General features: G+C 36.2%; 2 protein-coding genes across 3 annotated transcripts; both read left to right on the top strand.

Moving 5' to 3' along the window:
* Positions 1 to 1,994: 1,994 nt before the first annotated feature.
* LOC132115391 (ectonucleoside triphosphate diphosphohydrolase 4-like) lies at positions 1,995 to 18,456 on the top strand. 2 transcript variants are annotated; one of them, XM_059523841.1, is made up of 13 exons: positions 1,995 to 2,174; positions 2,563 to 2,730; positions 4,036 to 4,233; positions 4,316 to 4,521; positions 7,811 to 7,961; positions 8,056 to 8,159; positions 8,770 to 8,829; positions 8,948 to 9,078; positions 12,655 to 12,821; positions 13,885 to 14,209; positions 14,508 to 14,593; positions 16,127 to 16,288; positions 17,562 to 18,456. In XM_059523841.1, exons 2-13 carry the CDS (start codon positions 2,723 to 2,725, stop codon positions 17,797 to 17,799), a joined length of 1,836 nt encoding a protein of 611 aa, XP_059379824.1. In that variant the 5' UTR covers positions 1,995 to 2,174; positions 2,563 to 2,722; the 3' UTR covers positions 17,800 to 18,456. The 2 variants fall into 2 exon arrangements, with proteins under 2 accessions (XP_059379824.1, XP_059379823.1); XM_059523840.1 differs by having other exon boundaries at positions 8,948 to 9,102.
* A 6,299-nt stretch (positions 18,457 to 24,755) lies between these two features.
* LOC132115090 (mitoferrin-1-like) lies at positions 24,756 to 47,420 on the top strand. Its single transcript, XM_059523488.1, has 4 exons — positions 24,756 to 25,091; positions 42,757 to 42,985; positions 43,863 to 43,919; positions 46,828 to 47,420. The coding sequence occupies exons 1-4, from the start codon at positions 24,900 to 24,902 to the stop codon at positions 47,373 to 47,375; spliced, it is 1,026 nt and encodes a 341-aa protein (XP_059379471.1). The 5' UTR covers positions 24,756 to 24,899; the 3' UTR covers positions 47,376 to 47,420.
* The last annotated feature ends 13,528 nt before the right edge of the window (positions 47,421 to 60,948 follow it).

Here is a 60,948-nt window from a genome sequence, read left to right as displayed (position 1 = left end):
CATCTTTGTAATGGCATGTCCATCTTAGTTTTTTAAAGAAAGTTTTAAGAGTGGCATTTTTGAGTTTGTAAAGTCTGTACAATGTATTATTCTAATAAAACTACAAATTATGATGCAAAATAAAGAATATTCTTTGCAATTTGTTTTGATAAGTTCAATTCAATTCAAGTTTATTTGTATAGCGCTTTTTACAATACAAATCGTTACAAAGCAACTTTACAGAAAATTATGTTTCTACAATATTTAGTAGTAGCTAGTAGTTTGTGCATGTTTGACAGGATTTTAGAAAAATAAAAATAATAATAATAATACAAGACGTAGTCAGCTAGATGATGAACTATCAATATTATTAATTAATAGTAATTATATGATGCAGTCACACATGTAGCAATAATTGTTAGTTCTGTTTGTTGATTCAAGGTTAGGATCATCTGGGGTCCTCTGAGGGTCAGCATCATCTCTTCTCAGGTGTTCTGGATCCAGACTGGAGCTTGTGTAAATCCTAGTTACCACGGGATGTAAATCCCATGGCAAAACATAAGTGAGATGCTCGCTCAGATGTCTTTGCGTTAGTAATATTATTTTATAAGATTATTATTTTTTTATTTTTTTGGAGAGTATGGTAAATTCAAATATGTAGTTTTAAGTACAATGCCATATTAATGAGTTATAAACACTGTCAGAAACTAAATAAGATAAAATAGTTTTTCAAAGTTTGAGGTCCGTAAAAAAGAAGTCACATCTTCTTAAAGCTGCATTTATTTGTAAAAGAATGGAGTAAAATAATAATATTGTGAAATTATTTTTTACAATTTAAAATTAAAATAATTTTTATTTTTAAATGTCATTTATTCCTGTTAAAAGCTGAATTGTCAGCATTGTTACTCCAGTCTTCAGTGTCACGTGATCCTTCAGAAATCAGTATAATATGAATGGCGAAAGTTCAAAAGAACTTCTTTTGTTTGAAACCGGCATCTTTCATAACATTATAAATGTCTTTACTGTCACATTTAAATGAACAATGTCACTGCTGAATAAATGTAAACAATTCTACAAACTTTTGAACGATTTAATTAATTATGAATTAACTTCCAAGGATTTTTTCAAGGATCCAAGGTTTTTATAACATCATTACTGATTACATTGAGAACACTATGTAAACAAATAAGGAAGCAGTTACAATTCAAACATTAAATAATAAAATTCACATCACACACAACAAATACAAAATAAAAATCACAAAGGAAAAGACTGAACAACTCACAAATTAATTAATTTTTTTTTTAAATCATGTTTAAAAATCACTTTTGTAGTCCCAAAAGTAATTGTATTTCATCAAGCAAAACATAAAAAAGTGGCTTCTCGCTTGAGAACTTACATTTAGGTATATAAAGCTTTGTTAAAAGATAAGAGGATTAAGTAAGTATATTTAGTTTTTCTGTAAATCCAATTTACAGAAATGTTTTCCAATTAACAAGTCCAAACAAAGTATTTCACCTAGGGTAAGGAAATTATTTTCCATTATTCGCAATAATAAATTAAGGAAAAGTCTTTCGTTATTTTTTATTTGTTTATTTTTTATCTTAATTATTATTATTTTTTATGCCATACATCAAAACAATACAAGGAGAACATTAAAATGTGAAGGAAAAAAGAACTTTATACAATAGCATACCTGTTTACAATATTATGAGTTCGAATAGCTTTTTTACTTGTGCAATTACATAGAATCTTAGCTTGAAATCATTTAGAAAATGAGAAAAGTTTGATTTGGAGCCTGACCACTTCATTTTATGAATATGAAACTTCCCCATTTAAACTAACAATTGTATTAAATATACTTCATCTTTGTCAACTCTATGATCACTGAAGTATGCACACAATGTTATGTTTGTTATAGTGACGAATGGGAAGCGCAAAATGACGTCAGAGCAGCAGTGTACACGCAGACGCGAGTTTCCGGATTTGGCGCGCACGCGCGCTGACCGTTTTTATTAGTACCGACCTGAACTGTTGGTCGGTAACTATCTTAGCGGCTTTTCTCCACCACATTTGAACTGAAAGGAACAGAAGTGCCATATTTTTGAGTTCACCGAGAGGACCACAGAATTCATAAATCTCAGAGGATGGCTTTATTATTGACGCATCCGTCCCTGATGTAACGGAGCCGAGCGGTGAGAACGCGGTCCTTACGATCAGACAGATATTTATATATATATTAAACACATCTGACAGCATGTAATCAGTCGACTCTGTCTGCCAAAATCCCACGGACATGCTTTTAATTATAAAACAGGCATCTGTTTATCATTTAAACTGTTCTCGGCCTGATCATACGTTAACTGTGGTGGTGTTTCAAAATCTAGTGATCTGCCTATCTAGACAGCTTGTAGGGTGTGTGCGATTCCTGAATTATGAGGCTCGTATGCGCCTTTGAAAGCCCCGGTGAATGATGTCTATGTAGGCAACTAACAGACATTAACTGTGATCTGTCGTTTTGTCTACAAGTGAACTTCTACTCTGAGCTGATAGTGCGGTTTTGTTTTCACTTCCTCGTGTCAGGACATGCCACGTCGTCTTAGCACACCTGAACACGTGTGAAAGCCCCTGATGACGAGGAGGATGCCCTGACACGTGACGTCATGGAGGAACACACCTGTACTCGAAGCAGCTGCCAGTGAAGGTTTGATTCGTCCACATCACCTGCTCATCCACTCCAGCAATGGGAAGGCAAGTACAACACTCAAGTCATTTGAGGAAAGTGGTTTTCTCCAAAGGAAAAAAGTTTATGTGAAATTTGATGTACTGTATGTAATGGTAGTGATGGGAGACACGAACCTTTTCGAAGCTTCGAATGAGTTGAAGTAATCGCTTCGCAAAATGATTCACTGATGCCTGCTGGTAAACTGTATAAATGCAACAAAAACTCAGGCCAAAACATGCATAAAAACAGCTTTTACAAACCCAATGAAAACGCTTTCTTGAAAGTATAATATATTGTTTTGTTCGTTTTATGGAGAGCTTGTCTAAACAGGCCAGCAATAGATTAACAACTACTACTCGTCCTTTTAATTACACGAATGTCTCATTATAAATGTCTACAAATTGATCAAACTGATCCGATATCGTATAGCCATAGACGCTGATGCAGTGGTTCACTCGCATGATACACTGGTTCACTGAGATTAACCCCTTAAGGCGAACTATTGATATTTCGAAACATTTAGAAACAGCTATTGACAAACCTTTAAAGTCAACTTAAAATAAGAAGAGATGCTATTTGCTTTTTGAACGCACAATCGTGGTCTTAGTAAATGGTTCACTGGGGCAGACTAAATCTCACAATTCAGACTTTTCTTATTCTAAGGACAAATGTCTGGAAAAAAATTTGATCTTTTTTTTGTTTTCGCCATAGAGTGTAAAATATAGAAACATTTCTAATAGAAAAAAAAATGAAACTGAGTTTATTTAGCAGTTCTGAGTTTAGCCTACATCTTGCAATTCTAGTTTTATATCTCGCGGTGCAAGAAAAAAGTCATAATTGAGTCACAATTACATTTTTTTTTTTTTTTTTATTCCGTGGCTTCCACAAAAAAAATCTAACTAGAAGCATACTTTCTGATTTCTATGTGTTTACTTATTGGCACTACTTGTCACTGCACTAACATTAGCATAGCTGATTGAATGAAGTAAAAACACCATATTCATCATATCCTAACCACAATGCTTTTCAGTACAATGGTAAACCACAAAAACATCCACAACAGAAACTCTTTCAAATGTTCAACATAACTGAACATTAAACACTACATGTGTGGTCACATTTATTTTATCAGCTCGAATCCAGTCATTTCAAATTGCAATCCACACAATTGGGAACTTTGTGTGAGGGTGAATGATTTCGCCAAGTATGTTCTGTGAATTTATTCACCACGTTTGCTGATTGGTTTGAAAGTGACTTCTGTGTGAGCAGCCAAGCTAAGAGGATCCAGTAACCATGATAGTTTTCTCATCATTATTTTTTTCTCTCTACAGGATTAGCATTTCCTGCCTGTTTCCAGCATCCTGGCACTTCAGCCTGTCTCCGGTGGTTCTGCCGCGGTTCCTGTTGCTTTCCTTCAGGCAGCTGCTGCTGCTGGGTCTGTTGGCTGGTGTGATGGGGCTGCTGTACCTGCTGCTGGTCACAGGGAAGGGCCAGTACAGCTGGCTAAGAGAGGAGCGACACCTCCACACGTAAAGGAGTTCTCATCAGTTCTGTTATTCCTGTTATGCATCTCAGCAAATCGAATCATCCTGATTGATGTGTCTCCACTAGACGTTTGGGTCGGGTGCCGGACATGGAGGCCACGGACACCAATAACCCCAACCTAAACTACGGGCTGGTGGTGGACTGTGGCAGCAGTGGCTCCCGTGTGTTTGTGTACACCTGGCCTCGGCACAACGGCAACCCACATGAGCTCCTGGACATCAAACAGATGCGAGATCAGAACAGGAAGCCTGTAGTGATGAAGATCAAGCCAGGTCAGTGTGGGAATGAATGAACAGAATGATGGCGTCTTGGAGTGGTGAATGGTCAAATAATTAGGGCTGGGTTGACAACATCGGTTTCCTGATTTTAATCAGTTCTCGTTTTGATGAACCGAGAATGAATCCCAAGAATCAGTCTTTTAGTCTGTGCTCTCTTGAGTGTGAGCGAACTGTTAGTAAACAATATACAAAACACTTTACAGTGTGATAGTATTAAAGTATTATTTTGTTATTGATTTAATTTTTAAATAATGAACGAATCAACAAATAAATATACGGATGCAAACGCTTGACAGCTGTTGCAAAATGTCCATTTTAGATCGACTAACTGTAGGGATGTAACGATTCACTCAACTCACAATTCGATTCAACTTATAAATTAAATGTGTCCTTTTATTATTGATTGGACAATGTTGCACGTTTCTTTGTGATAACATATTCATAATGTTAAAATTCATAATTTAAAATAAACAAATGAAATGAAAAATGCACATTTAGTTTCATTGCAGGTAAAAAATATGGATGACTAGTACATTTTTTCAAGTCACTGGCCATTACCAGAATGTGTCATGTCTCATGTCATCACTCAATAAGGCTGTCAACGAGTATTCTAAATTCAAATATGTATTCGAATAGTTTTAAAAAAACGAATTTCGAAGGTGAAAATTAATATTCGAATTAAAAAAAATGTGGAAAAAAAGGCCCGCGGTAGTAGAGGCGTGGTTGTCTGCTTTGCGAGTGGGAGCGCTAGCGCGCCTGAGGGTTCAGGGACAGGTCACAGCCTCACAGGAGTCGCACTGTCTGGCACAGAATCACTGCTGAAAGTTGACACGTCTTCATGGAAGATGCCAGCAAGTGCAGAGCCCAACTCGACCGCAGCAGAGAAAATGAGGTAAAATTGTTGACCCGCGAGATTGTTGTATGCAAGCTATTTAAGATACAGTTAGCATACCATTCGACCACTAGCAACATGAGGTCACATCTCAAAAATGTGCACCCAAATGAGCATGGCATAATGTGTGGAACTCCAGCTAAACAGTCACGTCTTGACACTTAACGTTACTTTGCATCGCCCGCCTCAAGCACTTTGTCTGCAACATGACAAGAGGCCATAACGGATAAAATAATTTCGTTCATTTTTAAGGACATGAGACCGATCAGTATCGCGGATGGGGCAGGCTTCGGGGAGTTCTGTCAAGCAATGGATCCGAGGTTTGATTATTTAAAGTTTCATGTCAAGGAAAAGTTCCATGTTTACCACAGCACAGCTCGCTCGCTCGGAGCATTCAATGTCAGTTCTATATGCTGTAAAACTTCAATTAATATTAATAATATTTGTTTCAATCACTGAATGAAGCCTGCTATATTTGGGACAACAGTCGCGACCTTAAATTGCTTGCACAAAAATTTGTTTAATTTAAACCATTATGCGCAGAGAACGTGAGGGTGAGAGAGCGTGAGGTCTGCAGTCCTGGCCATTAGTTGATTTCCTTGTTTTTGTGTAGGTAATACATTGTCATATATGTTTAAACTTAAATAGACTATCTATACAAGTAGTTATGTCTCTTTGTATTATTTTTGCCTGTTATTGACGTAATGCGCGTCATTGACAACATGCGCAAGCAGATGTTCGAATAGTTCGAATATTCGTGTATTTTTTAGAGGGAATATTCGAACGTCAATTTTGAGCAATTTTGACAGCACTATCACTCAATCAGTGTTTCATCTGCAAAAAGATCAAACTGCTAGAAAACCATGTCCATTTAAAGGTCACGTTGTTTGTGTTTTTATGGAGCTTTGATTGTGTTTACAGTCTGCAATATAACGTGTTCATGTTTCGCGTGTAAAAAAACTGTATTTTTCACACAATTCACCTATCTGTATACCGCTGTTTTCACTGTCAAAAAAACGGGCTGATGACTTCCTTGTTCTATGAAGTCCCTCCTTCAGAAATACGTGACGAGTTCTGATTGTGCCAGCGGTTCCTGTGTTTGTGATTCGACAGCAGTTGAGCGCGCGCTGCCCTCCTGGAAACGCGATTGGGCTAGTTTTGAGAAGCAAGTGGGCAGGATTTGTTTTGAAAACCTGGCAATCCTAATCTGAGCGCATGTGCTGGAGATGTACTTCTAATCACAGGAGCGTTTTTACTGACAAGATGCGCATGAAAATCGCGTTCGATTTTTTTGCACAGCCCTAACATCTAGTTAACAAAGTTAAACAGCGTTGCCCTTTGTGTAATAAGTTACAGAAACTGTTAAACGTACCAACTTAATAATAATAAAAATACATTTGCCGATTGTGGTCCATAAACAACGCCTTCTCCAGACAAAGAGGACTGCTCCATCTTTCAAGAATAATCTTTGTTCGAATCCGGCATTAAACTGATTGAGTCTGAGGAAGCTGTCCTCAGCAAAATGTGCTATACATGTGGATTATAATTTTCGGGAACAGAGTTAAACATAAATTGTAACCATTGATCTCCAAGTACAGCGTCCCTGGGAAGCCCAAACAAAGATGATTGGACTCCGAGATGAAAATTACAGCGTTTCGACGACAAGGCGACAAACACACTCTTCAAACGCAACTCTTCCTCTTGTCCGTGCGAGCGCAACAAAACCACGCCCCCCTTTTTTGTGTATTTATGTGGGCAGAGATTAGTCAAAAAACTGTTTTAGTGACGTCATTACTGCAGGAACTAGAGGGATGTAGTCCAAACGGGTCGTTCGTTGTAGGCGAATTCTGTTAAATAAAATATCTCGCTTGGCATTGAACTTTGAGCTTTAGAATTTTACAGGTATTATTTATACTCTAACAACAACATTACACACTAACTAAAGTTTAAAACATGGGATCACGAAGAACGGGACCTTTAATGCTGCATTTACTTTCAGTATCCATTAACTCATTAGTCAGTTAGAAAAATGTCTAGAGTTGAGGCACTACATGAAATATTCATTATATTTTAGTCAACTTATCATATGATTTTTTTTTACTTAAGTGATATCTTATTTAATGTATGTTTTTGTGTAAATCTGTGATGAATACAAGTTTGACAGCCACGTTTTAAATATTTAGATTTCAAACATGAATTGGAGTAGAAACCTATTTATATCATTTATAAGATTATATTATAAAAACTAATACAACTGATACAATTTAAATGTAAATTTATTCTGTACCTGATATATATCCAAATGAATTGGTATATCGAATAAAATTCAATCATGAAATGTTTGTCAATACCCAGTCCTACAAGTAACACTTGTCTCTTTTGTCTATTCAGGTATTTCAGAGTATGCTTCCACACCAGACAAGGCCAGCGACTACATCAGCCCTCTGCTGAGCTTTGCTGCTCAGCACATCCCTAAGAACAAGCACCAGGAAACGCCTCTCTACATCCTGTGCACCGCAGGAATGAGAGTCCTGCCTGAAAGGTGTCCAATCACTCACTCGCACAAATATAAACCTCAAGTTAGCTGCACGCTGTGGGTAAGCTGCTGCATCTGCTAAGATTGGGTTTGTTTGCAGCCAACAGGAAGCCTTGCTGGAGGATTTGCGCACTGACATTCCTGTAAATTTCAACTTCCTGTTCTCCGACTCCCATGTGGAAGTTATCTCAGGCAAACAGGAGGGTAAGACCCACCTCTGAACCTCTTCTAGACCACCTCTAGAGTTATTAGATCATAAATAAAGGGGTACATTTAAATGTTGCACAAATCTACACTACTAATACTGATTTTTTTTTCTTATGCTCATCAGGGCTGCATGCATTTGATCAAAAAAATACACATTAGACATTGCAATAATGTGAAATTATTACAATTTAAAATAAGTTTTTATTATTATTGCAATATATTTTAAAATGTAATCTATCCCTGTCATCAAAGCTGAATTTCAGCATCATTACTTCAGTCTTCAGTGTCACATGATCTTCAGAAATCATTCTAATATGCTGTATTGATGCTCAAGAAACATTTCTGATTAATATCAGTGTGGACAGTTGTGCTGTTTTTTTGTAGAAATCTTTTATTTATTTTATTTTTTTGTATAGTTTTTTTGTAGAAATCTTTATTTATTTATTTATTTTCAGGATTCTTGTTAAATAAGTTTAAAACCACATTTATTTTAAAAAACACTGACCCCAATTTTTTTTAACAGTAGTGTACATAGGTTTTTTTTTTTAGCTTTTGAGTGAAAATCTGAATTCTGTGGAATTGATTTTATTTGATTGATTGATTGCAGGAGTATATGCGTGGATAGGAATCAACTTTGTTCTGGGCCGATTCAATCATGTTGAGGATGGTAAGTGATATCATACCATTTTCTTTTTCATAACAATTAATAGCCCTACAAAAGATTGCTTTCCAGCTGCCCTCTCCTATCTCTCTCTTTGTCCTATTTTTTGTCCTCTGTTTCTCAGAACATGAGGCCGTGGTGGAGGTGCAGGTTCCTGGCAGTGACCAGCAGGAGACGCTGGTGCGCAAGCGTACGACTGGTGTATTGGACATGGGTGGTGTCTCCACTCAGATCGCATACGAAGTGCCCAAAACTGTAAGCTTTGCTTCTCCACAACAGGTTATTATCTTTGAAAATTTCCCATATTTTTGAAAGCTGAAAGTTCTCATTGTCTCGTTCTTGTTGTCCTGGTTCTCTGTGGTTCTTTGCCCAGTGCAGTACAAGGCCATGGTGAACTTGCTGAACTGATGCCTTGGACTGAGATAAGCCTGCTGCATGTTCATATAGCAGCACTGTGCTTAAGCTCTAAGAACAATACTAATCACTCTTCAACAGTAATTTGATTTCTCCACTTCTATATCACAGTAATATTCACCACTTTTATAATACATTAGATTTTCTTCTTCTTTTTCTCTTGAAGTCATTTACAATATTAGTAATGGTTTCTTACACCAAAAATATTTTGCAACGCACTCTCAGTGCAGTTTGTAACCGTTTTGATTTGGTGAATTGGTGGCGTATTCACGGTCTCATTCGGATTAATTTGTGTGATCACATTCAGACTGATCCATACAACTGCATTCAGGCTTATTCATACGATTTTATTCAGACTAATTCATAGTTCGTACAGTCTCCTTTGTCCAGTCTCATTCAGACTAATTAGTAAATTTTTATTCAGACTAATCCATACAATTAGTTTTTTATATATATATATATATATATATATATATATATATATATATATATATAATTTTTTTTTTTTTTTTTGACAGCCGATCTCTAGGAAAGCAGGGTGGCCGATATAATGCTATAATTTTAAATATATAATTTTATTGTATTTAATATTTAAGAAATTTAAAATTATTTGGAAATGGATAAAAAAAAGTGTAAAAGAAACGTTTATACTCTAAATTACAATGTATTTTTAACGAAGAAACAAATATTTAATAAAAATATAATTAAAAGGGATGTAAACACTGTAACCAACAAGGCACTCTGTATTCTGGGAAGTTCGTGTGCATTGGGAATCACTTTTTTTTATAAAGCCAAGGTAACACTCATTTTACATACAGCACACAGTGAAAATGACATTAATATGACATTGGGCAAAAGCATGAAGCCCAGAATAATTTGAAATCACGAGTTTAAAGTTTGCCTTTTGCACTTCTCAATAAAGCTGAACTCTCCTCCTGTCTGTATTGAATTTGCACGGACCGACCGTCACGCAGAGTGCACGCGATCGTGCAGGTCACATGCACACTTCATAAGATCTCACAGCTGGATTCGACTAAGTTTGCAAGGATTTTGAAATTAGATGTCCATTAGTCATTCAAGGATTTGTTTAAATTATATAAATGTGTATTTGCTAAATGCTGACTGCACACAAGAAACTATTCTTATGTTTGCCTTTCTATCACTAACAGTATTAAAGCAATCATCATAATACTTTTTTTTATACATTTTAATTCCTTTGTTTAATATTTCTATCTAATTATTAGACAGATTTCTGTCTGTGGACAGAACTTTTAACAACGACAGCAAACAAGGGAGAATGTGAACACTGTGTGTTCTCAGCGCCGTCAAAATAAAAGTCCCACCACGAACGCTTCGTCCAAACAGAAAAACGTATTGGTCGACCACTACATACAGTTGCATTCAGGCTTTTTCGTACGATTTTATCTGGACTAATTTGTACAGTCTGATTCGGACAGTGACTTAAGGCCACGATATACTCAAAACAAAGTTCTTTTTTATTCTTAGTTTAGGGGTAAAACGAAGATATACTGTTATTAAACATCCCGACGCCGCCCACACTGATGAAAACAATGTTTATATATGAATATGTAAATATGTGCTGCGTGCTTTCCTCTCAGTAACAAAATAAAAACAACAAAAATGGAGAGAACAGGAAAGTTCGCTTTGGCAAGCCTTTTCAAACTCCCGAAACGAACTTCGTTTTGGCCAGATTTCGTTAGTAATGATGTCACATCAGTTCGTTCTCCAATTTTGCTTGAAGTATATTAAATCATACAGCCTCATATGAATTCTCCCCAATTCACTTAAATGTAAGATAGTTAAGGTTTCTTATGAGATCGAGTGTTTGTTGTTTTTTTCCTCTTCATATGGCCATTTCTTACCTTTCTGACTCTCAGATTTAATGTTTTTTTTTCTGCTGTACCTTTAAGACTTCTATATGTAAATCAGATAATCCTGTTAATCTACTTTTAATTTTTATCTACTATTACTGATATGGCCCCTTTGAAGGTTTACTCCACCCCAAAATGGAAATTTTGTCATTAATCACTTACCCCCATGTCATTACAAACCCGTAAAAGCTTTGTTCGTCTTCAGAACACAATTTAAGATATTTTGGATGAAAACCGGGAGGCTTGTGACTGTCCCATAGACTGCCAAATAAAATACACTGTGAAGGTCTAGAAAAAGATGAAAAGCATCATTAGAATAGTCCATCTGCCATCAGTGGTGCAACCATAACGTTATGAAGCGACGAGAATACTTTTTGCAAATAAAAACAAAAATAATGACTTCGTTCAACAATTCTTTTCTCAACAGTCTCCTCTGTGTCTCTCCATGTCACCGTATGCTCTTCTGTGTCAGCCGTGCCACAAGGATGCGCTGTTTTGATTTGAAAGAAAACAGCGCATCCTTGTGGCACGGCTGACACAGAAGACCGTAGGCCATTTGAATGATACTTTCTAAACCTTGACACTGTTATTTACTTGGCAGTCTAAGGAACAGTCTCAAGCCTCCCGGTTTTCATCTAAAATATCTTAAATTGTGTTCTGAAGACGAGCAAAGCTTTTACGGGTTTGGAACGACATCGAGGTAAGTGATTAAAGACAATTTTCATTTTGTGTGGAGTATCCATTTAAACATTAGTTTCATAATTTAATTGAATCCCAGTAATTTGGTGAGAGTTTCATAATCTAATATTAGCAGTCCATGAATTTGGTGTGTGTGCATGCATGGTTTATTCGTATTTTTCTGAATATAATATTTGAGTTAATTCTGTATGTTTAATTGTTTTCGAGGAAAACTCCTCCACACAAATCCTGATGGCCTCTAATCTGACATAACAGGATGTCGCTGGAATCAAACACAATCAGAATGAAGCGTTCAGTGTTTTCATGTTCTGTAGTATTTTTCTACATCTGTATTAGAGCTTGAGAGCTGTTTAAGCTCAATGAACCGCACCTGTGCTGTCGATTACCACTGAACAGAATTCTCATCTCTCATTGTGTAAAAACAAAATATCCATTAATAACCAGAAGTTTTTCTGCCTGCTAAATGACAATTTAAATTTTTTTTTTTTTTTAAATGTAAAAAAAATTTGTAAGTGCATTGTTCTAAATGTTAACTTTTACTTGAGGAATGAGTCACTAATTTTCTGTGGTAATCAACACGATGCCACAGATGCTTTTGATAGAGCTTAACTTGTTTCTGAACCCTGAACATTCCTTTAAATGTCATTTTACAAAGATGATGCTGCTTTGCTGGCTCTGTGTTTAAAGAAACATGCAATCTGAGCGCTCTTCAGAGTAGATCTGTAGTTCTGTATTTTTGGAAGATGCTTCAATGGTTGCCCAAAAGGGACCTCTGTTAACATCTGTCTCCCACAGCTGTCTTATATTTCTGTCTGTGTGCTGCCAGGAGGAGATAGCCAAGAATTTGCTGGCAGAGTTTAACCTGGGCTGTGATGCTCACAGAACAGAACACGTGTACCGCGTTTACGTCTCAACATTTTTGGGTTTCGGTGGAAATGCAGCCCGCCAGAGATATGAGGAAAACCTCATCTACAACACACAAGTCCAAAACAAGTAAGATCCAATATGTGTTGAACATAAGCTAGATAAAAAGTTTGGGGTTTTTAATACATTTATATTTTCATTTATCAAAGACGATCAAAAGTGACAGTAAACATTTCTGATTGACATAAATGCTGTTCTCTTAATCAAGGAATAAAATGGATCACAGTTTCCGCAAAAATAACTGTTTTCAATATTGATAATCATCAGAAAGGTTTCTTGAGCATCAAATCATCATATCAGAATGATTTCTGAAGGATCATGTGACACTGAAGACTGGAGGAATGATGCTGAAAATTCAGCTTTAATCACAGGAATAAAATACTATATATAATTCATTTTATTTAATACTTTTATATATGTTGTATGAATTATATTACTTTATATAAATATAAGCTTTATATTGTTATTATAAAATGTCTGAACAATAGAAGTTATCTTAAATTGGAATATTTCAAAATATTACTGCATTTGCTGTATTTTTGATTTGATTTTTAAAAAAACATTTTTTTTACGAAATTGTTGGTAAGAGATTGATCGATTGAGGCTGTCGATGGTCGGTTAACTGATTTAATGTTGTGCTGCACTCTTCTGTCTATGTGCGAATGTGTAAGTAGTTTACATTATAAATAATAGTTTAACATTCAGATACATTGCGAATATGGAAACATTTGGATTTGTGCCGAATGAGACATGAGCAGTAATCTCCAAATAAATCTAGCCAAAACCTGCGCTCTCTTCATTTTATCTATTCATTTTATAATCCTGCTACTAGCATTTTATTAACAATCATGTGTGCCTGCGCCCATGAACATAAAGTGGTAACACAAACCTCAGATTGGAGTCAGTTCATTCAGACTGTTTGAACTGCTTCACACTAATAAATCAACTTTAATAATCAGTTGTTTTAACACTTTCATTTACAAAACAAGTCTAATTAGATGTAGAAAACTTGATGACCAAATTAAAAGCGCAGTAAGATCACAAAAGTATTCAAGATAATGGTATTTTGTAAATGTATTGTGAATATTTGATGTTTTTATCGATCGCCACGGTCTCATGTTCTTGGCTGTAGGCTGCTGGCTCAGCATCAAGGAGAGAGTGCGGACTCACCCATCCTCGACCCCTGTCTGCCAGCTGACCTCCAGGACGAGGTGGGTCCTCAGGAGCAGAGGGTGCACCTGAGAGGCACTGGAGACTTCAGTCGCTGCCGTCTGCTGCTCCAGCCGTTCCTCAACCGCACCAACGACACCAACACCTCGCTGAACGGAGTCTATCAGCCGCCCATCGACTTCACCAACAGCCAGTTCTACGGCTTCTCGGAGTTCTACTACTGTACTGAAGATGTGCTGCGCATGGGAGGAGACTACAACTCCACCAAATACTCCAACGCTGCTAAGGTGCACTCACATTTTACAATGTTCATGCTGCTCTTTTTCTATAGAATCACACTGTGGCTGTCGAGCTCCAAAAAAAAGGTTCTGTTGCAGCTTGGGCATTCTTGAAAACGTCTCTTATTGTGATGCATAAACGAAAATAGGAAGAAAGATACAAGGTTTTTTTTTACAGCATTTGTTTCAGTTATCCAGATGTATCCCAAAGGACCATGTGGTGTTTCCAATCAAAAATGACCTGCCTACCAAAATTGCTAATTAATTTCTTATGTTTGTTTTACTGACCTTGTCCGTTTGATTTCAGAGTTACTGTGCCACCCAGTGGACGACTTTGAAAGAGCGGTTTGATCGAGGACTTTACGCCTCACATGCTGATCAACATAGACTGAAGTAGGTTTAACCCTTAAAGACCTAGAACATTTTTGGGGCACCCGACACACCTGCACTTTTCTTTGTTTTTCAGACCTATTCTAGCAGTCAGCATCAAGTGCCATATATCATTAAAAACAGGAGGACTTACAGTTTGTTGAACTAATTCAAAGTCTCAATTTTACTTTTGTTTTCTCAAAGAATGAATGAAATTGCAGAATTTTAAGAAAAATGCAAGCAACAGTTGGGTGTTTTTTACTGTGTACTCAAACAGAAACTCCTAAAGTTTGGATATTTTTCTTTAGAAAGTTGTGTCTGGGTGTTTTACACTTCCAAATAAAATTTTGTTTAGATATACCATTCCCTAAGCAAATTATAGCCATTTATTACAATATTGTTATCTGCTCTTTTAAGTAAAAAAAAAAAGGCCTATTTCGTTAACTAACAATAGAGATGTGTCCAAAAACATTGTAATTAGTAAAGAAAATGGAAAGAGTGTTATTTGATAACAAAAACAAACAAAACCAGTTTTTTTCTTCTTCTGAGAAATATATTTTCAATCTGAGTATGAACTATAAACACAAACTATGCAGCATAGGTTAAAGTAAAAACAATTGCATAAATTGTCTTCAACAATACAGTGCAAATGATTCACAAACTACACAAACTGAGTTAGAAATATTCAGAGTGCAACAGAAAAAAACTATCTTTTTGAACTATAAATTTTGTATTATTATTTAATTATAATAGTCATAATAAAAATGAGAAAATCGTTGGCTGTAGTATGTGTCAGAATCTATTTTATCAGGACATCGCCTAGTGACCCCAGACATAAATTCCTGTGCTTTATCACTTTAAGATCACCACTGTTTCATCCTTGGTTTTGATTTGTTTTATGTCAAAGTTCTCTGTCGTGTTTTTTTTTTTTTTTTTTTTTTGCTTTTTTTCAGAGTTTTCTCATGCAAATGTGTTAGTTTGTGTTTGTATCCATGCACTCGCGACAGACTTCACTTTCACTTTATGTTCGTTCATATTTCAAAAGAAATATGTTTAGTAGTAGTTCAAATGACTACTTATTGGTTGAATATGGTACAGTTTGAACCAATCTGGGCTCGGGGGTGGGACTACGCGTCAACAATCATTTCTGTTTGGCTCAGAGGAACAAAAGCATTGGTTTCTTCTGACGAATCAATGTTGTTAAAATGTGATGACGTAATCACGTGCACTACGGCACCTCTGAATATCCAAATGAGTTAAGGATATCTCCGAAGCGTAGAGAATCTCTGCTTTACATCACTTTTTAAAGCATTCAGATTGGATTAGCGGTTCAAAAGTTATTAAACATTAAAAAACAACAGTTATTTTTAGCTGCGGGTGACTATATCGGTCTTTGAGGGTTAAAATACAAAACCTCCATTAAGGCAGTATTGACTCATTTACTCTTCAGTATAAAGGTGTATGGTAGAAAATAACACATCTGCCGTTTGGACATAGCACAGTGTCGATGATGATTTTGGAGAAAGGTATAAACCGTCTGCCCCTCTCTCCCTGCAGGTATCAGTGCTTCAAGTCTGCGTGGATGTATGAGGTGCTCCACTCAGGTTTTGTGTTTCCAGCGGCGTATGAGAATCTCAGGACGGCCCTGCTGGTGTATGACAAAGAAGTGCAGTGGACACTAGGAGCCATTTTGTACCGCACACGTTTTCTACCTCTGAGGTACATGTAAACACCAACTTATTTTTATAAAAAAAATTTTCCTTAAAAAAAAAAATTGGGGGAAAAAAATCAATTAAAGATGTATTCAAACAGATGGTGAACACTATTGACAGCAATTATTATATGATGCGGTCACACTTATAGCAAAATTTGGTAAATTTACTACAAACAAAATGAAGCGTTCTCGGTTATTTCAGCGTCTGACGTCTCAATAAATGAGGACTAAACACATGAAGAACATCTCCAGAACTGCTCTGAGAGTCACTTCATGAGCATTTGACCGTTTGATTTGAGTAAAACTAATTGAGTAAAATCTAATCACATACACAGAACTGTAAAGGTATTCACAGCAACCCGTCAAAATAAAAGTCTGGTTTGATTTGAAGACATTGTGCCTATTACCATTTTTCAGTAGAATGTGCATAGTCTGCTACTACTACTAAAATGAAACAAACATTATTACATTATTATGATTAGGAATAATCACACATTTCTTTCATGTTTTAATTTTTAATAGTAAATCGCCTTTGTTTGCCAAAAAAGAAAGTTTGCTTAATTTTCAATAATTAAAAGATAAATTAAGTTAATGTTGTGTGCCTTCATTTGATAACCAGAAAATGTAAATACACAACAGATCATTTCTGAGAAAATAAAAATCATAAGGCTACTTTAAGAAAAGAATTAATAAATTAAGTTGTTTTCTGCATAGACATGCTAAAACACAGAATTTGGTAACTAAAAATATGGGGAGGAAAAAAAAATTAATACCAGAGAAAAAAAAAAGTTATTTGAAAATGTAATACCAGAAAATCTATTTTTGTCTACATTTCTGACACGTTTAAAATAAACAACAAATATGGTGAGAAAAATATAAAACATTTCATGGGGCCCTAAACATGTAATTTCGGTTAAACGTTTAATAAATTGATGTGAAAACGTTTGTTTCATGATTTTAATTAATTAGACATGCTTAGTAATATTGCACACAGTTGTTTTTAGTTGGATTCTATAGCACTTTTTATTTTATTTATTTATTTCTATTATATAGAGCCATGAATATTATTTGAAGTTACAGTAAACACCTTAGAAAAGTGTCATATTACTCGTATTATACCATGCTAACTCTAAAACATCACATTAAAACTAAATGTTAACATTATTTTAATGTATGTATATTTAATTAAATAATGCCTAGTTATGTGAAAATGTAATGCCAGAAAATCTCTTTTTGTGTACATTTGTGACGTGTTTTCCTCATGTTTTGGTTTGTCAGGGACATCCCGCAGGAGAGTCTGAAGGGCTCTCACTCTCACTGGCAGCACAGCTTCTCCTTCATGAACAACCACTATCTGTTCCTGGCCTGTTTTCTGGTGGTGGTTCTGTCCATCCTCCTTTACCTGCTCCGTCTGAGACGCATACACAAGCGCTCCACACTCCTGCGCAGTGCCTCCGCTTCCGTCCAGTGGCTGGAGGAGGGCCTGGGTTCACCAGACCTCCCTGTTACCCTGTAGGACTGGGACCCGTCACTCAAACAGCTGGCCAATCACTGGAGGAGACGTAGCTCTCTAATGAAGGTCCTTTGGTTTGAAAACACTCCTCACTGGCACTGAATAATTGGCAAAGGATTCTACATGACATTTGCAGCCAAGGCCAGTCAAACTTTGGTGTAACGTGAAGATTGGAGCTCTGGAAAGGACCGTATGGCTGCCTCTGATCAGCTGTGGTGTTTAGTTGTTTATTTATTAAGAGGGACGCTGAGGCTGCCTTTTGATTTTCAATGTCACTATCAATGTGAACGGGGACGTGTGACTTGAGTGTGTTTTATACACGTGTCCCCAATTTGGATACTCTATAGTCTAGATAAGGTTTTGCTGGCTGTGACCTCAACTCAAGACTACGCATGATTATGAAATGATTTGGTTGTGCCAAAGAGAAACCGAGTGAGCATGTGTGTGTGTTTGTATGTGCATCTTGATTTTTTTTTTTTTTTATGCCACCGCCAATCATTTCTATGACTTCACATGCGGCTGAAACTGTATGATGTTATTTAAACATTTAGAGCTCTATGATGAGAATCAGTGCAATATATTACAGAGTTAAAATCACATCTTTGTGTTCCAACTTGCAATATATATTAATAGTTCACTCAAAAATAAATTGTCATGTTCTTTCAACCCCATATGACCACTTCTGTCGATGACTAAAAAATGTAATCTATTAGTCACTCTTTTGCACACAATTACAATGAATTAGGATCAAGATTGAAAAAGTACAAAAAAAGCATCATCAAACAAATGCTTTTTTTGTCATTGTAGATTCCTCATTCGCTATCAAATTAAATTTCCAAAATTCACCCTTTTGCATCCATGGGAAGAAAGTCTCACAGGTCTGGAACAAAATGGGGATAAGAACCAACCTTTAAAAGAAGGGTTTCAATTTAGTCAATTTACTTCCCTCAAGTTATTCTAAACCTGTATGAATTTCTTATTTTCTCCGTCGTATATTTGAAGAATGGTGTTAGCCAAATGTTTTCAGGTCCCCATTGACTTGCATAGGAAGGTTTTTTTTGGTGGAAGTCAGTGGGGACCAACAACTGTGGATTACCTATATTCTTCAATATTCGTGAACTGAAGAATATTGAAGAAAACTGAACAGAAGAAAAAAACTTACACAACTTGAGGGGAGTAAATAATTATTTTTTTTTTTTTTTTTTTGGGGGGGGGAAATTTAATTTTCTAAACTTTTCAAGGCAAATTTGCCGTACATAAGGAAGTACTGTATTATGACGGGATTTTAGAGACAAATTACAAAAACGTGCATCTAAACGCCGTTTAAGCGGTGTTCATTGTCCTGGTTGAATGTGTAAGTGTGTCTATTTCAGTGCAAATTCTCAATGACTTGTTTTTCTCAAAGAAAACCTCTGATGTTGGCGTTGATGTTAGAGTCAGTCACTGCTGTATATTGTTGATGTTTGTCATGCACACGTACCATATTCACACAAAAGTTTGCACACAGAAACATCAATTCCTTCAACATTGCTGTTGTCAAAAATAACGAGAAGTTAAGAATTAAAAGGTGTTTTGTGTGTTTTCTTCCTAATGGTGCTTGCTAAAGTGAAAACCCTCTAGACGTGTTCTGACAGAGAGACTCTTGACTGAGACGATCTCTAGACTCTAGAGGACTTTGTGTCAGCGGCAGTGTTGCCAAGACCGTGGTTTTTTCCCCGCGTTACTGGGCTATTTTAACGCTGTTGCCGCCGGTTGAAAAACGACCCTGGATTATGAGGCGTCGTGTAGGGTTTAAATCAAACTTCGCTTATCAATACATACATAAAACACGTGCATATACACCTATAAATTACGCACATATACATGCATACTACTGGATGTTCAAAAATACATATATAAAATACACGTGAACACTAATATGAAATCGATACCATATAATGTTAGCAATATATGCATACACACTTGTGAATAACTTGCGTATTCATATAAACTTGACGCGTGCATACACCTACAGACACTCGCATGTACATATAAACTTGATCCGTGCATATACACCTATTAAACACTCGCACATACATATAAACTCGATGCGCGCATGCACATCCATAAAACACTCGTGCATGCATAAAAAAATAACATTTACTATAAACATTTACATAAACTTCGCTTATGTATTGATAAGCGAAGTTTGATTTAAATCCTACACGGCGCCTCATACCGGCTCAATGACGTGATATGAATCCCTTGGAAACCGAATTTTACCAGAGAACCCCTCCATACTTAGTATTTTAGCCACGGGACGAGATTTTTAACCGGGGACCCCCTCGAAACGCGATTGTGCGGGATTTGTTGTGAAAACCTGGCAACCCTGGTCAGTGGTTTATTTACGATGTCCTCTGGATGAGAGGTTAAACCCTTCTCGTTTTCACTTCTCTCAGAGCTGTAAAGTGTGACTGATCCCTGTTTTCTCAATCTTATGTGACAAAACAAACATGAGAACGTCTTAAATGTCCAACCATGTGGTCTTACACTTATGAAAACATTAGGTTTGTTACTTTCCTGTGATAAAAACATGTTGGCCTTAAGTCAGTAAGGCAACAGACCACTCAGAGAATATTCAAATTGTATGCATATGTGAGTGATAGCAGCAAATATAAAAAGATTAAAAAAAAACCTACAAAAAAAAGACTAAATGGCTACAATATATATATATATATATATATTGCCTTGCCTGTCATTGGAATGCCAAACTATATTTTAAAGGGCACGTTTTCTGACTGCAGATAAATAAAGTGACTTTTATTTTTGCACTTGAAGTGCATAAGATATGTACATGTGAAGCACAGATTTTTGAGAAGTTGACCTTCTGGAAGTATTTATAAATGTCATTAATGTCCAGGGCTGCTAACAGCAGTAATACATTTTTTGATTCACAATCAGGCTATTGCACTAGCATTTAAAAGTTTGGGCTTGGTAAGAGGTTTTTTTTCTGCATTTATTTGATCAAAAATATTGTCAAGTCACCTTTATTTGTATAGCGCTTTATACAACACTGATTGCAAAAGCAGCTTTACATTGTCAAACAGGAAAATAAATAATTACAGAGTCATTTTTCCAGCTAAAGTCATTCTGAAATATTGTTACAATTTTTACATTTTAAAATGCTATTTATTCCTGTCATCAAAGCTGAATTTTCTGCATCATTACTCCAGTTTTAAGTGTCACGTGATCCTTCAGAAATCATTTATTATGCTGAGTTGCTGTAATAGTTCAAATGCATTATTTCTTTTAAACAATCAATACTTAAGTCAGTATTTTATAAAAAACAGCTGTATTTCTATACTTTCAAATCAAGTTACACTCGTCAACAAAGAAATAGCTTTAATAAATATTTAGCTGAAGTATTGGTCAGGAATCTTTATATTCTGTGTTATACAACCCATCTGTCCAGCCTGTCTGTGACTGAAGGTCATGAATAGGCCTGAGGTGACAGAATTAGTTGTCAAGCAACTCTTTTATCTGAACGGTCAAAGTATCAATTTGGCAGACAGATACACAGACTGTCAGCAGCGCTCTGAGAAACACAATACACTCAGTGTTGAGCTCCAGCTGCCCAGTCATTTTATTAAGAGAACAAAACACTCGTCTGACACATACCACAAACTATTTTCATAATGTTAAAAAAATCTGATGACCATAACATGTTAGGTGTCTTTTGTTTTTTGTTTTGTGGTCAGTAAGATATATATATATACAGAGAGAGAGAGAGAGAGAGAGAGGGAGTAAAGCAATTAATAATTTTAATCAGTAGAAATTGATCAAAAGTGACAGTAAAGACATTTTACATTGATAGAAAAAAAAAATCTTAATAAAAGCATAAAAAAATTCCACTGACATAATAGGAATAAATTACAGTTTAAAATATATTACAATTCTAAAAAAAAGTTGTTTGAAATTGTAATAATGTCTCAAAAACACTGTTTTAGGGTGTGAAAAAAAAACATCTTTCCCAAAAACGTAAATTTTTTTACCATACCCAAACCTTTCACTGGTGTGTATTATTAAATTATATGTCAGGATACATATCAGGCCTGAACACAAATGAGTGTGGGAATATCAGAAATATGCAGCTTGAACATTTAGTCACTTCTATCCATCTAGGAAAATTCCCCAAAGTTTAATTAAAAAAAAATCGAAGCTATTTGAAGAAATGTTAGAAATTCCCAAACCACGATGACCAAGCGCTGCCTGTGACATAATACATCAGAAGATCCTGGGAAATATCATTATTTAGGAGAGACTTGTGTCGTTTAGGCTTATTTAGAGGATTTAGTTTGAATAATAGTCAATAATTTACACCATTGGGTAACTTGCACACGTTTCACAGCATTTGATATATCCTAGATACACAAAACTGTATCATATTTTCCATGCATTTTTCATAATTTAACATAATTACAGCTTGATTTGAAGTGACAATAAATAATTTTGTTCACAAGTGATATTTACATTGTTGATACGTCTCAACTTTATTTTAATTATATTTAAATTACATTTGTTTTATTTATTAGGAGAATGGTGTGAGATGAAGACATGCTAATAAAAAATAATAATAATAAAAATCTGACTGTGACCAGAAAGTAAACAGCTGAAACCAGTTTAATAGAAATCAACCACTGACACAAAATTGCTCTTTATTATTGGTAAACGGTTAACAATACAATACTAACAATACAATTTCAATACTATCAGCAGGATTTCGTAGACCCTCTCTCTTTTTACTCTAGCACCATCTACAGCTTAAGAAAACTGATTCACCAAGACGCCTGCAATTCTCTTATTTCAGATATTTGAGAAATTAACCCTTATTTTAGAGGTATTTATCCAATGGTCTATAATCAAGAGTGAAACTCTTCTTTAACTAGGAATTTCCAACTGAAACAGTCAGCATCAAAAATCATTTTTCTCTCGACTTCAAAAGTTTTGATAACAGCACTTTACACTTCCTGAACTGTTAAGCGCTTTCCATGCACACTTGTGAAGAAATAGAGTGTGTCTGAGATTAAAGTTATTATTATAATCATGTGAAAACAGACAGAACTTTTTAAAGAAAGTTCTCTTTCATGGATGTTTGAGTGCACTTATTTTAACATAATTATTGAATTACATGTTAAAAAAATCACTCTTAAGTAGCCTAACTGCATAATAAAAATGTAAGCTATGTAATACATTTTCATCTAATTGTAAATAACATGCAGTTAAGTGTCTGGAAACATTACGTTCAGTTTGCGAATAAGTCTATTTTTTTTAAGTAATTATTTCCTAATCAAGAACTCTTTTTAAAAGTACGCTAAAGTGTAAGCTACTACTTTCTTTCATTCCTGAACTTTATTCCCAAGAGCATGCTGTTTTAAAATGTTTTGTGTGTGCATGAAAGGTGGAGTTAGAAGACAACTGGTCAAAAACTGTTTCTCTGTATCATGTAGTCACAAAGAGAGCAGATGCTGCATGATAAAGTGGACACAGTTGAACTTCAGATCTTTCTGAGAAAAGACACACCTAAACTATCGCACTCTCACAGATGGATCTGACCAAATCTACAGATATCTATATAGCTATAGCATGTGTGGAATGACAGTCACAAGATGCAGATGCAGAATAACATAATATAACATACACCGAATTACAGGCTTTTTCATTGAAGCTTTGTTTAAGAAAGAACGTTTTAAAATCGAGTCCTACTCGCGAGCGAATCGTTCTATTGAGTCGGTTCTTCGGACATGAAACCGGAACACATTCATTAAATAACATTTAATCGAAGAAGCAGGAGTATAATTAAAAGTAGTTGTATATAACTAACATGCGGTTATTCATAACAAATGCTGTGCGGGCACTTCTTGAACACTTCTGAGTATTGACTCAAATGAATCAATGAATCGTTTTCAACCCGTGTTCGAACAAACAAAATTGCTTAATTGAATAGTAAATTCCAAAAAGTACAAATCAGGCCGGAATTTAATAATAATGCGTTAATGAAAAGAAATTGAATAGAACTTAAATCAGGAATTAAAAACAGGAAGTTTAGTAGTGAAAATACTCCTTAAAAGAAGTATCACGCTAAAAAAACTCCACAGGCTTTCCCAGATTACTGTACTTTTTAATGGCCACATTAGATTTTAACCCCAGCTGCACTTTACCAGTGTATCGATGTTTCAGAATGAAACTTAGAGTTTAATTATTAATTGTGTCGTGGTTATGATTGCTGATTGAACCTGTCAATCTTTTGGGCCATGATAAAGTCATGATGATTATTCAGTGAAATTTCTAATCGTTTGCTCAGTTTGTGCAATCATTCAAACATGTTTTTGATCACAAAGCGAAAACTGAATGTTTTTACACACATGATGAATTTGATTTTTTTTTTTTTTTTTTTGCCAAAACGATACATTTAGTGGACAAACATGGTTAAAAAAGGAATATGTGCGTAAAATGTTCATAAATTGTTATTCCCATTCAATGTATCTATACATTGCATCTAATTTACAAATCAATAAGTGTAATAATGGGAGTAACCTAACTTTGCAACATTTCATTAGGATATTTCATATTTCATAGGAATTTTGTATCTTTTGTATTAAATTATAATTTCAAAGCATTATCATTTTTCCCTAAGATTGCTGAATTTGATGATTCTGTCAATAGCAGGCATATTTAAAGACTAAGGAGAAGGAGTGTTAATAACAGGTTAAATGCAATGCAAGTAGTCTATAGCATAATCTTTTGATTTGTAACAGATAGATTAATTGCAAACACATGAGCTGCCATCTGGTTGAAGGCTGCCACTTTCATATGACACTCTGGAAACATGAATACCTTGTTAAAAGGTTTTTGTGATCCGGTGAAAATGCACTAATATGTCCAGAGTCGCTTAAACACGAAACGGGACGCTCATGAATATTCATGTATGCTCTACGCCGCGTCACTGCGGTGACGTCACTGAGATGACGCTGTCAATGGTAGTGTAGTAATGTGTGCTCTCGTGTGTCCGCTTCACATCTCAGAGTATCACTCGTGCGTTTAGACCTTCCCCTCGCGCCTAACGCATGGAGTTACGCACCGAGACGGTCCTGGCGAGTCTGGAGATGACGGAGGGGGAAAGCGACGGCGGATCGTCGGAGGGCGACGCGGATTACGAGAGTTTGCCCGCTCACGCGTCCCTTTGCACGCACATGACCGCGGGCGCCGTGGCCGGGGTGCTGGAGCACACAGTCATGTACCCTGTGGACTCAGTCAAGGTAACTCAGTCAGTAGGCCATGCAAACTCTCACTAATGTGTCGGATGTGCTGTTAGCAGCCCTGGACAGCTTATGCAACGTAGCCGTCAATCTAACTTTTACCACAAAGTTCGGCTAGATTAGCATGGCTAGTGACTTGATGACTCAAACCTGCTCAAACTGGTCAAAAACAACAACTTAACCAGCACAGGCAGCCATGCCTTTTAGTGTTAAAACGCGCTGTTTGAGATTTTAAGATTTAGTGTACTTCCTCTCCAGACAGACAAAATAAGGGACCGTCTCAAAAGTGCGTAATGATAATAAAAGATAAGCTTTCCAAGATTCGAAAACATGCAAAGCATCATGCAAATAAAATGTAAAGCTGTGAATTAAGTGGAAAAACATTAATGTATAGTTTTAAGCTGTGAATGGGATATTCACTATGAAATGTTACATTGTTATTACACTGTACAGCTTTAACACTTTAACCTTGTTAAAGTTGCCAAATTCCGGGGGAATACCGTGGAGTTGGCAACACTGGCTGTTATGGCACCTGTAATATATTCAGTAACACTTCTAACATATCATACATGACTTGGGTTTTAGAAATGTCATTCTGTGAAGTTTTAATGAATTTTTTACATTTTCAAATACCTTTCTGTCACGTCACCTATAATATATTCTCTACCCCTTGTAACATGCCTTGTAACATCATACATAATTTGGCTTTTGGAATTATGATTTTATGTATTTTTCATGAATTTTTATAACTTCTTGGTTGCTTGACCTCATATTGCCACACTCACTGTATTACATTCATAAACATTTGTCAGGCACATAATATTGCAATGTAAACTTTTTTTGTATAAAACATTTGGTGAATCTGAACCGGACTCATGTAACAATATCAGGTCAAAATATGAATGTACAATGTGTGAAAACTGTTCATGAATATAATACAGTGGGTATGGCAACATGAGGCCACATGATCAGGAAGTAATGTAAATTTGAAAACCAAAAATACTCCAATATCCAGTTTGTGTATGATGTGTCAGGACAACAATAATAATAATCCAGTCTTTTTTAGTCTTAAATCCTTCAACAAAGCCTTTGTTCTTACTGCTTTTAAGTTTGTAGAGAACTCAGTAGATTCAAAATACATTTTCTTTTGAAGTCTATATCTTAAAAAAGAGGTTTGCATTTAGACAACTTACATTTAAGTTATAGTTAGCTAACAGGGAAATAAGTTTTATGAAGTAAGTATCCCTTTCCTTTTCACAATCATGAATAACTAAAAATTCTATATCTAAATAAAAAATTAGGATTCATGTAACATTTGACAAAATCAAGTATGTCTAAACAAAATGTCACTGTGTGAGAGAAGTTCCAAAATAAATGTAGTCTTAAGTCTTTTAAGAGAGCACTTATTTACATGAAATCTATTAAATGTAACATTATAAAATTTTTTAAAATGAGGGACCAAGCTAGGGCTGCACGATTATGACAAAATCGTAATTGTCGATTATTCAGTTTCAGTTTAGTTTCATATCTATAACATATATTAATCATATAAAAGCTAAAAAAAAACTTTATATATTTGCTAACATAAACTACACATGTAAAATGATCACGATTTAAGTGTTTTTATGGAATAATGCACATTTAACCGAGTTTGTGGATTTTGCTCTTTTGAGACAGTCCCTAACTTGAAGTGTCCAAGTGTGGATCCTTGTGAGGACTTTTTCACTTCAGATGCTTAAAAAAATGACATCATTGAATAATATTATTAATAATTTTGATATTATGCTTTTAAATGTGATCTGATTGAGATACATTATGATCCATGACTATTATGCAATGTAAATTAATGCTGTAGAAAATATCTAATGTCTAATGAATGTCCAACATAAAACCAACTTTACCACACCTACGTTCACTGCTAAAGCAGCTCTCCTCACTTCAAATTCCTCTCTAGACTCAGTCATTTCACGTCTGTTAGGTTCTTAACATATTTAGGGTTAAGTGAATAGATTACTTTGTACTTAGACAGTGTAGCTTGCTACAACACTGTTTTAACACTCATTATAATCACAAACTCAATAACACATTTGTACTGTAAATACAAACTCAAACTGTAAATACAAAAAAAGAGAATATTCTTATTCATTCATTCAAAAGTTATCTTAGTTGCACAAATAAATAAACAAAATTTTAACAATTTTGAATTTACATTTCACAATTCTGGATTTATTCTGAGAAAAAAAAAAGAATTGTGAGATTAAGAAGTCACAATTACTTTTTAGATTTTTTTTTTTCATGGCGTAATGGGCTTCCTACATTACATTCAATTTGCAATTAAGTATTTTCTTTTAAAATTTATTATCTCCCTAAGGACTCTTTTTAAAAGTATGCTTTAATGTACTTCCTTTTCACAAGGGCTTTCTTATAGTCTTGTTGCAGTATACTTATTACATGGTCAGTCTATCCTTGAGTAATCTTGGGTTTAGTGGGTCATAATGGGGCTAGTCTGATGTGAACTTATGACTTTGTAGTTAGTAGTCTATTAGTCTCAGCCTCAGACATCACGCCCACAGTTGAATTCTACAGGATTTCCGTGAGACTCGTTCTTTAACGTTCCTCATAGAAACAAAGATATCATGGCACCAAACCCCCTCTTCAAAAAGAAAGTCGTTCGTGTTTACAACTGAGATTAACATCGCTTATCAGGATCAACTAAATGTGGGATTTTCAAAAGTATGTGAAATATTTAAAGTTCGCGGCATAGAATCTTAAAATATGTCCAAGACTTTTACACACCGGTCTGTTATTGTGGCGACATTTCCACACCGCGAAACGTGAATGAAACGAACTGTGATTGGCTGTTGGACATGTCGGTCAAACGGCTTCATGGCCAATGGAAGTTGCTATGAATTCCAGACCTTCAGCCTGAAGGTCTGGCTACGCGAGACTAGTGGCCTATTGACTACACCACAGAGTCCTTAAATACAGGGTTGCCAAGTTTTCACAACAAAACTCTTACAATTGCTTAAATTTGGTTCCACGGGCTAAATATCACGTTATTGGGGTTGCTTAAGCCCACGGACATGAAAAACAACCCACAGTGTTAAAGTAGCCCAATTCCGTGGGAAAACTGCAGACCTGGCAACACTGCTTGAATAGGAAACAGATGAGTTAAGCCAGCGTGGCCATGTCTTGGTCGGATTCATTATTTCGTAGAGTTTTTTGAGGAACACAATGTGATCTCTGTTTCACCCCATCATACATATTTTATCTGAGGTGAAAGTGTTGTCTCATGATGTTGAATGGAAATGCCATGGTGTTTTTGTGTGTGAGTATAGCGCTAATCTCGGGGCTAGCCTCGCTCCGGCTTTAAAACAACAGTTCATTCAAACATAAGCCTTGCAGCTAGTTCACTGATCACAGCAGTCCTTTGCATCCAGTCCTTTGTTGTAGGACTTCTTGCTCTATCCCTTCTCCAATCATTTCTCAGAGTTTATGGTGGGACAAAAGTGTCCTAACTTTGTCTTTTTGGGTGCTTGTGAGTGAAAATGATCTGTCACTGTGCCAAATTGTGCTCTGCATGGGACTTGCGTAGGCTATTGTCATTGTTTCCTTAGTGGCTGCCAGATTTAACTCGTTTGCTGGTCGCCATAGTGCTGTGCGCTTGAGAGTCGCGTACTACGTGTCTGGAGAGCACATAGCCACAGAGACGCGTCTCATGCCTAACCAACCAGAGGCCCCTGGACTTTACCTGGAAGGAACTGGGCTGCAGTGCATTCATGGGTGTGTGTGTGTGTGTGTGTGTTAGCGATGACAGACACAGAAAATGAAACTTGGTAAGAGATCAAAGAGGGATACAGTAATAGGACAAAGTGTGAATCTTTCTCACGATGATGCATAAAGTCATTATTTGTCATGACATGCAGAAATATTCAGAATTTGTAATTTTAGATTATTGACAGTTTGTTTTAAAAATGGACCTGCTAATCTCTTCAAATTTGATGTACATGTTTGGTTAAAGGGGAGGTCTAATGCTATTTCAATCATTCTGAGTTATTTACACTGCTGAAGAGGTGGATTATCATGCTAAACATGACCAAAGTCTCCAAAAACGAGTTGGATTTACGTTAAGTATTACTTATATTTCTGTGCGAAAGACACTCCTTCAGGGTTCGTGTAAGCTTCAGAAAGTTTTTACATCCCTGTATGACATCATGAAGGGTTGAATTTCCTTGAATGGCCACTTCTCCCGGAAGAGCGTGCACACATCAACCAGAGTGAGAGCAGCCTATAAACCTGCTTCAGTCGTTAATTTGTCAGTCATGGTTAATTTAAGTAAATAATGTTTTTGTCCCTGTTAAATTGTTATCGATGTCACAGTTTGCAGATGATTTCTTTTCAAAGCTCATGGCACACCTCCGGGAACTCGGCTGTTTTCAGAGAGAAGCGTAAAGCTGTATCTGTCTTTAATAAATCTGATAAAACTAAAGACTCTTTACAGATATAAACGATGCAATATTAATCTATCAGTGCTCAAGAAGAGCAATGTCATGCTTCCCAAAAATATAAATGAATTAATAATTCATACATTAATGATCTGAATAAATAAACTTGCTTTCAAAACTATATTAAAAAAATATATATTTTACTTGATGGTTTTTGAGGGTAATTCAATTTAAGCTCTTCCTTAAAAGTATAATAATTTACAAGGAAAGTAAATACAAGTAGTGCATTTCTAAAAACGTGACACATTTTTAAAATAAATCTTTCCTTCCTGGTAAAAGATTCTTCTGAGCCAGTCGAATCCTGCTGTACATTATGTACTGTTACATGTGTTTTTGTTTTGCTAAGAAATTCAACACATATTTTAAATGTATTACAAAGAACTTTGAATTAAATTGATGTTGAACTAATGTCAAATTATAAAAGTAGGTTATATTATCTCTCTAAAGCCCTATTCGGACGGGACTAGTTTTCTAAACTATGTTTGAGTTTCCACCTGACGTCTGCGATTTTCATGTACCAATTCGTACGGGACTAACATCTCCATGTTTATTACAGAGGTGGGAGGATCTGAATTGTTTATCTGGACGTCACAGAGATCACGCGCTCTGTATGCGTGCATTGCATTCATTCAGAAAGATTGCCATTAGTATTATTACACAATAAATACTAAATGGCTAGTATAGCAAACCCATGTTAATGTGTGGTTCCTTTAGTTTAACTTGTTTTCCTTTTTTTTCCTTTTTTTTTTTGTAGAAGGCTAAACCTATGTTTAATTTTCATAAAGGTATATATGTAATTAAAACATTATGTAACTGAGTGCATAAATGAACGTGAGTAATGTTACCTGGTGATGATATTACAATAGCCGGTATTAACAGTTTACGTGATCTTGCTCTTGATTTTATTGAAATCATTAAATCATAATTATTTATTTAAAAACTAGTCCCGTCCGAATAGGGCTTAACACTCTTAAAAGAAGAAAAGGTGTCAGACTTTCAGTGATTTGCGTAGTGGGCAAGTAAATAATTTTGTCAAACATCCAAAAAGAGATGATCTTTAAAGGGGTCATATGATGTGATTTCAAGTTTTCCTTTCTCTTTGGAGTGTTACAAGCTCTTGGTGCATAAAGAAGATCTGTAAAGTTGTAAAGACTAAAGTAACTTTAATTCTCGCTGTAGTATTGTTGGCGCCGCCGTCATTTCGTTGGATACGTAGTGTGTTTTGTTGTGAAGGCGAAACTACTTTGTTTGGTCTTCCAAAAGAGGACACAACTAGAAATCAGTGGTTAAGTTGTATTTACAACACTGTTCCAGAACAGTTCAACCCAAATATTCAGATGTGTGCAGCGCATTTTACGGAGGAAAGTTTCCTGAACCTTCAATAGTAGCAGTTCTTATTCACAGTCTTTAAGTATGTTTTCAAATTTAAAGGATTTGCCACTGATGGTTTAAACATTGAGTTTTGAGCAGTTTAGAGTAGAAATTGTTGTTTGTCGTTTCTCTTTTCACAAAAGCAGACTAATTATGTTAATGCTGCACAATAATGCGTAAAAGACTATAAGTAATTGTAATCCATATTTATATCCCCACTGGATGCAACAAAAGCCTAATTTGAAATGGGTTTTATTGTTTTTGCCTCGTTGCGCTGGCTAGCTGGCCAATCAGAGCACACCCTCGCTTTTCAGAACAATTGGCTTCGTAAAAATCAACGCGATTCAGAAAGGTGGGGCATACAGGAGCAACAATAATGTACAGTATGTGGAATTTATTTGTATTTTTTTGATCTTAAACCACATAAACACATTTCATTACACCAAATACACAAAATAATGTTCTTTTTAGCAGCGTCATTTGGCCCTTATAAATTCTTCCTCTAAGCTTTTGTCTGGTTTATCTGGTGTCTTCAGGAACAAGGGAAACTGAGATTTGTTAGTGATGTTTATTAGAGACTGCCTAAATTTCATTGGCCATTTTAAAGCAGACAAGTGTGCTTTAAACTTTGCCATTGTAATATGCCACATGTGTTTGTAATGATTCAGGCCATCAGTGAAACAGGAATTTCCAGTGTGTGAGATAATAGTGGGGATTTACCAGCAGTACAAGGTTCGTCACTTCATAGAATACACTCCATACACATTACAACTATGCAAATTAGTTACTTATTTAACCATCTTAAGCACACACTTTGTGCTCTTTTTGTATTGCAAACTGAAGGCTGAAATGGTTAATGTTTACATTGAGGTATGCCAGGGCTCCAAAGTTCTAAAGATCTTATATTATGTAATGTATTATGAATGTATGTTATGAAAATTATTTTTTGTCAAATGTTTTAAGTCAAATAAAGAGTAAATTATTTCTACAATCAAATATCAGTGGAACCAAACATATTTTACATAGGAAACTAATAGCTCAGAACATAACTTAGACTTTAAATTCTAACTTAGACTTTAAATTCTCTTGATTCCAACTCTGTACTTTGAATGACTTTGTAATTCTGACTTTTCTTTCTCAGAACTGCGTGATATAAACTCGCAATTGCAAGTTATAAAGTTCGAATTGTGAGATTTTATATCACGCAGTTCTGATATACACTCACAATTGCAAGTTATTAAGTCCAATTTCATTAAAGTCCTACAGGCCATTATTTACAATCACACACACATCGTGTACAACACATACTCACATTGATGTCGTCACTGTCACTTCTTTGCTGTGACGGTTGCTTGATAGTAACCAGTTTTTCATTAAGTGTTTATATATAAAGTCCAGTTCTGAGGGGAGAGAAAAGACTAAATATTTTCTCAGAATTACAAGTTTATGTCTCACAATTCTGTTGTGAGTTTTTTACTTTTCTTCGAAAATAAATCTTGTAGCAGAGTTACAGCAATGGTTTTTTTGGTGGTGGTAATCCATTGCTGAAATGTCCTTCAGCTGATGGATGCTTAACAGCGACAGACGCCTCAGGAGCGCAATTGCCCGAGCGCTTTTTAGCGCGTGCGCGTGTTTTGTGTGTGTTGTGTTTTGTGTGTGTTGTGCGTGTGTGTGTGTGTGTGTGTGTGTGTGTGTGTGTGTGTGTGTTGTGTTGTGTGTGTGTGTGTGTGTGTGTGTGTGCTCTTGTTTTTGTGACATATCAGGACACAACTCTGTACAATGACATGGGTATGACACCGGTATTACAAGGAGAAGGTGACTTATGAGGACATAACCCATGTCCCCATTTTTCAAAACACTTATAAATCATACAGAATGAGTTTTTTTGAGAAAGTAAAAATGCACAAAGTTTCCTGTGAGGGTTAGGGTTAGGTGTAGGGTTGGTGAAGGGCCATAGAATATATACTGTTTGTACAGTATAAAAACCATTACACCTATGGGATGAACCCACTTTTCACAAAAACAAACGTGTGTGTGTGTGTGTCTGTGAACTCACTGGGCACGTTGACACACACAACTACACGCCTACAGACATATTTAGCTGAGCAAGTCAAATTAAGAGAGCGAAAAGTAGGCCCATTTCGAGAGAAAGGGCAACAAAGTCACTTAAAGTATGCTACGCGGTATTAAAATAAAGCAGTAGTGCAAGTACAATCATTTTGCATTATTGACACACTGTTTTCCTAATGAATGTTGTTCAGTTGCTTTGACGCAATGTATTTAGTTTAATAAAGCGCTATATAAATGACTTGACTTGACAATATCACTTGAGACCCAAACATCCACAAGCAAATGAAAGGCGCTTCCCAAAGCTGGTTAGCTGGTTAAAAGACGTTATCTCTTTATTCCCGGGACATCTGTGCCATCGGAGAAGGTGTTTACACCCCATGCTCCAAACTAACCCCACATCATGACATAAATCCACATCATAATAAAAATTAAAAAAAGAAATTATCGCGGCCAAAAAAATTATCGAGCTAATTTTTTTTCCATGCGATTAATTGATTTATTGACTATCGCGACAGGCCTAGTTATAACATTTTGTTTCATCTCGTTTTGGTCAACGAAAATGAAGAGACATTTTAGCATAGTTTTTATTTTGTAAACCACATTTAGTCTCGTTTTTATTCGTCAACAATATTGCAATAGTGTCATCGTCACATGACCAGCATTTACGTTGCGTCTCGTTTTTGTCATGTAATAAAGGTTCATTGATGACAATATTTAGTCAATTTTCATTGTCAAAAGCAACACTACTACTGGTCAGAGGTTTGGAATACGTTTTTTTGTGCCAAACATAATCATTGAAGAGATTCATGTCTATCTCAGTCTGTTTACCATTTTAAGCACTTTAAGCTCTTGTTACTGTATTTTTGTAACAAGAAAATACCCCCCCCCCCCCCCCCCAAAAACAAACCAGCCTCAGGATTTTTTTCCACTTTAACCCCTGCAAATGTAAGCTACAAAAAAAAAGCAGTTTAGGCTATAAAAACGTCAGTCCAAAAACAAATTAATTTAAGTGAAGCTGATGCTTACCTCTCATTTGGCACGAATCCAAATGTTTCCACGTTCCTGACGTATCTGGATGTTATAATATTATTTATTATATAGTGTTTATATTTTCATCTACATAAAACATCATCCTTCACATCGGCTTAATCAGTAAAGTGAGGCGCGGTCACGCTGAATGCAAATTTTTTTTTTTCTATAACGGAGCAGTGTTAATTTTTTTTTTTTTTTTGGTTTCTTTAACTGTATTTTATTTTGATAATGAACAGGCTTCAAAATAGCTAAATTATGTTGTGTCTGTGCGATGGTCATACCAAAGCTGGCTGGTTATACAGAAGCAAGACATTATTCGAAGCTGTCAAGATTTTGCTAAATAATTAAAACTGTAAAGCTTTTGCAAAATAAAGAAAACTACTCTCTGCTTTGTCTTTTTCGTTTCCAAAAACTTTGGAACGTGTCGCAATGAACCGTAATTTGAATGAACATGATAGGTTAAAAATTGATAGCCTGAATGCACTGTAAGTCGCTTTGGATAAAAGCCTCTGCTAAATGCAAACATTTAATTTAATTTAAATTTAATTTAGCTAATTTTTTTCTTTCGTTTTGTTGATCTGCCAATATGATTTAAGTGAAATATATTTCGTGTATATGCCTATATCCCTTGAGCATATAGGGGTTAGTTTTTCAGTTTTATCCATTCACAGAAGCGCTGCAGGTGAGTGTGATCTGTTAAATTTATCTCACACTATCCTCAGATAAACTTTAAGGGCAACTTGCTGAACTATGATGAGTTCACAGCTGAGCAGACATTTCACTCATTGGCTTCAGCGTCACATTTGCATATGCCGTACTACTGGAATTCGTGATTGGTTGACAGCAAATTTCAAATATTGAATAGAACGATAAAATAACGTTATTAACCAGTTAATGGCCATTTAAATTTTTCGATTCTGTTCTGTTGGTACCGTGACATTTTCATTTTTTTGCACCGACTTGGTACTGAAGTACCGAGTCTTTTGACAACACTATTTTAGTCCATGGTAGTGGACCTGAAGCAAACAATCCACTATGGCACTGTCAAAAGATCTCCGGGTTAAAGGTGTGGACAGGCACAAGTCAAGGGATGGATACAAAAACATTTCACACGTTTTATCAATTCCTAGAAACACTGTGAAGTCTATTATTAACAGTGTTGGGAAGGTTACTTTGGAAATGTAATAGGTTACAGATTACAAGTTACCCTGTTTAAAATGTAATAGTAGTGTAACTTTTTCAATTACTTTATTAAAGTAATGTAACTAATTACTTTTGAGTACTTTTTGATTACTTTTCTAAATTTGTGAAAATTAAAGAATAATAAATGAAAGCATATACATAAACTTATCAATACAGTTATCTAATAAGCATGTGACGTATTCTGTGTAATAAACTCCTGAAACATTGGTGTTTTTTTGAAACTGCTGTCTCTGTATATGATGATCGTTTTCTCAAAAAAAGTAAAATGCACATAAAGTGACATAAAACAGTTCTAGAAATTATGTTTATGTGCTTGTGTACTCCTATATTGAGGCGGCAGAGGTTGAAAACACTGCGAGCTTCAGTAGGCCTATGTGTAGTAAATGAAACCATGTCTTTGCCATTAATTTACAGGAGGGGCGGAAGGGGGAAAAAATTCAGACTGGAAAATTCAAACTCATACAAACAAATTCATGGACAAAACTATTTTTTGTATGGACCTGACATAAACTGGTTATCACAGTTAAACAATAGTAGCTATTTTCTCTGTATTTTTAGTTAAATATTTAAATGTTAATTTTCGTAAGGGTTGTGTTGTTGTCTGTCGTAGCTCCCCCTAAACCTAGGCTATAAAAAAAAAATCAGAATTTTTTTTTCAGCTAAATTACTACTGTAACATTGCAACAGATAATAATGATGTCCTTTATATAGTATTTTGAGCGATGACTGATGAGCAACGTGCTGCTGCTTGATTAAAAAAACAAAGACAAAAAAAGCATCTTTACAGATGAAACTGACCTGAAACCCTGAACAGTAGTTCTGCTTCTCTGCTCCAGCAGTACACTCTATTTTCTCTCTCTCTCTCTCTCTCTCTCTCTCTCTCTCGCGTTGATTACTCTGAGTCTGATCCAAACCGTTTGGCGGAGGCGCGGAGAGCGCGCGAGTCATGACTAACAATTCATGACTTATTAGAGATTTAATTATCAAATGGCGGATTCGCAAATGATCGCTTTAGTACATTCGGAAGGCAATTATACAATAATGATATTAAATAGTGGGGCAAAATCGGCTGCCAGGTCACCGGGAATTGTCCCGGTTCTCCCTGTGTCCAGTCCACGCCTGATTTCCACAGACACGCAGAACGTGCAGGAGTCATATATTGCATTTTTGGGGCTTAATATTCACAGACACTAGTCGATGTCATGTTTTGATTCAAGTGTACTGACCTACTTTTGATTTAGTCATCCAAAATGTGGCATATTCCGTCCGCATTAGGCATTCCGTTTTTATGACTGGATTCTACGAACCAGACTGTATTTCCGCATCCCGGAAATTATTAGGGCGTATGTCTCAGAATAGTCAGTGCAATTTGGGAAAGAAATCAGTTAAATCTGTATGTGGATGTGTGTAAATATTCAAATGTAATCACCTTTGTAATCGTAAAAAATTTCATAAGTAACTGTAATTTAATTACTCATTTTTTCTTAGTAACTGTAACTAATTACAGTTACAATAATTTTGTAATTAAATTACGTAACGCCGTTACATGTAACTAGTTACTCCCCAACACTGATTATTAAGAAGTAGATCTGCGACGGTCGCCACAACAACCACATCACAGCGGGTTGTCTACTGCCACCAGCAATAATGCATGTGACGTCACACACTCTATGCACACTTCTTTTTATACAAGTAGGGCTGCACGATGTGTCGTTTAAGCATCGATATCGCGATGTACAAATCCACGATAGTCACATCGCAGGATGTGCGATGTAGGGTGTCGTAGTTGATCCGTTATTCATTAACTGTATGGGCCAGCTGCTCCCCGCCCCTCTACGAATGTGATTCGCGGATTAATTGCACAGCTTAACCATCATAGAGTGAAAGTTTATCATTTGCATGTGTTTTTAAGTCCTGTCAGTTTAACAGGGCGCATATAAGAACGAGCAGAGAGAGAGCGTGAGAGAGCCCCGGCCACGCGCACGTGCACTCACCTTCACCGTCTTCAAACAACATGAGCGCTGTCTTGCTCTCTCTCCCTCGCGCATATTAATTATAATCAATTGACACAATGGACAAAAAAAATAAACTATCCAGTGATGAAATGTTTTCTGTGTTGTCAAATCTTGTGCGATATCCTACACTGCAGAGATAATTACACAATGCGTGCCGTACGTTTGATTCGCGAACTAATGATTCCTTTGAACGGATTTAATTTAATGAATGGTTTAAACAAATGACCTGTCCAACACTGAACTCACGAGATGTCTGAATTGGTGTATAAAAAAATCTGTAACACTTTACAATAATGTTCTATTTATTACACTATTTAACTACATTATTTAACATTTACTATTACTAAACTGCACTTCTACAACATTGTTAATTTCAACATTTACGTTTGATGTTGAAATCAAAAGTTGTACAGTATTTGTTAACATAGTTAATGCACTGTAAAGTAACATTACCAAACAATGAACAGCTGTGTTTTTATAAACTAAGATAAAGAAAGATTAATAAATATAGTAACAAAAGTATTGCTCGTGGTAAGTTCATGTTAGTTAATATGTTAACAATTCAAACCATATCCTAAAGATACAAACAAATAATTTACTCTTTTAAATAATACTCTGATGTTTAAATCATTTAAAATGAGAATGTAAGTGTGCTCATCCCATTTTTGTAAGTAAGAAAAATTAGATTATATTTCATATCGCAATCTATATCGCAGGAAAATAAAATATCGCAATGTCATTTTTTCCCAATATCGTGCAGCCCTATATACAAGTGTAATAGTAATAGTTGCAAAAATAGTTTTATTTAGACTTTAAGTCTATGGTAATTTTCAAATCACCTCAAAGGCCATACACAGTGTTTCCTTGAGATTGGCAGGTTTGAGCGCAGGAAAATACAGTTTATGCATTCAGCAGATTCATTTTGTGTTGGACAATCGATGGACCTTTTTGAGAAACCAAATACTACATCGCCGATCCGGTGCCATCTCTATTCATGTCACCCATCCGCATTTGTACAAGTGTCTTCCAGTTCCTGTGATCGCAAATGCCTGACTGACATTTGGCTGATACAAACAAGATTGCAATGAACAATGCTCTACAGAGCAGTTTTTGCAAATAAAACACTGACACAATGATGAACAAGTACATTAACATTCACAATAACATTCATTTATTGAATAATTAAGTAAATATATTTCCTTGAATTACCTTTGTAAAAAAATCTCATTGCTCTCTGCTGTCTTTACCAACGACATCTTTACCTGTGTGGGCCACCGTAGCTTCTCTAATGTGATGGGGGAGCGGGGGACTGAGCCGTTGGTTGCAATTAGTGTTGTCACGGTACCAAAAATTTCAGTATTCGGTACCGATACCAGTGAAAATCCACGGTTCTCGGTACCAATTTCGGTACCAAAGCAAAACACAAAAATATGCTAATAAAAAAAATAACTATTTAGCACTAAAAATAAAACCAAGTTTTTCTACAACTTATATAATTATGAAAAACAGTAAACAAGTTTCACCCAAATTTAATTTGTCTTTTAATTTATGAAATTTAAACACATTTTATTTTTGGATTTGCTATTAAAATTAAAACATGGAAGAAATATTGTGATTTTATTTCTTTAAAAAATAAAGTTTTATAAATGTTTTCAACAGTAGTAGCAGTATCTCATACATTTTACTTAATAATAGTAATATTTCTAGCACAATGCCTTTATGTAAAAATTAACTTTTAGGCCTAATGAATGCATATTTGTCATTTTAACTGAACTTAAGACTGGTGGTGATGCTTAAGATATTTTTGGTCATTGAGGGTTTCTGTAAAAAAATAGTAATAGATCATAATAATTATTATTAAAAGATAATATTACTACTAATTCTACTATCATACTAATGTATATACAATGGACTATGGATTGATGAGCTGCTGGGCTCATGAATATTAATCACGTTGTCTGCGTTCGGTCAAACTGATTTTCCTGAAATCAAAACCAGGATGGTAAGAGATCAGCGCCAGCCAATGAAATTGCCATTTGCGCGTTAGCTCCGCCCACTACCGGAGAAACCGGTATGTCTTCTGCTTGTTCAAAAATATGAATAATTCTAAATTAACTCCATTCTTAATTTAGGAGACAGGAGGACAGGAGAAGACAACAAAGAATAGTTTACATATAGCATGTCGATTCAGCGTGGTAAGACTCTCACTCTCTCTCTCTCTCTTTGCATGTGTGAGAAACCGCGCTATCAGTAAAGCGACGTTGAGTCGTGCGCCTTCACAAAGAGTATACAGAGCGTCAAATACAGGTGCGCTGTGCGTCCATTGAGATGAACTGAAAAGTTCAGATCGCTTGATGGAGAGAGAACTCTGAAGCTCAGATGCTGAAATTAATGCAAGCGTCATGTGCTTCAGTCTATGTAGTAAACAAACCCGCACGTCTCTGTCATTCATTAATTCACACAGAGACGCGCAGAACACAGACTCATATTTCAAACAACTTTTGCGGCTTAACATTTACAGATACTGGTCCATATGGAGATTTGATTTGATAAATTTATGCTAACTTTGACAAATTCCATGACTGTCCATATTAAAATGTAAGTTTCATTTTCATGACTGGATTTTGAGATTCCGTCCTCGTTTTCTGCTTTGCGGAAATCATAGCGCTGAACCGGGTTTGAACGGGACCTCGGTACTACCGGTACTTAAAGAAACCTGGTACCGTCACATTTACATTTTTTTAGTACTGACTTGGTACCGAAGTACCGGGTCTTTTGACAACACTAGTTGCAATTAGCATCCTCACCGCTAGATGCGGCTAAAATTGCACCGTGCACCTTTAAAGCGGGTTTTATACTTTCGGCTGACTCCGCTTCGTGAGCCTCCGCTGACTGCGCGCACACCTTCCCTAAATGGATGAGGACTTTTTCAGCAAACTTTCTCTACACCGGGCGCGACAACGCGTCACAACAGGTTTATGTTCTGTAGTATTTTGTCATGTTGCGCGTCCTGTAGATGGTGTATTTAACTTTCTTATTTAGGTTACTTTCTTGTTTAACTGTATTATTTCTTTGATATTTATTTTAGTGTTTTGCAGGCTGTAGTCACTGACGGAAGTGCTAAAATAAACACACTTTTGTTAATAGATGATTGAGCCTCATTTATTATAATTTGTGTTTCAAATATATGTATATATACATATATATTTAATTAGATATGCTTTAACACCACGCCACCAGCGGTAGTTGGTCCATTACCACCACAGTGGTTAAAATCATCACAACTCTTTTAAGAATTGGGAGGTATTTGGTACAACACAGACCCTCCCTGAATTAGATCGTCACTCCAAACTGGATGAAAGAGCCGGATAAAACTGATCAGAGAGGCGACCAAGAGCCTAGAGCAACTCTGAAGCAGCTGTAGGAATTTATGACAAAGAGCGGTCATTGTGTACATGTGACGACAATATGACAAATTCTCCAAAAATGTGGCTTGTATGGGAGGGTTGCAAGAAAAAACTCCTAAAGATAGGCCACATGCAGTCACAACTGAGCTTTGCCAAAACACAACTTGAAGATTCGGAGGCATATTAATTATTTGGCCACCAAATGATATATGTTTGGAGAAAAAATTGATACAGCTCACCATTCAAATAACAGCATTAAATTATTTTAAAGGGCGATGATTCATTTTCTATACCCACTGTATAATTAAATAATAATAATAATAATTCATTACATTTATATAGCGCTTTTCTAGGCACTCAAAGAGCTTTACATATCACCTCATCCACCACCAGTGTGCAGCATCCACCTGGATGATGCGACGGCAGCCATAGTGCGCCAGAACGCCCACCACACACCAGCTTACTGGTGGAGAGGAGACAGAGTGATGAAGCCAATCAGCAGATATGGGGATTGTTTGGAGGCCATGATGGTCAGAGGCCAATGGGTGAATTTAGCCAGGATGCCGAGGTCATACCTCTACTGTTTTCGAAAGACATCCTGGGATTTTTAATGACCACAGAGAGTCAGGACCTCGGTTTAACGTCTCATCCAAAGGACTGTGCTTGTTGACAGTATAGTGTCCCCATCACTACACTGGGGCGCTAGGACCCACACTGACCACAGGGTGAGCACCCCTTGCTGGCCTCACTAGCACCTCTTCCAGCAGCAACCTAGTTTTCTCAGGAGGTCTCCCATCCAGGTACTGACCAGGCTCAGCCCTGCTTAGCTTCAGTGGGAAACCGGTCTTGGGCTCCAGGGTGATATGGCTGCCGGCATATAAAGATGGCTGATCTTTATATTAGATATTTAAACATTTAATAATTAATATGAAATATTTTCTGTAGTTGAAAGAACATTGACTAAAAAACATGATTAAAACCATATACAATATCTTGATGACTAGTATATATGAATATGTTGGCTAAATAAACTACAGTTTCAGGTGAAAGTTCACAGCTGGTTGAAATGTTGGGCCTGATGGCGGTAACTAGAGAGTATTAGTATTACCAGTAATCGGTGGTGAATGGGTGGGCTGGTGTGAGTCACTCCTCGTGGCTGATGGGTGGGCCAGGGCAGAGGTCCTAATCTAACACGACCAGAAGGGTGTGAATGTTCAAGACTGTCTATGGCATTTAGGATGGGACGTTTTGAAATTGATTAACAGGCCGTTATTAACACACACACACGAATAACACATCTACACATTCCTGTCATGACTGTCACCTCTCAACACTTGCCTGATGGTAACAAAGTGTGCCGCACCAGTCCTGAAAAGAGTAGCCAAAACTTTTTGATCGCCCCCAGGTGGCTGGACCCAGTATTAAGTCATAAGCCCCACCCTCTCCATGTAATCTAATTGGACATGAGACTAACTAAAGAATTAATTAACCATTCAATTATTTTTTAAACAGAATTTATGTAGTTTTCATCACACTAATGTAGTAAAAGATTAGTTTTAGTTTATTTAATGCTGTAAATACAGGAATGTGACGTCATGATTGACAGCTTTTTTTTTTTTTTTGTGAACGCAAAAAGTCTCTACACAAAAAAAGTTGTTTTGGTTTGTGGACATAAAAAGTGTGTTTAAGTCCTAAGAATCTCCTTTTTTTAATGAAGGACGTTTGTTGTCTCAGGGGAAGTGTGTAACCCATTCAGTTTTGGAGTTTCAAAGCATTACATGTCTTATTTGACTAAATTTGAGGAAACTACACTGGCTCAGTTAATCTGTGGCATATTTAGCTGCTCTTCTGCTTTTTTGTTTCCACCGAATTGAATGGAAAGCTATGACATCAGAGATTTGTTTTCTAGGTGAAACTGCCTTGTATGCCACACAATGTCAGAATACAGGAAACAATAACTGATCTGCATGATTTGGTCTAGTTCTGAAACTATATTTGAAAATATATACATATCAAGGGTTGTTCTTGATATGCTTATATGCTTCTGTCTCTCTGTCCATAGACACGTATGCAGAGTTTACAGCCGGACCCAAAGGCTCAGTACCGCAGTGTGTACGGTGCACTGAAGAGGATCGTGCGGACAGAGGGCTTCCTTCGGCCCTTGAGGGGCCTCAATATCACTGTGCTGGGGGCAGGTCCTGCACACGCACTATATTTCGCCTGCTACGAACAGATCAAACGCAGCCTTAGTGATGTCATACAGAATGGAGGCAACAGTCACATTGCTAACGGTAGGAGAAGGGAATATTCTGTGTGGTCTTAAAGGGATAGGTCACCCAAAATGGAAAACTTGCTGTTTGTTCACTCCGCCATCCAAGATAGGTGACTTTTTCTTGAGTAGAACAGTAAAGGAGATTTTTATCTGAAACTATGGTCGTGGTGTTTCATACAATGCAATTAGTGGCACTTGAGAGTAAAAAAAAAATAAGATATCAGGCAACACAAACTTTATATCTGTGGTTTGGTGACCTGGTTTAAATAGTTTGCTAAAAAGTACTGGTTCATTTGTTCGCTAACTGGACATCACTCCAGTCCTTTTTCCTAAAGCTTTGGATTACAGGTAATGTTGTAAATAATGTTCAGTTTCTTGCACAGAATGATTGTTTCGCTTCATAAGACCTCAATATATTGTAAGGAGTCACACATTTTAATTTTGTGTTACCTTAATATGCATTTTTGACTCTGAAAGTGACTGTGGACTTGCATTTTATGAATCACCAAGAACTGATTTCTACTAAAAATCTCCTCTACTGTCCTATTGAAGAAAAAATGTCACCTACATTTTGGGTGGCCTAATGGTGAGTAAATTAACAGCAAATTTGCATATTTGGTGAACTATCCCTTTAATGAAAGTCCATTGCTAGATTTCTGACTCTGGACTCAAGAGCAAGAGATCAAGAGTTTATAATTTGTCAGGTTCAGGGATGTTTTTTGTCCATTGTGCCATCATTTTGAGGAAAAGGAATGGAAAGTGGAGCGGCCCTTTGTCTGTTGTTTAGCACATTTTCAAAAGTAGCATATGACTATATGAGTTTCTGTTCTGTTTTTTCCACAATTTGTGACCTGATATGGTGATGTCCATATTTTTTCTTCTCTTTTCAACTTCAGGTGTTGCAGGAAGTGTTGCCACTGTCCTCCATGATGCCATCATGAATCCAGCAGAAGGTATTCTTCTACTCCCAATAACAGTCAATTATGAATCTTATATTTTAACTCCTGTTATAAGTAAACTTAAAGTGGTTTGTTTTGGGGTCTTTCAAGATAACTGTTGCACAAGAAATTCCATGTTTCATCAACATTAATTTTAGATTTTATCCAAGGATTCTCTTTTATCCAAGGATTCTTATCCAAGGATTCTCAATCTTTTTATGAGCTTATTATCGTATTTTCCGCACTATAAGGTGCACCAGATTATAAGGCGCACATTCAATGAATGGCCTATTTTAGAACTGTTTTCATATATAGGGCGCAACGGATTATAAGGCGCATAGAATAGAAGATAAAGTTTGACTGGGTTTGCTTTATGCATCCACTAGATAGAGCTGTGCTAAAGGGAATGTCAACCTTTTGTCGTTTGAGAAAATTAAAGGCTTTTAAGTGCGCCTTATAGTGTGGAAAATACAGTAGTTTTAAAAAAAATAATTTATTTACTTAAATGTGCAATAGGTGATCTTGGAAAATGCTGACATTAGCCTGATAGCACTGAAAGCGAACATCCCACCCTCCTTGCAATGCCCGTCCAAAGCCAAGCCCCCTGAACGCATTTATGCTCACAGACCATAATACCAGAGACAACATTACTACAATAGGCTACAGTGAAGTAAACCCCTGCTCAGGGAGTAGGGAGCAATGAACACCTTTTAAGGATCATATCGATTTGGAACCCAGGTCATTCATGTAGCTCACATCTAATGAGTTGGTCATCTGAATCAGGTGTGTTAACCAAGCGAGACATGCAAAATATGTGCGTGAGCACTGGAATTGGGAACCGCTGGGCTACATCATGTGTCATTAACCAGTGATAAAACTTTAAAAGTACTACAATACCATTCTACCAGTCTGCCATTCTAGCTCTGTCTGCACAGCGTGCGTGAATGCGCTGATGATGCATTCTGTCTGCGTGAACGGGGCACAGAGGTATGCAGATACATGTTGACAGGACCGAGCGTTTTGATTGGATGTACATTTCTTGGTCATATGCCTTCAACAGAATATATAAATAGAGATAAATACATTTAAACCACTTAACTTAACGATTGCTATATGGATGTGAAGAGACTTTCAACCAGTTTAACAAAAAATGTTTCTGAAGACAATCACCTATTGCACCTTTAATAGAAGCTATTCATCAGTTCATGAACTTCATGCAGTTCCCTCATTAAGCCCAGTTTGAAAGTTTAACAATAGAAACAAAAATGTTATTAAAATCAATGAGTTGTTGTTATTATTATTATAATCATCATAATTGTATAATATGGTATTAGTAATTCAGTTAATATGCATTTTAATGAGCATGGAAAATCTCAGTTTATTGTAATAAATGACAGTTTCTATACATTAGATTAAATTTCACACAACAGTTTGGCTAAATGGCTGTGTGGCCTTAGTGAAAGAAGAAATACTTTTTTAACAAAGATGCGTTACTTTAATGGCTGATTTCAGTCTAATACTAGCAGATATGATGCAAACCTAATTGCTGAATTGACCCATCGCAAAGATCTGCCCCCGCGCAACAAACCATGGAACCATTTTTTGGTTCTTTAATGTGTCGTGACAGATCGCTGTAGCGCCTCAGTTAATGCTGCACTTGAACCGATTATATCTTCCTCTTTACTAATTATAGCAAGAAATAAACATGAATGAACATCAGAGTGTACCTTGTTGCAACCGCGCAAAAGTGTCAGTACTAGGGTTGTGACGGTGAGGAAATTTTCCCACCGGTTGATCGACGTGTGACGACACCGATAATACTGGTATCACCGGGGTTGTTCCCTCTTTTCCTCGCTTTCCTTTGCTTTCAATAGTGTGTAAAAGCTGCGTGTGCATTTACTTTCAAATAGCGGCAATTTGGCATAAAGCAAGTGTTCGTTTTGCCTGCATTTTACTTTCGCCGTCAATTGCTTGAATGCAACAACAAAATACAATGTCTAACTCTCTTTAGCCTATATATAAAACATATAACTTTTATTAGCAAAACCAATAAAAATGCACCGTGCTAGGGCAGGCTATGCCTAATATAAAATAATAAATAACTTTAAATAGGTATACAAAACTGGAAATAGGCTAAGTAAACATGCATAATATAACCAAATAAATAAGAAACGTAGAACGTTTATTAGCAAAACGTGTAAGAAACCTTGGAGGCACGGCATACACCTTGATGTCAAATAAAATAAATAAAAGACACAAAGTTTAGATAAAGTAAAAATCAGCACACAATGTGGAACCATTTAAATAAGAAATGAATGTTTTAAGAAAAACTTCCAAAATCACTGATAGACGGCAAAAGTCAACAGGCTTTTCAAAATCCAAAATATTGCCAAACACGCGCTTTTGTATTTCGTTTGGAAACTAAATCATCCACCGTGGTCCTGTCTGTCTCACCTCACTCTTCTTGTCAGTCAGCTGGACTCACTCTCCTCACTGGATAAATTAAATCTTATCTGCACATGCGACTGTTGTTCGGCACGCTGCATTGAGCAGCCAAGTTCAGTTTTTAATTGTAGTGTCTGTTGTAGTGTAAATAATCAAAACAAGGGTGGGCAAGTGACGTAACTTAACACCCGCATCACCGTCAGCACCGTCTATCGCGGCATGCCTAGTCAATGCACATTGACAAGTCCACTGATGTAAATCTGCTCTCCTCTCTAGTTTGTTCACCTGTTAATCAAACTCCAGACGAAAAAAAAAATGCCAAAACACACCAAATGCTTTTTGTATTGTTCATAAAAATCGTGATCCATTTTAGACTTATCATAGAATCACCCATTTGTATTCCTAATGAGCGTGATGAGTACAATGAATGTTTTAATTCAGTGAATTGAATCTTTTTCTCTCTCTCTCTCTCATTCAGTGGTGAAGCAGAGGATGCAGATGTATAACTCTCCGTACCGCAGCCTGTATGACTGCGTCCTGACGGTCAGTCGCAAGGAAGGAATGGCCGCTTTCTACCGCAGCTACAGCACTCAACTGACCATGAACATCCCCTTCCAGGCCGTCCACTTCATCACTTACGAATTCATGCAGGAACATTTTAACCCCCAGCGCCAGTACAGACCTGAAACCCACATCCTGTCCGGAGCAGCGGCCGGAGCCGTGTCCGCTGCTGTAACCACTCCGCTAGACGTGTGCAAGACGCTGCTAAACACGCAGGAGAACGTGGCGCTCAGCTCTGCACGTGTCAGTGGACCACTCTCTGGCATGGTCAACACGCTCAGGACAGTGTACCGGCTGGGAGGCGTGCCGGCGTTCTTTAAAGGCGCAAGAGCACGGGTGATTTATCAGATGCCGTCTACGGCCATCGCCTGGTCTGTGTACGAGTTCTTCAAATACTTTCTGACCCAACAGGAACAACACATCCAGGAACTGGGGAGGGAAGCTCGGAAGGCCAGCCCTACATGAGTCCCGCTAGCACTGAGTCCGATCAGCCCATCCAAAGAGTGAGCGTGAGGAGCAATGGACGATGGAAGTAGCCTTCGGCTCAAAGGGGAATGTAGACGCTCATTTCTAATGCAGTAGACACTCCAGCAGCTTCTTTCTTTGTTTGTTGCTAATGTATTAATTTATTGGAAGAGTTTAATGTTGTTACAAGGATGTATGGAGCTGCACACTACAGAACGTTCTTGAAAACATGATGGAAACCGAAAGGTAAAGATGTGTAAATGTTTTGTTTGTATTCTCACTTACACAACATATTTATGATGGAGCATGATGGTATATCTATTTTTATATATGTGTGCACACACACCACCATCTGCTCAACGACACAAACCTGTGAGGAAGAACTTGTTTTTAATTTTAACTTTTTAATATTTTAGGGGTTCAGAGGAGTTTGCTTTTAATACTTTAGTATTTTATTTTTCCTTATTTTATTTTTATATATAATTTAAGACATTCCTGAATTCTGTTGCGCAATAATCAGACCGATTTTTATTATTATTTCTATTTTTAATTATCTATCTTATCTATAAAAGCTATTTCCATCTCCGCATTTACTATTTAAATTTGGAACCACTTTAAATTTGTTGTTGTTTAGTCTTTTTCTTTTTTTTAAGAAAATATTGATGCTTATTGATCTTAGTCAGGGAAGATGACAAATTTAATTTGATTAAATGTACTGATGAAGTACTGGAATAGGTTGTAGGTCACATCTAATTAAGAGTATTCAGAGTATAAGTAATCAATGAAGAAACAGCCTCTTTTTTTATTCACCTTCGATTCAGTTTTCATAAACCCTGACATAAGTTCTAAAACTAGATTACTCAGTTTTCATGCATTCAATTTATCCAAATATTTTTAGATTGTCTAATCTACTATTAAAATTTGATTTCCAGAGAACTGGATTCTAATGTAATGAAATTGCCTGATTTCATCTCACTAAATCACTTGTGATTTATAAATTCATAGTGTGTGTATTCCTCTGTTAATGTGCTCAATTATTTTCACTTTAGCAGTGGAAGTTGAAAGCTGAAATGAATGAGTTTTTCTGTGTGATGACATTTCTTTTATTGCTTTAGGACATAATTGTCAATGATTTATATTTCCAGTCAAGCCTGTGATATAATTACGAGATGTGATCTATGCAGTGGGTTTTGCAGCTTTAGCAGTTTTCCAGATAAAAGGTTTCATAGCTGTGACAATCTGTTTTAGTCTCGCAGTTGCAATTCTGACATTGTAACTTGCAATTGTGAGTAAAACAGAAAGTCAGAATTATACAGTTGATATAAAATCGCAATTGCGAGAAAACAACTCCGGATTGGAGTTGCATGTTGTTTGCAAGATATGAACTCACAATTCTGAGAAAAGTCACAATTACCTTGTTTTAGTTTCTTATTCAGTGGCAGAAACCGGCTTCCATAATTTAACGCAATAGTTAACTGAAAAATGTAAATTTTCGAGTCATTTGCTGACTTTTATGTGGATCCAAACTGTTCTTCCACAAAACACAAATTAAGATATTTTCATATTTTCATATTTTTTGTCCATCCATTGAAAGTCGAGAAAACCAATATGTTCAAGCATCAGAAAGTTCATAAAGAATCAAAGTAATTCATATCCATCAATATATTGATTTAATCCAAGTCTTTTGAAGAGACGCAAATGCTTTATATAACGAACAGATTTGATTTAGGCTTTTATTCACATATAAACATTGATCAACAAACATGCATCGCATGCAACAAATATGGTAAACAGAAGCTCAAATGTACTTTCTTGGCACACACAAAAAAGATTGTTATAAGTCAGCCAAGTATACAGTTAAGCTTCTTTTTTCCATATTTGATCAGAAGAATTGGAATTAATCTGCTCGATTCATATGGATTTACTGTTATGATGTCTTTACGAACTTCCCGAAGCTTGAATTTTTTGTTGTGTGGATTTTCAGTGTATAGACATAAATTATGAGAGCATGTTAAAAATATCTTTACTCTCTTTTGGTTTGGGTGAGTAAATCCATCCTTTTTTGGGTGAACTAAACCGTGAAACTTACATTCAGTCCAAAGTTTCTAAGGCTTTACGCAAACCGTTCTCTCCTCAGATTTCTTGAATGAGGCCCAATATGTCAGTTTTATAGTTTTACAACCAGAAATTAGTTTTCATTCCCATCAAATTACATATGGCACATGCTCTCGAGGTCAGTGAGGAATTTGCACTGGAATCACGAACCATAATCAAGCGAGTAGAGGAACGGATTTGTAAATAGTGTATAGTATTCTTAAGAGTGGTTCGTTTTGACAACTTTCGTTTGAATTGATCAGAGTTTTAGCTCTTGATTGAGATGATACTCATGTATCGTATGCAGGACGTCCTGTTAGTGGACTAACATATGAAACGCACACCGAAAGCATCCTGCAGCCTTGGATATCACAGCGCCAGTGTTTCGATTGCCTCTTCAGGTGTTCATCAGCTGTCTGACAGTGTTCAGTACTGGATCTTTGCAGTCGCTGCATAGGACGGTGTGTGAGAGGGTTTCTGGTTATACTCTGAGCTGACTGGTTCAGCTTTAGCTGTGTTCTGTTTGGTCTGTGCCTTTCTTGTGTCCTCTCTCACTTCCTGTTCCCTTGGACTTTTGTCCTCGGTTTCTGTTTATTTCATCTCATAAGGGCTGGATGTTATGGAAGCCCGTTCCCGCCACTAAATAAAAACTAAAACTAATAAAGTTAATTGCGACTTTTTATTTCACAATTTAGACTTTTTGTCCCTCATAATTGTGAGTTTGTATCTTGAGATATAACTCGCAATTGAGTGTTATGCAGTCAGAATTGCAAGATATGAACTCGCAATTGAGAAAAACATTTAATTGTGACATAAATGACCAATTAGCTTGTTTAATGTTTATTCAGTGGCAGAAACGGGTTTCCGTAGGATGACCCTAACGCCGGTCCAGTGTGATTTTTGTTTGTTTGCCTTCTGATTAAATGCTTATTGGTTTAGTTCTTGATTTGCTGTGTGTTTCCAGACTAGTTTTTCAACTAGCATCTAGGAACCAAAGAAATGGACTTCTTCTCTAAAAATCGCATTCCGGTGGGGTAAAGTACACGTTTTTGGTGGGTTCCCCTGGGAAAATTCACATTTTAGGGGCTAAAAATCACCTGTTGGGGTCACTTAAACCCACAGACATGAAAAACAACCCACGGCAACAGTGTTAAAGTAGCCCAAATCCACAGGAAAACTGTGGGCTTGGCAACACTGCAGTATAACTTTATATATCACAAACTAACACATGTCTTTTCATTTGACCTTTCAAATCAGTGAACGATGATGTTAGCATTTGACATATTGAGATTTGTATAGCAATGTGTTTTAGGTTTATATTTTTTAGGATGCGTAGTTGGGTCATTACAACTGAGATGATGGATGTGGTGATAGTTATCACCAGGGGCCACACAAAGCAGGTTTTTCTTTTATTAGACGGATCAAGGGCAAATTTCCGTTACCTTTTGTCTCCCGTGGTAGGGTGGAAACCCCATGGGTTTGCTTCTTCAGGGTCCAGCATTTTTAAATGCTTCCAATCTGTAATTGCTCTGCAAAACTAGCTGTTTTAAAATACACATTGTATTCGAAACCATTTTAAATGTCAGTTTTCTCATTTTTTAAAGGTTTTGTATTTGGGTCCAGTATTATTAACCACATTCCGTTTGTTCTTTGTATGTTGATCTTGTCTGATCATCACGATGTACCATGTTTTGAGCCTTATCCTGATATTTGTAAACTCCTAAATATGCATCTTGAACCATGAACCAAGTCATGTCTTGGCCGCTCTATGCGCACATTGTAGAAGAAGTGGGAGGATTTTGGTATTAAAAATAGTGCCATCTAGTGTACACAAGGTTTTTTTTTCTGTACTGCAATGAAAATGTAAAATGTAGACTCTAAAACTGATTTGTGGAAATGCTGCTACAGTTTGAAACACTGGAGCTGAAATAAAATGCACAAAGATCAAATGACACTTGTCTTATTTGGTATGTTAAGTTTGTAACCTTGTATGAATGTTTGTCATGAATGCATATTCAGCTGAAGTGATTGTGAGGCTCGCTTTATGGCCTGTTAATAAACAGTCAAGAAAATCTCCCCTTTTTCTATTTTTAATGAACATTATCTTATGCAATTTCTATAATAAAAAGGACGGTTAAACTATCAAAACCATATGAACCTGCTGTTTGTTCTCAAAAATATCTGTTTTGAAATATTGTAATACTACCTAATGTAAATCAATAAATATTGTTTAAACAGAAAGTTTAATAATTATAAATGTAAAAAGAGCAATCATGAATGAAAATTGAGCGAACAAAATGGCAAAAGTGTCCATGGACCTCTCTGTCTGCAGAGGGCGCTGTTGTCCAGAGTGTTACAACAGGGTCTGTTTATGAAGGTCAAATGAGGATAGCAGCATAAAACCTGTTTCATATAAGAGTGAAGACATCGGTTTAGTAGCATCTATATACTATTATAGTTTTAGTTATTTTGTCTGTTTCTGTTATTTAAATTTTTGTTTATGTTTTAGAAATTTTGTTGTGAATTGTGTTACTTTTATTATATATATATATATATATATATATATATATATATATATATTAAAATGTATATATTGTTTTTTTATTTTTTATACATTTTTAGTTTATTTAGTTATTGTTATTTTACTACAACTTGAATATAAATATGCAAAAATGTTTTCGCAAAGGCATTGGCCAATTAACACTTTGTGGTTTGTTATTAGTCACCTGATGAAAGCCTGAGAGGTCATGATGGACTGAAACTCTCCAGTTCTTGATCAGTCCTGCAAGGAAAACAACGTCCTCTGTTCTCCGATTGTGACTCATGTCTGAGGACACGTACACACTCCCCACACACCGCTCGGGCCTTGTTTGGTGTTTTTGTTTGCTCTTGTCTGAGATGGGTGTTTATCTGGGACGTATAAAAAGATAGTCCTCCATCATCCTGTGCTGAAATGTCCTCATAACCCTCCCAATCACTTCATCTGCACACGCTTATCCTACATCACAGATAAAGCATGTCAAGGGTCCAGGTCTTCAGTGAATGTTCCCTCACAGAACAAATGCATGCTGGATACAAATATTATTCTCCAGCCATCCAAAATCATGAGTCATCTGCACATCCTTTATTGACGTTTTAGTCTTGTATAGTGCCGCATTACAGAAACACCCTATCTTAAGTCTAAAGTTAAGATCTGACTCCACCGTGATACTCAGAGAAACCATTATGGTTAGCTGAGATAGGACTGTAATAGAGCCTTAGCGTCTTTGTTTCTGTGGCTGACTAACTTTGCAAATCATGAGGATGTGCTGTTGAGCATTGTCTTATCAGTTTGGGCAAATTTGTCACGGCATATTGCAGTGCTGACAATGGCTCTCTTTGTGGAGGAGGTGAACGTGCCCATCACCGCAGCGGAGGAGATTCTGTTTGTTTTGGAAAGCCTCAATGGAGGTCATAATGGTCTTGCGACCACACTGTGCGCTCAATCTTAAGAGCCAATCAGATCAGCAAATGATGCGCATAGAATTTAGGATTCCAGCAGACTCAATTTACTTCAGTTAAGTTAAACTCATTTAAAACCGAGTTTTAGAGAAATATGCAATGCAAAAAAGGTGTTTTTCCTCAGTATTTTATAGTGTTTTCAAGATTAATATATCTATGCATTCTTAAGAAACATTTACTTGAGAAGCAAAATAACTTAAGATATCACGTCTGGTTTTCTAATAAATCTAATAAGGTTTTCTAATACGTTTTATAAAATTAAGCGAGTTTATGCTTAAATGGGTTATATGATGGGATTTCAAGTTTTACTTTGTCTTTGGAGTGTTACAATCTCTTGGTGCATAAAGAAGATCTGCATAGTCTCAAATATAAAGAGATATGCTTTATAAAAGTTAAGACTTGACCACGCCCTCCTAAAACGGCTCGTTCTAACTCGCCCCCACATCTCTACGTCAGGATGTGGGAAGATCTGCAAAACGCCGCCCAAATGTTCACGCAAAGAAAGAAAGCGTAACTTTGATTTCGGTGGTTGTTGCCACCGCTGCCATGTCGAGCCGGGTCACACGGCATCACAGTATAGTGACGGGCGTAACATTTTCGACACATGCTTGAGGTATTCGGCCAATCACAACACACTGGATAGCTGGCCAATCAGAGCACACCTCACTTTTCAGACCGATGAGCTTTGTAAAAATCAACGTGTTTCAGAAGGCAGGGCATAGAGGAGAAACCATAATGTATTATTGTTGAAAAAAAAAAAAAACCGGTTTTATTGACAACAGTTTAAAATATTTTGATTGAATAAATCAGGTAATTTAATTTAAAGATTATTCTAAAAATTGCCTTTAGGAATAAAATAAATGCCTCTGGAAATTAATTCCACAGGTCAGATATTGTCCTTTAATGGAAATGTTGATATGTGTGTGTGTGTGTGTGTGTATATATATATATATATACATGTGTGTGTGTGTGTTTGTGTGTGTGTAATTTAATAGATGTTCTTTTTTGTATTCATATATTTAGATCATATATTTAGATAGCACAGTGATAAACTTTTTTTCCACATCAAACTACATTTTCTAAAAGTAATTTTGTCTAATTATATTATAGAATTAAAAATATATATATTTTATTACATTTCATTTATATATATTTGTACGTTTCATGTCAAAGTTCATTCATCTAAATCTAAAAATATATATCATATACAATTTAAAATATCAGTATAATGTCAGTATATGATGTCATGAATTATACTTTTTTTAATTCCATTTTTGTATAAATGTAAGCCATGAATCTGTAAATTAAGCGGTAACTGTGGGATAAAATGTGCCAGATGTTTTGGCCTAAGTTGTGCCAGTGGCTCAATAGAGACTAACAGAGATTGGCCTTCAAATGCAGAAAATAATATTGCAATGTTAAAAATGATGATACATTCAAAAATTCTTAAAGCTTTTCATAGCTGGTTTATATGGATCTGAAAAACAAACAAACAAGAATAAACTTTGAAGTGGGATTGTGGATTTATAAAGCAGGCATCCTTATAAATACTTAAAAGTATTAAATATAACAGCTTTAAGTAAAAAGTGGTACAGCTTGCCCCACTCTGCTATTTTATACAATTCCGACAGTATTGCAGTTGCATATTCCCTCTGACTTATATCCACTTCTGAATAGCGTCTAATAAATCACTGATCTGACTCTGTATTTTGAAGATCCAGTCTGACGACATGTTTGAAGCCGACGCTCCTTCAGTCAGTTTATAAGACAATGAGAGTTCTCATATGACTTGGGCTTCTCTGTTATCATTCTTTGTGTGTTTGTGTGTGTGTGTGTGTGTGTGTGTGTGTGTTGGTGGGGCAAGATCAGCATATAAGTGTGCTCATCAATAAAGCATGCTGGCTTACGTACATCTAGATACAGAGAAAAGGGTGGAGTGAAAGACATTCAGGGAGTAGTTTGAGTGCTCATTAGTGTCAAAAGCACATATCCACTTTGAACAACAGGTGTGAGAAGGGTAATGACAGCTCGTCTGATCTGATGACATCAATCTCCATATGCAGAATACAGCTTAGCAATAGAAAATAGGTTGTCATGGTGCTTGCCAATAACTGGCAGGTCAACTTCTGAACGCCGCAAGGCACTGAACATACAGTAGTATTTGCTTGAAATATATACACAATATATATATACATATATATATATATATATATATATATATATATATATATATATATATATATATATATATATATATATATATATATATATATATATATATATATATATATATATATATATATATATATATATATTAACTCATATCTTTGTACATTTGCCATTAGAGAATGCTATTAAAAATAAATGGCATATTTAGTTGATATCCAGTATACTGGTACATATTTCATGTATTGCATGTAAATATAAAGTTATTTGCATTTTTTATTGTTATATTTTAAAAAATAACAATGTGGTATTTGCTCCAGGTCATAATTACTTATAAAATCCATTTTGTTCATTATGTTTATTTACTAATGACAATTTATTGTAAAAATACCAATTAGAGTGCCAAATGTTTTCATATACTTAACTGGACGTTATTTACAATGAAATGAAAATGTATTATAGTGTAAATTTATATTAAATGCGATTAATTGAACTTAAGAGCGCTTTTTTGGTCCACTTCATTAAGTAGGATTTAAATACATTTTCAAATGTAGTTTCATAATGTTTTTTTGTCTTTGAAATATGGTTAAAGTGTAACTGCTAGGACTAACATATACAATACTTTAATGTCATCTATACTGAATATTAAATATATATTTCAATTGCATATTTGTAATGATGAAGTTTCCATTCTGTACATTTAAGACTTTTATAAATTATATGGAATACAACTCAATTTTAAATGTTAATCAAGTATTTTACATGTGTTTTAGTAAGTCGAGTAGTTAGTCAACTAGTCCAAGTGAATGCTGCACACTTGTGGTGGTTGAGGAGAGACCTCCCAAATGATTGTAAAGCACTTTGGGTGTACAACAATACACAATAAAGCACTATAGAAATGTATCAATTCATTCATTCTGAGTGAACTACCTGCCATAAATATACATAGTTGTTAAACAGTTTGAATGCCAAATTTAAAACTTAAATTAAACTCAGATTAACTGATTTTTAATATGTAAACTCAAGGGATATTAACTCTTTGCTCCAAAGACTTTTGTGAAATAGTTTTATAACATTCGGAATAACCAACGCAGTTTGATAGAAAGTGTAAATTTGTATGAATTTGCTTGAAAAGTATGAAGGTTCATTAGACCGTTTTATTAAGGGAAATAAAGATAAACATCTGCTAATGTAGTTGAAAAATTCAAATATTCAAAGAGGCCACTAGTGGGGTAAGATAATAATAATAGTAATAACTGGAATCTCTTCCTGGTGAGTGTCTGTATCAGTCATGCGTCTGATTAATACTCATGTCTGTTCTACAATGCTTAATGGCCTGTAACAGGGCTGCTGGTTAGAGCAATGCGTGAATCAGTCATGATAAAGTCAACAGTCAGAGACCCAGGTCTGTGTTCCCCCAGCTCTCTGACCCTGCCTGGGCATGATTGGTCACTCCTGATGGGGTCAAAGGTCAGGGCTGGTATGATCCTGTGACTGCTCTTCCCTGAGAGGGTCAGTCGGGGAGCATACACTCACACACCAGCACATAGAGCCGTACTCCGACATTTAAACATAAAGACACAGACTCATGGATCTGCTGTGTTTAACGTGGGCAGGCTGTAAACTATCTTTAATCAGCTGCAGCACAGCTGGAATTCAAGCCATTCATTCTGACTGAAGTTGAAGAATGATACACACTTGTGCTCCCCCCTCATGCTTGGTTTTACTATAATGCATTCATTGTACACAAGCTCTCTTAGCTAACAAATAATTTTTTTAATTTGTTTAACTGTATCGCAGACATAGCTTAGGGTTCATGAAGCATGTGTTACAAAGGGGAAGTCTTCCATGTAGGCTATGAAGGTCTCACCTGATAACGGCTTTGTTGAGATAAACATAATTTTGTCCATCATCAACCCATGCGCAGTATTTGCAAATGCAAGCAACACTACTATATTGCTCAAACTATTTTGGGTTAGGAATTGGACAATCTCTTATTTCAGGCAGGGCCACTGATTAAGATCAATCTGAACATTACGGTCCTGAACATTATTTTGGCGACAGGCTTTGCTCTGAAGGGTCACTGAGATTTTAAACCCCTGAAGCCTAATGCAATTACCATAATGTTTAATATGCAACAGATATAAAATTTCATGCAGAAGTGAAACAGATCTGTAAATAAGACTGTGCCAGATTAAGAAACGATTATCTGATAAATGATTTCTGCTGACAATATTAAGACAATATTAACAGAAAACTGATGTATGTCAGACAACATTTTTAATAGAGTTCACGAGAGGGAAGAATGATGCTCAATTTATTAATACCCCCCCCACCCACCCCCCACCCCAACAAAATGGAGTATACTTGTTAGCTTACTTGAAGACAGGTGAACATTGTCTTCTTAACTGCAGGCTATTGGGAATACCAAAAGCCTGAGCAACAGGTAAATTCCAATAACACACACAATGCTTTGATCAAGAGCACCTTTGCTAAAAACAGCTTAGCCAGCAATGAGAACTTCCCAATGATAAACATTATTAGTGCCAAACAGCATATGTTCCAAGCACATTGCCAATAACCTGTCAACTTTTAAGTATGGGGATAAAAGCAAATCTTTGCTTAGCTTATGAAGACACATTCAGGTGAATGGAGAGTGAAGAATATCTAGATGTGATGAAGACCCCCTAGCAACCACCCAAAACACCATATTAACCCTTTAGAAACCAACCATAACACCACAGAAGGAGCCATAAAGCATCCACCTAGCACCTACCTAGAACCCACTTAGAACCCCTTAGAAACCATCCAGAAACCCCCTCTAGAAAGCCCTAGCATTCTGGTACTGAGTTTTACATAAGCATGTTCATGTAGCGGAGACAGGAGGTCATCAGGCAGTTCTGTCAAGGATCTGCTTCAAGCCAACTTTGCTTTCTAACACTCGAAGGAGCATCAGATTGTTTCATTCAGAGCAGGTGATAATTGACGAGTTTGCAATGTTGACAATCAGGTCAGGTGTGGTTCCATGGAATGATATCTAATAATCATCATTGGAAAAAATGACTCCTCACCCAATCACTGAATAGATCTTCATTAGAGGTGAGGATTCCCTGCTGCTCGCAAACCTGCTGCAGTGTTTTCACAGAGGGTGTGTGTGCTCAAAACAAAGCAGAGCAATAATGAGGTTCATCAGGACATGGTGTTCATGTGATGTGTTTCTTGAATATCTTAGAGGTGTGAGCAAAGACATAACAAACAAGTGACATTTCATCAATAATACAGATAATGTTCGATCTAAGAAACGTTTCCTTTTTCAAAGAAACGCTTCCATGGTTTGTTGATTGAATGGTTAAAATCTCCCATAAGCAGACCTAACACCTTACACTTGCGACCCTTATCAGCTTGTTTACAGGTTTCTGTCTTCATCTTTCAGACTCGACATGCCGACCCTGTCACACAAAAACCTCTACAGAGGAAGCTGATCACGTTAGTTTGCTGATCAACAATCAAATTCTTATATATTTGATGCTTTACTGAATTGTTTAAGACAGTTGTCTTACATACAATGCTTTAGCGAGTCAGCAGGAAGTATATTCTGTATATTTTACAGAATATATGTCCCAGGGAGTCAGTCTGAGATTACACGAAGAGTCAGAAACGATTCTTCAGCAGGTCTAAATGAAGATTGTAATAACAAATACTGTAACAAATGTATTGCTCATTGTAATTGATTTGTAATGCATTATCTAATGTTAGGTAAGAATTATAAACACAATTTATAATATAATATAATTTACTACAAGATCTGCCATTTTGTCCGAGATTTTTATCTTCATCTCTAATTGTATTGCAAATAGACATTACTCAGGGCTTGAACCCGCAGATGTTACGGATGTGAATAAAGGAAACAACAACATGTCTTAATCCGCACTCAGAGCAGGCCACGCTCCCTCCAGAAGCACTGTCACTCTGCGGATAATGGCTGCGTGTAAACCTGTACTAGACAGAGAAGGAGGTGAACCTTCTTTATCAGGGTTTCCAACACTTCTAATCCCTTAATGATGGAGCCAAAGTGGCTGAGACACTGGCTCAGTTGGACCCAAAGGTTATAATCCTGTTTACCCCTAAACACAGACTACAGCATCTTCCTCCCACAGGCCTTGGCTTCGAAAACCACCACACTGAACTGAGGGAAGAGATCAGGGCAAATGAGCTGAAATGTTGTGGTTGAGTGGTTAATGGTTTGAGTGAAGAAATGTGAGCTGATTTAGGTAGTGTTTAAGAAGTCAGTCAACTAGTCATAAAATGTCAAGCATTTGATGCCACCACTTGTCTCTAAAAATAATTCTAGTTTAATAACATGTGAAAAAAAAGCAGTAGAATGGCACTTGTGCTCAGAGGAAAAATTGCTCAGATGTTTGTCTTTCATAACTCAAGAGACGTGGATGTGGAGAATGCAGTTCTTAGATATGCTTCTAGTTTCTTTTATTCAAAGTTTGTCTCAGATGTTTCTCCTAAAATGCAAATGGACCCAAATGAGACAACAGTTGACGTACAGTAAAAGCATAAAGCTTTAAAATCAGAGTGGATAAAATAGCTCAGCTGATTTGAAGCTGAGTTAGTTTTGGAGAGTTGTTTGAGAAAATCATTTTTACTTTGAAAAAAATTCACTTTGAAATCTCAGACTTTTGATTTGCAGACAATGTTTTTCCACGTTTATATCCAGTGTTGAGATATAAAGTATGTTCGGATGAACAATGTGCAAAAAATGTACACAAAATTACAATACATTTTTATTGAATGTACATTTATTTTATTTTTTCATTAATTTTCCTTCTTATAATAATAATAATAACATATCGAACAATGAGCCACTGTGTCAGGCTTTTAGATAAAAAAGTAAGTGCTGTTATTTTGATCAAAGCAGGACAACAATAATTTAACACTGATAATTTCAACACTGATTATAATAAGAAACATTTCTTGAGCAGCAAGTCTGCATATTATACTGATTTCTGAAGGATCACTTGACACTGAAGACTGGAGTAATGATGCTGAAAATTAATTAATAAAATAAATTACATATTTCAATATATTAACATACAGTAGAAAACTGTTATTTTAAATTGCAATAATATTTCACAATATTATTGTATTTGCTGTATTTTTAATCAAATAAATTCAGCCAGCATAAGCATTAGAGACTTCTTTCGAAAACATAACAGTGCCAAATTCACCACTCCAGAAGTGAAAACGGTCTCATACCCAAGGTTGTTTAACCTGTGTGTTTGATGTGGTGCAGTATATATTCAGGAGTAATTTTCATCCAACAGTTAACTCCACCCGTACTTGCGTGAGAGAACAGTTTAGTTTGATTGGCAGGTGTTAGATGAGGTGACTGAGTCATGATCGAGAGCTTTGTTCGTTCCCCGTCACACCTGGGGGTCAGCAGCTCCACCCACTCTGACCTCCACCTGTAGAGATTCGGAAACTTAACGGAGCCGACGATTCAGATCTCCTGTTCCCACCAGCATCAGGGAGTATTTTGAAGACCAAAGACTTCGAATAAATGTTTCCGATTTCCTCTCAAGTAATCTAGTAATACCAGTCATCAACACGCAGAAGTTGAAAGGCAATAAATGATGTACTGTAGACAAGTGCTTTGGCAATTACAGGGGAAGAACATTTTACATAATGCATTCTGACAAGCAGACAAAATGAATAAATAAGGTGTGGCTTGACAGCAGGTTAATCTGAGAAAAACAGCTATCCTTGACATGAGTGACGCAGGCCTGAACAGGTACCGTGGTCC

The sequence above is a fragment of the Carassius carassius genome, chromosome 34 (genome assembly GCF_963082965.1).
Source record: "Carassius carassius chromosome 34, fCarCar2.1, whole genome shotgun sequence".
NCBI lineage: Eukaryota > Metazoa > Chordata > Actinopteri > Cypriniformes > Cyprinidae > Carassius > Carassius carassius.
This window is presented reverse-complemented; position numbering and strand designations above follow the sequence as displayed.

Coding starts and splice junctions, on each gene's coding strand:
- LOC132115391 (XM_059523840.1), top strand. Junction 4,522..7,810: donor AGTGATGAAGATCAAGCCAG/GTCAGTGTGGGA, acceptor TTGTCTATTCAG/GTATTTCAGAGTATGCTTCC. Junction 9,103..12,654: donor GCTTTGCTTCTCCACAACAG/GTTATTATCTTT, acceptor GTGTGCTGCCAG/GAGGAGATAGCCAAGAATTT.
- LOC132115090 (XM_059523488.1), top strand. CDS start 24,900: ATGGAGTTACGCACCGAGACGGTCCTGGCGAGTCTGGAGATGACGGAG. Junction 42,986..43,862: donor CAACAGTCACATTGCTAACG/GTAGGAGAAGGG, acceptor TTTCAACTTCAG/GTGTTGCAGGAAGTGTTGCC. Junction 43,920..46,827: donor CATCATGAATCCAGCAGAAG/GTATTCTTCTAC, acceptor TCTCTCATTCAG/TGGTGAAGCAGAGGATGCAG.